At 39.2% G+C, this 71,581-nt stretch overlaps 3 protein-coding genes across 5 annotated transcripts; 2 read left to right on the top strand and 1 right to left on the bottom strand.

The window, feature by feature from the left end:
* Positions 1–37,571: 37,571 nt before the first annotated feature.
* On the top strand, positions 37,572–54,199 carry BNIP2 (BCL2 interacting protein 2). Of its 3 annotated transcripts, XM_066559079.1 has the most exons (13): positions 37,598–37,666; positions 39,234–39,365; positions 41,942–42,079; positions 42,580–42,710; positions 43,398–43,465; positions 44,247–44,420; positions 46,234–46,410; positions 47,055–47,157; positions 47,275–47,406; positions 48,039–48,125; positions 48,259–48,357; positions 49,757–49,792; positions 51,699–54,199. In XM_066559079.1, exons 4-13 carry the CDS (start codon positions 42,661–42,663, stop codon positions 51,745–51,747), a joined length of 975 nt encoding a protein of 324 aa, XP_066415176.1. In that variant the 5' UTR covers positions 37,598–37,666; positions 39,234–39,365; positions 41,942–42,079; positions 42,580–42,660; the 3' UTR covers positions 51,748–54,199. The 3 variants fall into 3 exon arrangements, with proteins under 3 accessions (XP_066415175.1, XP_066415177.1, XP_066415176.1); XM_066559078.1 differs by lacking the exon at positions 39,234–39,365 and having other exon boundaries at positions 37,572–37,666; XM_066559080.1 differs by lacking the exons at positions 39,234–39,365; positions 49,757–49,792 and having other exon boundaries at positions 37,572–37,666.
* A 2,248-nt stretch (positions 54,200–56,447) lies between these two features.
* Positions 56,448–60,941, top strand: GTF2A2 (general transcription factor IIA subunit 2). The gene is made up of 5 exons (XM_066559081.1): positions 56,448–56,528; positions 56,830–56,965; positions 57,444–57,548; positions 58,850–58,976; positions 60,634–60,941. Exons 2-5 carry the CDS (start codon positions 56,894–56,896, stop codon positions 60,657–60,659), a joined length of 330 nt encoding a protein of 109 aa, XP_066415178.1. The 5' UTR covers positions 56,448–56,528; positions 56,830–56,893; the 3' UTR covers positions 60,660–60,941.
* Positions 60,942–65,304: 4,363 nt separating this feature from the next.
* GCNT3 (glucosaminyl (N-acetyl) transferase 3, mucin type) lies at positions 65,305–67,350 on the bottom strand. Its single transcript, XM_066559077.1, has one exon. The coding sequence runs from the start codon at positions 67,348–67,350 to the stop codon at positions 66,073–66,075; it is 1,278 nt and encodes a 425-aa protein (XP_066415174.1). The 3' UTR covers positions 65,305–66,072.
* Positions 67,351–71,581: the final 4,231 nt, after the last annotated feature.

Genomic DNA, 71,581 nt, shown 5'->3' with positions numbered 1-71,581 from the left:
TCAAGCCTTGAGAACATTTTTGTGTTTAGTACAGACTGTAATAGTCTTTATTTTCTATATAAATCTATTCCATATAATTTATGATTATATGTGTATATATTTAATATATATACACATATAATATATTTACATATTTTACATATATTACATGTAAAAATATAAGTGCATGGCAATCTGCAGTTAAATCAGTGGTTACTGCTTCATAAAGCATCTAATTCTGGTTCAACAGTCATTAGTTCTGGCAAAGGACTGAGCCACTGTCATGTGGTGTATATTTACAAAATAAACAAAAATTGCTGTGATACTGAGCTGAAGATTATGTACAGATTAGTTTTCTTTGAAGGGAAGCTCCATGAAGCTTTGCTGTACAGAACACCCTTCTCCAAAACATAGTGATTCGGTGATTTACTGTATGTACAGCATTTTTTACTTAATTTCTTTCATATGAGTATTTGCAGATGATGAGTTTGTGTAACGTCCACAAAAGACATTCAGGACATTTAGATTTTATAGAATCCTGAAGTTAATTGCAGTTGTTTTGGATAGTTTTATTTTGTCCTGTTTTGTGTTAACCATGATTTAGTCCTGGGCCATAAGGATTTTTTGATTGTTTGGAACTTAAAGAAAGGAACTTTTGCAAACCTTGCTAGATTTTAGGGTTACACTCACAACATCCAGCAGATGACAAACAGTTCCTGGGAGTGCTTGGGTAACCAGTATCTTGTGCATAACCAACACCTTGTGCACTTCAGTCCAAATGCAGAAGAGTGTGTACAGATGTAAGGAAAACACCCGGCTTTCACAGTCCTCCTGACACCCGGACAATGACCCAAACCAGTTCCGTTTTTAAGTGGCTTTTTTATCCAGTCAGCGCAAGTCTGGTGTTCTAAGGTGCCCCAAGAGCTCTGTCTTTCCGACAGGACTGCTCTGGGCTGGCTGTTCCTGAGCTGCAGCACAAGGTTTATGTGCCCAGAAAGAAAAATGGAGACATGAGCTCAGCTTGGCTCCAGCCTGGTGATGCTTTGTCAATATTGGATTGGCAATCCTGTTATTATAAGAAACAAGGACATCATGTAGCTGTTAGGAGCTAGAAAATAGATTGTTTACTATGTTCCATGCCATCAATCAGTTTTGTGAGAAAACTTGAGCTCTGGCTGACTGGCATAACTTCTTTTAAAAGCCCCAAGTGTCTCTGTTGCTTAATATTTATTGAGATTCAATTAACAGCAAATTAAAACTATTCAATTTTTTATGGAAAAGAGTTTAGAATATTAAAACAGTTTTGTAAATCAAATTATTCTAATTCTAATCACAGTAATAAAATTGACATGTTGTTTTAAAAAACGGCATAGTTGCTGCTGGAAAGTCATACCAATCAATGTGTATAGATTGCTAATTTACTTCAAACTGGACATTTGGGGAGACTTCAGTTATATTGGTAATATAATTAGAGATTACTTCTTCAGTAAGGTATTTGTCAGTAAAATAATGCAAAGGGTCAAATTTAAGTGATAAAGGTTAGTTTCCTTGAAATATTCCTCTTTTGTATGCAGTGTATCTGCAGACTAAAAGTATTTTGTGTTTTATGTCACTCAGTATTAGACCAAGTCTTCTGCATTCTTAATGTTTGTTTTACTATGCAAATTCAAAGTTTGGAAAGCTGTTGTCTTCCAAGTCTTCCCTATATAATTATACACATAAGCATATATATAAGAAGGATATAAGAAGTTCCACTTTCCAACAAGAGTCCCTTCTGGTCAGCTGCATAGCATAAATTGAAGCCAAAATATTTAAATTTCATCCTAGAAAGAAAACTTCTTAGAACCTACAAAATGCCATTTTAAAAGCTCACTGTGTGGAATGAGCTTAGTAGTTAAGTGACATCGTCCATTTTAACAACAGAATAATTGCATCATGTATCAAATGTTTGCATTGAAAACCAGAATATTTTAAAATGGGACCAAGGATCAGCTTGACACATCTCAGTAAGAAAGAAAAATGAGGTGTACAGTAGAGAGGAACAAGTGTGAAGCTGGGCCTTCCTTCCTGCCCACCTCATGCAATCACTCATGTCACTGTTTTGGAGCCTTTGATACTGGCCATGGTCTAATTCAAGCTCTAGTGAAGTTTATCAAGTGCCTCACCTGGAAAATGAAATTAAAAAAAAAATAAAAGGGGGGGGAACCTGAGAACTGGTCAGATTTAGAAGAAAATGTGTAATGGATCATCAAACAAAAACAAGACTAGGAACGGAATACTTTACCCTCCATGAAGTCAGAGTATTTTATCCCTAAGTTGCTCAGTTCTCTGCACTTTCACATTCCTGTCCTTCCAATGAGACACAAGCACAGGTACCTGAGGCAGTCTCCAGATATTAAGGACAACCTTTCCTTTCCAAGGTGAGTACATTGTGGAACTTGAAGCTGCCATTTGGTATCTTGGTGTTGGACTGGTGACATTGCACACACCTGTTAGGCAACTTAATGTATCAGATGCAAGCAAACCTCTCCAAGTTAGAGCTGTACAGTGCAATCTTCCTCTTAATTTTAATGCTAATGTGGTAAGTCATGGGCTCTTCTTCAAAGCCTACCCAGCCTAATCCCTTCCTGGGATCTGACAGCGTGCAGCCATGCAGGTATTTTTTTAGGTGGGTGCACAGGTACAACTGCCTGCTGTTCAGTGTCTGCTCAGAAGTGTTCTTCAAACGACTTGACCTGGAAGTAGATATGAAAACTACCTTCTCAGGGCAGAGTCTAATGTTCCCATGCTCTAAAGCTGTCCACACTTTTCTAAACACATCCCTAATTGGTATACAACCTTAAAAAATGTCTTTCATTAAAAATATAATTTGACTAAGTAATTGACTTGCATTTGATTAAGTCACAATCTATTGGATTAACATGATTAATAGATAAAATTATAACCAAACAGAGCAGTACAAAAGGGGAATTAAGTCATGGGTCACAATAAAATACTAAATTTAGGAAAGATTGATATAGCAGGAGTATTCATTTCACAGTAGGTACCAGGCTGTTCCCTTACAGGCAGTGATGTAATTCAGATGGAATTGAGGTAGTCAGAATCAAGGCTGCTTCAAAGGGCTTTGAAGCTGGTGAGTGTTATGCCAGAGATGTGTTTACAATACATAACACCCACAGTGTAAATATTCACTGCTCCCATATTAGTAGCAAAAGGTGGGGTTACAATTAGAAGAATTAGTTCTGAACTGCAGAGGGGAAAAAACAGCTTAATGATCTTAAAATCAAAAAACCACTTAGCCAAAGAAGAACTGCCTTAAGACTTTCTGTTCCACAGGAAGAGAACTTAAAATTTGCTGTAACTTTTGACCCACCAATACATATGACACTGCAATGACTGCAAAAAGGTTATTCAGAATAAAAATTCTAGTATTAGAACTATTGTTTTTAAGTGAACAAGTAACAACATAGCAACAGACAGCAACCACATCTTAAGATAACTGTAAAACTGCAGGTAAACCATTAAAGCTGCATGGTCCCCACCTGGATGAACAGTCAGCATTAATGTGTTTACCTGGCTTGTACTTCATTTTGAAAAAGCAAAATGAATGAATTAATTTTTGTCTAGCAACTAGAGTACTCCTTTTCTGAAGCTGAATGTTTTCCTTTTGTGCCCACCATGACCTGTAATTTTAGTGCTCCCCTTTTGGAGTGCCAAGCTAACAGAATGGTATGTGGTGCATTAAAGTAGTCATGGCTTGAAATGCATGAAATGCCACTGGGTGGGGTGGGCAGCTAGCTGCACCCTGATACTGGAATTATCTAAAGATAATGTTTTCTCTCAACCTCTGTTTTATTTCAAAAGGATAGAGCTAGTGAAAATAACTATACCTACAGTCACCTAACCTTCCTAGACTGACAGCTTGTCAGTAATTAGATCAGATTAGTTAGTAATTAGATCAGCCCTTGGTCTCCTACTGAAGTTAGTGTGTGTGTGGGATCTGCTAAGTTCTTTGAAACAAAAAAATTGATGGCTAAATTGAAAATACTGGTAAAACATAAGCAGAAAATTCCCACTATTGGATGACAGACTGAGTGTTTCAAATTTAATTTGCAATAGTTGTGTTCATTGAGGCACTTGTAAGATAAGGAGAAATAGGTAAATTACAGACTTTATTATAAGCATCTGAAGCTATAAAATTGTTAAGGTATCTTCAGCATTGTCTCAAGATTCATTAAAATAGAGTCTAAGTCCAGTAAATATATTGAGCATCTCAACAAGTTCAAAGTACCCAGGGAGTTGTGGGATCTAGTTGCCTATGGAGCCCATCCAGGGAGTGACTTTGTGTTTAAAATCTTGATTGTTTTAGCCTAGATAAGTGGGGGATGATGATGCCAAAGCAATGTGGAAAAGCTGTCACTGCAAGTAGTTTCTACTGGTTGGTTCCCAGTATCCCAAATATAGAGACAAATGAGAATGTTTGTTGCCTAAAGGAGAATTTCTTGTAGTCTAAGTTCACATGCTCTAATAAAAGGGAGTGCAAAAAGACTGCCAGATATTTTCCTGACTGTTCCAGGAGATGCCAAATGATTTAGCAGTGAGACATAGCTATATTTAACATCCTTTAAATCATTCCACAATTAAAAAAGTGCTATTGTACCAGTGACACCACACACCAGAAAACCTGCAGTAGGTTGGAAGTGCTCATTATACCTCCATAGACTCCCTGCTCAGATGGCACAGGTCCCACTGCATTTGTGCCTTTTTTTTTTTTTTTTTGCATTTCTTTCTTTTTCTTTTAGTTAGAGTCAACTCAAATGCTGTTCTGAGAAGAAGTGGGCTTGCTTATTTTTCTTAACTGAGGATTCTGTAATTGCAGCCATGTAGTGGCTGCTGCCTCTGATAGACTGGATTTCTAAAATCAGGAAATCGGAATTACGGAAATGGCACAAATAATGCTCCATTTCTCCACAACAGCTTCTGCTGCCTCAAGAGCCTACTTCCAGCATACTGAAATTTAGGCTTTAAAAGAGCCACCAAAAGCAGAATAGTTACTAATGTTTGGTCATTCTTGTTCAGCATTAGAAAGCGTGGCTCAGCCACATGTATATTTGCCTATTAAAAGACAAAAAAAAATCTCATTTCCCTTCCAAGTTTACTTGAAATCTCTTGAACAGTTGGCACATGATATCAGTGTTTTAGTGCCAAATGTAATAAATTTTGTGGGCCTTATGATGCATTTGGGAACAGTTTTAGCATTGGAAATGGAAGGGCTAAGCTGCCCTATACTAGATTGGTCAGTTAACAAAAATTAAGAAATCAAGAGAATCATTTAGCAGATGTTTTTTTCAGTAATTCACCATTGTTTTCTGGATACCCTGAATTTCAGAATGTGTTACCTCTGACCTCACTCATTAAACATAGCCAAGGCAAACTCTAAATTAAAGTAAAAATTAAGTTAAAAATCAAAATTAAATTAAATTTAAATCTATGCTTTTGTACAATGCAAAATGGAAGAAAATAAAAGAAAAAGGAAGACTGTGCTGTTTCCAATGTCATTAAACTTAGGCAGGACACTGTACATAACTTTAAACTGTTGTTTTGAAACCACTTGGTTTGTTTACTGCAGAAACAGTGTTTTGTTATGGGTGAACTTAGCAATGACCGACTAGGGATCCCTGTATATTGATTTTTTTTTTGTTTTATTTAAGAATAAATTTAGATGGATGGATGAATTTGGAACGCTGTTGCTTCATCTTTATCCCTAATTGAGATACTACCATGGATTGTAAGGCTCTGGAGTATAATGATTTGTCAGCACAGGACACAGAGTGGACCAATTTAATAGTTGCTAGAGGGGTTAGGATTCCTACCGCCTTTGATGAAATCTTTTTTAGGTCAGTAACATTTAGAGATATAGAAAATAAAATGAAGTAATTGGAGAGAAACCAGATGGTTTGTGGCTAATTTGGAAAAGTACAGATTATTGTTGTGCAGCATCTTATTCATTAAATGAAAAGGCCTTAACATTTTATAAGGGACAGCTTAATATTGATATCACGTTATGATTTACACTGTTTAGTGTGCAAACATCAGCCATCCCTTATGTTTTTCTGCCCATGCTCAATGCTATCACTGAAGCCACTGCATGAGGAATTACCATGGTGAAGTCAGTAGGTGACAGCCTTACATGTACATTTTTCATTAATGTTTTCCTGCTACAGGAAAAACATTTGCACACAAAACACAAATTCAAGTATTACAGAAGCAGCCAAATATGTGCTTATCATGGGAATAAAATACCATGGGTGAGTGAAGTGATGTTGCAGTGTATCGCCATTTCCTGTCTCACCTATCCCATCCCCCTCAAGGATGCCAACCTTCCCCCTCCCCCTTTTGCCCTCCTGCCTGGCACCTTCCAGCAAGGCGTCGAGTGATTGGCAGATGCCCCCCAGGCCTGGGCTCATTGGTTTGTTCTAGTGTCCACATCCCCTGAGCCTTCCCCTGCTCACACCTGGTTGGCCCTCACCTGTCCGTCCCCTCCCCCTGTCCCCGAGGACACGAGACCATGCGGTCGGGGTCTCTGCCGTGGGTCTCTGCCGTGGTTCGGTCTCTGCCTGTCTGGCTGGAGCTGATACCACATTCAGGGGTCTACCATGCTACAATAAACTCTGGATCTAAGCTCCACGGCAGAACCCGCTCCTTTTCTCTTCACCGTCTGAACCTTTTCCACCAAAGGTAAACTGAGTTCCTATTTTGCCTGGACTTGTTCTGAGCGCCCAGCTGCAGCACCCAGCCAGCCAAAGGCATCTCTGGGGTGAAAAACGCCACAGCTGCCGCCTTTGGTCCAGCAGCGAAGCCAGACGAAGCCAGGCAGGACACACCCCGAAACATTTGGGCCTTAATATTTAATAAAGTGTCACAAGCATAAGCTGGTATCTGCATTCCCTGCCATTTTTTTCAGAACATCTTGCTTTGCAATTTGCACAGGCTTCTCTTCATTACAATTACATTATTAAATATATGTTAATTTTAATGTTTCTTTATTGTTCCATTCTGAAGTAATACAAGCACACCAGCTAGGAATTGAGGTGTGCTTATTTTAGCACGGTAAAGGTAAAATGTTTACCCATCTCTAACCAGGTAAATATTATTTTACTCAGATTTATTACAATAATGCCCAGGGACTCTGAATGAAATTGCTGAGCAGTTCATAGGTACTGCAAGGGGCGATCTTTGCCTCACACGTTTTGCACCAAAAATAAGCAAGACAGAAAAAAGATGAGAATGCACACACAGCCTGGGAAGTGACTCTTTTAGAGAGGCTTTATAAGAGAGAGGTGGAATGCTTAGGAACAGTGTCTGCTGACTGAGCTGAGAGATGCTGATCATACACACGAACGGCCCACATGTCCCAACAGATATGCAAGTGAAGTATTTTTAATTGAGGAGCATGAATCATATAATATATATTTAATACATTAATATACTTTATATTTGTGTATTGATATATATCTATGTCTAATTTTGTCATATTTCAAGATGTCATTACAAATTGTTCACAGTATATTGCAACTGGTATAGGGGATTTTTTGGTTCCTATTAGCTAACATAGTGTTCTTAAGGCCTTAACCTTCTGTTGTGGGATGAAGAGATTTAAACTTCACAGCCTCTTGCTGTCACTTGCTGGCATAATTGAGAATATTGCCTGAGATTTTTGGAGAATCCTTTCCATTTGGCAGAGATGTTTGGACACGCTTGTTAGGAACTGAACATTACAAAATAGATGGTCAGCTCTGGAGGGGATTCTTCAACGAGGGAATAGCTGTAAGAAAACAGTGCCAAACAAGCAGCATTTTGCTGAGAGGTTTTCAGAATAACATTCTTGACTTAGAGCCCATTATCTAACAGATGTGTATTGATTTAATAAGCCTCCCTACTGTTTCACTGTAAGCACTTAGTTCTCTCATCTTCAGTGGAGGACGTGAAAAAGGAATCTATTAATAAAAAGTCTCTTATTCCAGCAAAACATGTTGATGCCCATATTTGGCAAGGACAATTAAGAATTTCAAAGCCAATTAAAACTTCATTTTTTTGATTGGGACACTGTGGGCAAGGCCCTCAGCTGGATATAGTGACTGATGTATATACACTGATGTCCTTTTGCTTGACCAAAGAATAATATTGCAAACTATTTAATCTACACTATTTTTTACCTCAAATTGATCTTACAAAACAGTATGATTTTCTGTATCTACAGAAGAAAGTAGTTCACAACTTGCCACTGTCAAGTTGTTAATTCATTCTCATTTCTTTTTCTAGAACACATTTTAAATTTTTTTTTCTAGATGATTTTTACTGACCAAGAGCAAAACAGGAAAGATTAAAATAGGTATGATTTGGCACAAAATCTGTTGAAAGAATGCATAAGTGTGGGAGGGAAGAGGGAGGCCCAGCTCTACAGCAGCCGCAGAGTTCTGTCAGGTTTAGCAACAGATTTGGTTTGTGTGGCAAGGCTTTGGTAGTGGGAGGCTCCAGGAGTGGTGTCTGAGAGAAGGTGCCAGAAGGCACCAGAAGCTTTCCCCGTGTCTGATAGAGCCAATGCCAGCCAGCTCCAGGACAGACCTGCTGCTGGCCAGGGCTGAGCCTGTCAGCAACAGGGGATGGGATACAATTTATTCCAGAAGCAGGGAAAACTTGCACAACAGCCACTGCAGTTGGGGAGATGAGTGAGAATACAGGAGAGAAATTCTGCTGACACCAAGTTCAGTGGAAAAGGGGAGTGTGGAGGTGCTCAAGCCACTAGAGCAGATTTTCCTGCAGCCCATGGAAGTCCATGGTGGAGCAGAAATCCACCTGCAGCCCCTGGAGGGAGACCACGTCAGAGCAGGGTGCCTGAAGGAGGCCATGACTCCGTGGGAAATCAGGACCAGCCTGTCAGGACCTATGGGGAAGAGCCCACGCTGGAGCAGGTTTGGTGGCAGAACTTGGGACTCTGGGGACTCTGAGCAGGATGTGAAGAACTGCAGCCTTGGGATTGGACTCATGTTGGAGAATTTTGTGCAGGACTGTGTTCTAGGGGAGGGACCCTGTGCTGGAGCAGGGGAGAAGAGTGTGAGCAGTGGTTCCCCTGAGGAGAAGGAGCAGCAGAGACAGATGTCTCTATCTCCTCAACCTCTTGAAGAGTACCCTTAATGTTTCCCTATGAACATCCCAAAGTAACAAGTCACTTTTGAAAATCTTGTTCAAACGTTATATCCTTTCTTAGAGATGCCTCAGTTAAAAACGTTGTATTTGCATCCCTGTATTCCATATTTCTGTCATGCATACAATGGAAAGCACCCTACGTCCAACAGAGGAAGCATTCTATACAACACAGCTTTTTGGAGGTAAGGAAAGCTTGTGTGAGTGGTTCAACAGCTGTTTTGAACATTGGATCTTTCTTTCATAATCTATTACTACTTTCTGTAAAGTTTCAAGTATATTGCTTCTCTGAACGAGGCTATAAAGCTTTTAAGTGTAAAACTGATCTCCTCATAAAGTACAAATGTTCTGATGCTGTAATTACCTGAGGCCTGATCTTCCAACCCCTCACAGCCTAAGTAATCTGTAGTCATGTGTCTAATCTTTGTGATTGGATACAGGGAGAGTCAAGTGATTCCAGAATATCTACTAGGTCTCTACTAAACTTTCCTAAATCACATTTTGTTTTCACATAGATAAGTGATCTAAGTGAAGGGTTAACAGTTTTCCGTCTCTCTTAATTTGAGATTTGGAAGACAATTATAATTCAAAATGTTTCTTCTAGTTGAGACTCCTTAGGAAAAACACATACATAGCCTAGAGCTAGAAGTCCAACTTTGCTTTTAAATGCAAATATTTTAACAAGTATAACACAAAGAAGCATGAACTATCAATTATTACTACTAGGCATATGTAAAACATCTTGTTTATCCCAAAGAGCCCAAATTAAGCTAAAAAAAAATAGAAATTTGTAATTGAAATGTTGCCTGTTCTCCTTTAAAACTGCCCATTGTTGTTATCAGAAGTAGCCTTCAGGTTGTCTTGATGCATCTAAATAGATCTTTCAATAAGAAAAGATGGGAACTGCCAGTGTTGGCAGACTGACTGTCATGCAATGAGATTTCCTGGGAATGTGTTAGAACAGTGCATTATTTACAGCACCAGCCTGTCACTTAAGAGTTAAGGCTTTGTTTCCCCTTACTTTCATTCTCTAGAGGTCTCACTGGTACTTACAGAATGACAGGAGGAAGTTTCAACTCGGGGAGAGGGCATTTCCCAGCTGACCTACCAACACAGGAATGTAGACAAAAGCCCATGGAAATTTTGAAAGTGTTAACTTCAGCAGATATTTTGAATCCAAATTTAAAGGCATTCAACTGAAGATGAAACAAGTACAAGTTTCAACAAATGTTGGATTTTTCAGTATAGTACTGTCTCAGCCTCAGTCAAGTAAAATTCTACTGTCTATCTCCATCCCCCAGAAGACCTTGTTCTGAGACAGTAATACCTTGGGGGTTTGGTTGATTTGTTTCTTTGTTTTTCTAGGCTACTACTACTTCTCTTTTAGGCTTATGGCTGGATTGAGTCCTAGAGGTGATTTAGTTGCATCACATTGTAGACCTGACAGTTTTACAATACTTTCCCTTTCTCCAGGTAGTTGGTAGGCTTTGACCAGAAGATAACTGTGTTAATCACCCTCAGTGCACCTTCAGGATGTCCCCTTGAACAGGAGGAGTCCCAGGACGGCACAGTGCTGTGACTCGCGTGCTCAGGGAACAGGGCCTGAGGAGTTATCCCTGGAACCCTTCTGGGAAGTCAAAGCTGCAGCGCAGCAGGCTCTTACTTCCCCCGTCCCCATGGCTGTGGAGCTCCTCTGGGACTGGAACTCTCTACTCACTCTTGGTTATTGGACTGTCTTGTTTTGTCCTTTTTAGGTTTTGATACAAATTTTTGTACCAAAAGTTGGCCTCACTATGGAGTAAATTCAGGGCTCCCTGTTGCTACTGGGGTTCTGTATATCACACCAGGCCCCCTGATCTGCTTGAGGTATTTATAGAGGTTATTTCTATTATATCAGATACAGTTTCACCTTGGAATTTACAGTGGTCATAATTGAATCTATTTAATATTGACAAGATTGATATTGTTGTTTAATACCTATTTTACAGAACAGCATGTCTAAGTACTATTATTTAAAGATGTACTGTCTGCATTGTTTCACAGTCTCTTCTCTCTTACTGATGACTTCTATGCTTTTTCAGGTTCTGAGGGTTCAGATATCAGAACACAAACTTTTTTCCACTCTAGACTTGTTGGAATTAAAGGAAGGCTACCTCTAAACAAGGCTGTCTCAAAAAGTTACATTATTTTTGTTTAGTGTATGACCCCCCACCCCCATAATCAGCTGCTTCTAATTTCTCTAAGAGCATACAATTAAGGAGATTTGGCTCAGCTCCAGAGACTTTCACTTCAACTCATTAAGTTGAATGCCCAAATAATATTTACCTCTGTCAAAATAATAGGTCCTCTGCTAGGTGGTGTTGCATGTTTCTGGTGGTTTTATATATAAACACAGCTACTTCTGTTTTTACCAGACACCTTGTACGTGCATATACAGCATCTGATTTCGCATTTTAATACAGTCCAAGAGTAGAAGCCAGGCCATACCCTTTGTGTCACTCCAACTTCAAAAGGACGTAAAATAGCTCTCACATCTCCATATCACTACCCAAAGTCTCTTCTTTTTTGTTTGGTTTCTTGCACCAGAGAGAAAGGAGTGTACCTGAGGCAGTCAGTTGTGTCTTGTCTCTGTATTGTTTGATGTGTGATGAGCTATCAGATCTCAGTGTGCAACCAAATATGGCTTCACTTGCTCCAGAAAGTGCTTATCCACACAAGGAGACAAATATGCCCTCTACTGACTTCGTCTGTGGCTAGAGTTTAAAAGCTGCTGTCAGAGAGTACACAATGGAACTGTTTGCAAATAAAGCAAATTAAAATAAACATCTTTTATCATAAGAAAGCAATTAGTGTTGACTCGCAGCTTCATTTGGTTTTTCTTTCCTGACCTTGACTACATTGTGATGGTTTTGTGCTTCCTCGGACAGTTTCTACTTGCATCTGCATTGATTAAACCTTGATCTCATTTATTATCTCAGGAAATGGTCTCAAGGTCACAGGGCTGGAAATTTAATTATGGTGGCAGTATATTAAGTGGCACATTTAAAGATGCTGAATTGTAGTAATTAATTTTTTGGATGGTGGTCTCTAGGGAACAGGTTTTCTCTACACTGGGTGTTTAGACATCCATCATAGCCATTCAGCTTGGCAGCTGTCTTTTAGCTTTAAACTGCATCATTATTCATCTTTTATGACTGACTTTAAAAACACTAGACAACTATATCCTTTTTTATTGTAATATATGTCAGATGCTTGTATTAAGCTATACTTCACCTTTGCTATAAAACATTAACAGAGGTTGCTAGCAGCTACCTAGGCTGGCCTCTAAATTGAGACAACAATTACCCTTCGCTGACATCTAGTGTCAAGACATGAGATATAGCTGGAGTGCCGAATCCATTGGCCTGGAAATCCTGCACTTCCCCACTGATTCAGGCTCACCCAAGAAGCTGCAGCACTGGACATAATTAGTGGACACGAGGGATTAACTTGGCACACAGTGTTGACTTTGTAGCAGCACTAGGTTATAGGATGAAATGCAGCACTGTCAGGGTCTTAAAAAGCTTGTAATGTTTAATGAAGGAATGGTCATTAAACTTGCTGGATCAAATATTAGGCAAGATGGAACTGGGAGGTATTTAATAAAGAGGCCTGAAAATATGAACTAAATCACATATATTCATTTAAACTGCTGGCTAAAGCCCAACATATTTCAAAATAATTCACTGCTGGTTTAAGCTAGATGATATGAACTGGGAAGGAGAAGAGTAAGCAGGTTTTAGCTTTCTGCATAACTTTACAGATTTTTTTTCTCCTGTAGATTTATTTTTCTTAAATGAAATAATTTAAAGTTCACATATTCTGTTGGGACTGCAAAAAAATAAGTTCTCTAGGGAATGGGTGTTAGAGTTCTCAAAGTGAATGAGATTTTCAAGTGAGGCCTTTCATACCATTTGTCAAGCTGAATCTTACAGGATTGATACCAAAATATTAAGCAGTGGATTTTTAAAATATTGTTACAAGAGTTGGTCTTCATACCAGTACATTAATAACACTATTTTTTACAGGCTGAGGTGAAGATGATCTCTTAAAGCAGTTGGGACAGTCGGAGAATGGAATGAAATTCTAAGTAGAAATATTGGGTGTAGCATTCCTCCTGCACCTTGTCACCTCCTGAATCTCACTAGACATAGTTCTTCAGCTGTAAAAGCCTTTGAGCTTGCAGTATTTGACCTTCTCTTTAAATTTGTGTTGGGAACCCATCTAGTTCTTTGTGCTATTTGGCCTTTCTAGACCAGTAATCTTCTGGAGAGATGAGCTAGATCTCCTTTTTGTGCTGTGTTTTGTCATTAGAATTATGTGATGGTGGGTGAGTTTAAATGCAGTGGAGCTGAGAAAGAATCATCCTCCCAGGTGTATGTGTAATCTGAGTGCACCTTACTTCCCTGGGCAGCTCCATATGCTCAGCCCCAGGCTCTTGTTAATTCAGAGGATTTGTAGGCAGTATTTGTAAATGCCGGGCATGTCATTCCTCCACCTGTGGTCTGTGTTCCTACAGTTTGAGAAGAAAATAGCAGGAAGAACAGCAGGATTATGGGGAGAGAAGTGGATGATGGATCTGTGAAGTGAGATATATGAAGGCACACAGCATTTTTCAGCTTCACTTGGGTTTGATCAGAGAGTGACTCCAGAGGACATCTCCCAGCAGTGTCACAACAACATAGATGGTCTCAAGGCTGGAGAGTGAGCACAGCAGATAATTTGGATCAGGTCAATCAAGTCACAATCAAGCCTACTTAGAAATGGAAATGAGTGATACCACAGTGAATTCTTACAGAGCTGCATATGGAACTTTGGAGGTGTCCACATTTCATCGAATTGAAGAGGTGCAGAGAGGTGGGAGATGGCCAATATCTAGTCAAGAGTCAATTTAAACAGGAAATGTTTGCAAGTATAGTGTTCAGTCTGGTTTCCATCTACACGTGGTTGAAAACTCCTTGGTAATTCCCTTATAAAAACAGACTGTAAACTTGTAAATTAGCCCTCTCCTACTTTTAAATATTGCAACAGAACACAGAAATGGGAATAAGGTATCCTGATCACTCCCGTGGATCATCATGGTTATGTTCTAAGTGCCCTAGTCTGTTCTAAATTGTTAAAATTGGATAAATTGCATGTATGTATGGTTATACATCTAGCTGAGCAAATCAGGGCTAGCTACAGCTGCAAAACCAGGGTAGTTAAAATAGCTTTTTCTTCCCCCATGGGTTTCTGAAGAAGCCCCTTGTTCAGAATCCACTGGATTTTATGAAGAAACAAACAAATCACAATATAAGAAATATGGTGGAATCACAGTATTTGATGGATATTGGTGGGTCCTGATACCTGGAGCATAGTAAGTACCAAAAAAATTCAAGAGGATATATGGTTATTCTTTTTCTCAAGTTTGTTTTCTATCTTCTTGTAACCCATTTAGCAAAGACATGTAGATATTTGGGTTGTAACTCTCTACGCTATTGGGCCATTCACAAATAGTTTGAATATATCTGCATGTAAATATTGCCATCCATATGTACATATGTGAGTATTCACAATGGAGTGCAGACCAGCTCTTTAGAAAGTTTGAATTTTGGAGCATGTAGAAGAGACAAAAGCAGTATAGCTGAGGCAGCAATGATGGAAGAGTGATAGGTATATAATAAATAATCCATAGGTTAAGAGAAATTATTGCAAGGAATTAGATGAGTAGCTTTGAACAACAAATAGAGAAACAGAATTAAAGAAACAATTATGCTAACTTCAGAAGTGCTCATGATACCAAATCACATATTCACCATGAACTGCTTCTTCTGCTGCAGTCATGACATACATTCTATTCAGATTAATTTATTGCTGGATTAAGTCACCAGCATTGTTATCGAAATCAAGATAGCAAATGTTTCCATAATTCATTTGCAATTTATGAATAGGAAAATTAGTCTGTTTTGTTGGGGTTTATGTCAACAAGCTCAATCAAATCACTTATTTCTCCTGTCTGGAGACTTTTTTACCTAAAATGCTACAGCAGAAGAGTAGCAGCGGTAGAAAATTGTTGCACTTCAGCACCTTTTGCAAGAGACTTGCAAATGTTTGGTAAATTCTTCTACTGCTGAAAGGTTGGATCTATAACCAGTCATGAGAGGTTTGGATCCAGTCTGTTGTAAATCATCAGAACTTTCAAATGACATATCAGGTTTTTTCTCTGATTTTAAAGCCTCTCTTACAAGAATAACATGGTGTTTTAATGTATTGACTTTTGCAAATGTCTTGTTGGAGTACAAATTTTTTTAAAAACATTTAAAGCCATTGCTCAGTATACTTGCTTTACTTTTATGGTAGTTCTGAATGCCACAGTTTTAGCCCTTATCAGAGAAAGTTCCTTTCAGATGAGGTAGGCAATAATTGGATTTCTATGTATACAAACTGTCTTTCAAAACTGTTTCGGTGCATACTCACATGAGTGATATCCTCATAACCATCCACCCTGAACTACATTCAACTTTCCTAAATGAGATTTTATTGGAACTGATTATGATTAGATAAATGGGTGACTTCACTAATGTATAATACACTTTTCAATTATAGAGTATGTATGATAATTTACATTTCTTGTTTGATAGTATGATATTTATGTGACATATTCTGGATGAGATCTGCTGCTGTTTATATAATGGCCTTACTTTTCTTTTAAATTAAATCTGCTTTCAACTTTTTCAATATATTTAATTTTTTAGGATAAACAAAGACATTACAAATCCACCTTAATTTACCCTTCAGTGGAATTAAATCTCTTGGTGGATAAATTCTGGTCCCCAAATTTGTTGCCTGAGGAGATAAATTCTACCATCAGATGAACATAATGTGGCTTGGAAGATCCCCAATTAAGTGACTGCAGAATCAAGCAGAGATTATCAAAGTAACAGCTGAGAGACTGTTACAGAAAAATGGAATTTGATGGAGAAACAGGGTTTCTTCTTTCTTGCAATAAATCTGATTTATGACTCCTGGGTTAACAGTTTTCTTTACATGTAGAATGCATTGCTAATTTTGAGGTAGGTGAGAATTAGAGCATCTTCCCTGGCAAAGAACCTCTGGGCAGAGGAAATAAAAAAAGTATTTAATGTATTTATTTTTTCTGCTAATAGACTTTACAACTTTTTATATGGTGTGAACACCCAAAGAAATAGCATTCAGTCAGAAAAGAGACATTGTCTACAGATATATTAATAAATTGTATGGCTAAATAGTTTTTAAACCTTATGTTTAAAAAATAAAAAAGAAAGAGTTGTGGTTCATATCTGTAATGAATAAAGAATTTTGAAAACTATCATATCAAATCAAAACTATCATATCAAATTTAAAGTGGTCAAGATACTAGAGAAATACATTTCTCTAATTTAACATAATCTTTCTGAATGTTTTCAGGAGTTTGCTGATGACACAATGCTGGGAGGAGCAGCCGATCCCCCTGAGAGCTGTGCAGCCACGGGAGGGACCTGGACAGGCTGCAGAGACAGACAGGGTGGCTGAAGTTCATCAAGGGTAAGTGCAGAGTCCTGCACATGGGGAGGAACAACCCCAGGCAGCAGCACAGGCTGGGGCTGACCTGCAGGGAGGCAGCTCTGTGGAGAAGGACCCGGGGCTCCTGGTGGCAAATGAGCTGTCCCTGAGCCAGCAGTGCCCTGTGGGCCAATGGGATCCTGGCTGCCTCGGGAAGGAGTGCCAGCAGGGCAGGGAGGTGATCCTGCCCCTCTCCTCAGCCCTGGTGAGGCCACTCTGGAGTGCTGTGCCCACTGGCACAATAGTTGTGGTTCGTTACAGATATGAACCACATTCTGGGCTCCTCAGGACACAGAGATGTGGAGCAGCTGGCTTCAGTGGAGGGCACAAAGGTGGCGAAGGGACTGATGCACAGGAAGTTCCACCTCAACATGAGGAAGAATTTCTTCACTGTGCAGTGACTGAGCACTGGAACAGGCTGCCCAGAGAGGGAGTGGTGTCTCTCTCATGGGATATATCCCAGAACCCTCTGGACACAAACCTGTGCCATGTGCTCTGGGATGATCCAGCTTGAACAGAGAGGTTGGACCAGATAACCCACTGTGGTCCCTCCCAACATTTAAACATTCTGTGATTCTGTGACCAACAAGATTTCTTGAAAGAAAATCACTCAGGATGTAATAGAAGTATAAGAAAGTTCAGGATAGAAGCTGATGTGTCTGAAATCCATGAATGCCCCACAGTAGCCTTCCCAAAAGGAGAAAATCCAAAAAACTAGATAAGCTGTGCAGTTGTAGTGAGGTGATCCCTTTGTGTTCCATTGCTCAGTACTGGTTTCTTTTGGAAGTGATAGTTTTTCCAATCAGGCAAATGGTCAGTTGCTTACGTGGGACAATACTGATACTAAAAATCACTTTGTGTATTTGTGTGTGTGTATATATTTATATATCTATATATAGCATACATATATCTATCTATATATATAGTGTGCATATATTTACATGCACATACAGTGTCCTCAAAACTGACAGTAATTCCAGCATCTCTGTAACATATACAGTGAATTTATGTTTAGTCAGTATGGAACTGATACCAATACTTGGTATCAGTTTTGGTTTTTAAACTTTTGGTTTTTAAAAAACCAAAACCTGATGCTTTTGCAGAAGCTTTGCAAAGAACTGCGAACTCACAGATGTGTCTTTATGAAACTTTGAAGACTGTGACAACATTTTTCTTTTTTTCCTGCTCCCTTCATGGCAACCAACAGAGGCAATTGGTAATAGACCTATTTCACATTCCAAATTTTCAATTGTTTTGACTATCCTTCTACTTGAATCATTCCTGGCAAAAGTCCACTGGACTTAGAGAAGGAACAAGGCCTTCTCTAAGTAAGAAGGTACTCTCTAAGAGTACCTTCTCTCTGGGGTTAGCTGACCAGGGGGATTTGAATATGAGCACTGAAATTTCTAAGGTTAAGAATTTGTTAATAAAATATGATTGTGTGTACTTTTTGCTTCCATAAAATGTTTTATAACTTTATTCCAGTTAATATCCTTGTTGTGAGATTGCTGCCATGGGTCTCTAACTTGTAAAAATATGTGAGTTAATGAACAACTTTCACTTGGCTTTTGCCAAGTCACTGAATTATATTAATAGCTGATTGCAGCCTACTGTTTTATTAGGACAGTATTTTCTTAGCTATTGACAGATACATAAATGACAGTGATGAACAACTAGCAGTTTTAGATTGAACTTATGAACTATTTTTATAGTGGAAATTATTTTTTTCCCAATTTAAAGTTTAGTAAGCATAATGTTTTTAAATTAAAAGAGGGTTGATTCAGGCCTGATATATGGAAGAAATTATTTATGATGAGGGTGGTAAAGAACCACAGCACATTTTCCAGAGAGGCAGTAGATGCCCCATTGCTGGAAACATTCAAGGTCAAGTTGGATGGGGCTCTGAGCTACCTGATCCGGTAGAAGATAAACCAGTTCACTTGGAGGGGTATTGGGCTAGATCTATGAATGTCCTCTCCAACCCAAACTCTTCTATGACTCTAACTCACCATAAGTAATTTGAAGGAAGATATCCATATTAAGCTTTTTGTAAAAGAGGGAGGGGTAAGATAAATACTTTGGGGTTTCTATTTGTTTAACTCACACAGCTCTTTGAGGAGGGGCATCCTCTTCCTTCTGTTTCTTAAAGTTCCCAGAAGTGTGAGGACAAAGCACAGCCAAAGAAGTGTTCTTGTCTTAAAACCAATGAAGCACACCAGCTACGTAGTCAGTAATCCCTGAAATGTTTCATTATGTAGGACTGGGAAGCAGGAGCTACAAAATGATAAGCTAGAGGGCAAGCTGTGCTATAAAATGCTGTTTTGGAGCAATCTGCATCTGAGTTAGGGTGACTATTATGCCTGCAAGTCCTTCACTTGAAGATCAAAAAAGGAGGAGTGGTGACGCCAAGCTCCTCTGGTGAGACATGGGGATGCTGCCCTCCAGAGAAGAAACAGGAGGTTAACAATCCAGATGGTGGTTTGAGAAGCCCCATGGAAAGCTTCCAGAGAAGGCTGGATCCCATCTCTGTTCTCTCACTGTAAGACAAATCAAATGGCAGAAATGATGCCATTTTAGACTTCAGTGAGTAAGCACATGTAGGTTGGAAAAAATACAGTTCCATGCATGATGCCATTGGTACAGTTAGAATGGTAGTTCAGAGGAGGGAAAGCAGACTAGGCTGCTCAGGGTCCCATCCAACAAGGCCTTGAACACTTCCAGGGACGGAGAATCTCTGGGCAACCTGTGCCAGGGCCTCACCACCCTCACAGGGAGAATTTCTTCCTAATATCTACTCTAACCCTGCCCACTTTCAGTTTGCACCCATTTCCCTTTTCCTCTCTCTCCGTGTCTTTGTCTAAAGTCCTTCTCTGGCAGCCCTTTTGTGACCCAAATCTGACTCCTCTCTCTAAATCACTTCTCTGCCTTTCAGTAGCAAACTACTGACAATGCAGGTAGTTTGATTAAGAAAAAATCAACTCTTGTGTAAAAGTAGACTATACACATAAACCAGTATGAGGCAAAGCAGCTATAAACATAATTCTCCTCCTCCTTTAACAGGACACCACCTGCTATTTAAGTCACTAACTATTCTGATTATTTTAGACAAATTTCAGTGTGCATTTTCTTGTGTCTCAGTAACAAGGAGTGTGTTTGCTTTAAAATCACCCTACTACAACTAAATGTGAGAGCATGTGTATTTGATTCATACTGAGCTTTGAGCTTTGCTACTGAAACAGAACGGGAATACTCCCAAGAAGTAAATACTTAAATAAACAATAATGCTGATGCAAATAAGAGGAATGCTGAGTCTAGAGAATGCATTATGAACAGAGTATTAGTACTCACGTTGGCTGAGACGTGTAGATAGCTGTGCATGCTGTAAATAATTCTCTGGCTGTCAAAATAGTACTGCACAAGACAATTGAACCTAGTGCAGGCAAAATGGCATGAGCCACTTTATTTTCTCTTAAAATCATGGCTCATTCATGAATCAGTAGACAGCTCTTAGATTTTAACAATCTGTTAAAGCCATTGGGCAAATTCCTTGTCACTGGAAGATTACTGCTGACCTCTGGTCTTGTTGTTCTCATCTGAACTGGGGAATGTGTATATACATATATGAGGCCTTGATCATACCTTTACATTTCCTTTTAGAGATTTCAAAGTGTAGTTGCTTTGCCCCACTGACTTTAATATTGTTCTTGTGCTTCTCCACAACAATAACTTTTCTAGCCTATTTTGGACTCTATAAGAACTTCCTAAGGAGCAACCAAAAAGAAATTTGCTTCAAATTAAAATTTTTGAATTCAGGTATGATTCATGCAAACAACAGGCAGAATTTATTTAACCTTCAGCCAGCTGCTTAACCAAGTTGAAATTATTGATAGCCCATCAGCAATGATCAAGATGGAGAACCTAAATGAAGAGGTGCCTTTTCTTTTCCAACCTTCCCTGCACTCCCCTCCCCCCGCTTCCTTTTTTTTTCTAAATAAGAGAACCATTGAGCTGGTAACAAGACTTGAAATTCCATGTCAGCTCAGCCAGCGTGGTCAAGGAGCTCAGCTGTAGAAGGGAAATAAAACTGTTAAGTTATGACTGCCCTCCAATCAGTCACAGGGGTAATGATGTTTGGCTTTAGTCAGGTTATATGTCAGTAAATATACATCTCTCAGACAGCCTTTAAGACAGCCTTAAGATCATGCTTATTGTTTTATATAGATAGGGGTCGGATGCTGATATATGGTGGTCATAGGCCACTGAAATAAATTTCACAGCATTCAGCAGGTAAAGTTAATCTCAGTAGAGCAGAATGTGGCAGCACTCTTGATAGAATATTCATTCAACAGTGATGGGGCATTTTTTCTCCGTTAGGTTTTGTGCAAATCACTCAAATGCATATTTTCCCCCCCACCTTGATTCTGAATTTGTGCTACCTGAAGTGCCCATTTCCATTTGGTCTTTAGTGTGGAGCTGTGTCAAAATCAAAAACTCCAGTTTATAAACAACACCGTGTTCACCCTGTTCACTATATTCTGTTCACCCTGCTCACATATAAATCACTTTCAAAGGTAAGGAAATCTCAGCATTCTACGTTCTGCCAATGAAATATCAGTCATGTTTGGGTGATAACAGGAACTTTTGTCTCAAGAGCAAAGGACTGACACAAGACCTTGCCAAGAGAGACATTCTAGACTTACAGCTCTGTGAACTAAAATTTTACTATAGACTTAGACAAAAAATTTTTACCATATTCTTTCTGATAATGATATTTAAGTTTTCACTTAAGTTTACTGCTAAGGACTTCATATAATTTGCAAATATTGGATCATACCTTTCATTCCTGTAGCTTGATATTAGACATTAAATTCGCCAAGACTCCCCATAGCATTTTTAATAAATGTTTTGTAACGTTTTATTCATGTTATAAAAAGAAGAAGGTTCCCATTATACCAGCTTCTGCTCTCTTACTATTATTCAGCATTACCACTACCCAGAGTAAGAAAATGTAAAAACACAGCCTACATGCATTTCAATAACAGCAGTGCAATTAGCCCAGAATTTGATAAAGCCATGTGTAGTACTTACACCCTAAGTAAAATGTCCTTTGGGTTTTAGAGTAAAATTCAGTGTCCATTTTTAAATTCAACAAAATTATGGCTATAGGCCTAAGGTTAAACTGAAGCATCAAGCTGTCCTTTGGTGTCAGAGCCTTTAATCCAGATCCAGAATAACAAAACTGTTTTAGTTTAATTTAGTAGGATTTATCAGAGCAATGGCTTAATCCTAAAGTTTTATTTTGTGTTTAAATTGTTAAATTTAAATGCAATTAATTAAGTTAATGGAAAATTGGTCTGGGTAAAGACAAAAGTGGAAAAACAACAGGCAATGTCTATAACTGAAAGCAGATGCTGTTGATAAGCTGATTGTATATGTATATCAGGCTTTCAATTTTAACCTTTGTTGATGTTGTTTCACCAGGTTTTTTTGAAGCTGCTGCAGTCAATGAGTAAGTTAAACTCAGAAACTGTAATATTCAGTTCTTTATATTATAATATTACAGTTATAATATAACTGTAATATTATAGTTCTTTATATTTGCTAAATGCTGTTCCAAGTCCTAAGAGAAAATATCATAATGTCAGTATAAACATACCAGATTTTACCTTTTAAATCTGCCAGGAGACTTTTTATGAGACTCCAAAACATTAAAAAGCTTTTTTCTCCTCTTAGATGGTATTAACTTGTCTATATTCACAAATTTTAAAATTTCTTTCCTAATATCTGAATTTCTTTTAAAGAAGATGCTCTAATATTCTGGGCTAGCACAGCTCTTTTTAAACAGGTACTGCAGACATCACTGAATGATGCTTCATAAGCTTCTTGATACAAATGTCATCAGCTGAAAAATTCCCACTATTACCAGAATCCCATAGTTCAATGAAATCCTTTACATGTGAAAACTGAGTAAGAAATGAGAGTTCATGTTGTCTGAACTATAACTAGGCATGAAATTATCCAGAGACTTCCATGTGATCATCACATGTTAACTTTCAGTTAAGGGGAAGGCCCTTGCAGGGAAGTGCTTAGGCAGGTATTTCAAGCTATCAGCTACTGTAAGCTGTGATTAAGAGCTTTCCTCGACAGTGACTCTAATTATCATTCTCATGTCTTAAATAAGGTGGGCTATGTCTGCAGACCGACTTAATTTGGGGAATATAGGCTCAGCTTTTCAAATTAACTTATTAAGGTTTTTTATTTTCCTCATTTAGCGTATTAAGTTCCTTCAGAGAAAGAAAATAATTTTAAACTATTTTTGAATTCTTCTCCTCTCTTGAGTCAAGTTTCAAAAACATTAAGTTCCAGGCTTCTGAATATTCTGTTATAGATTTTACTGGCCAGTTCTGACTGTTCTTCTGCTTAATATTTGATCAGTGTGTGGAAAGGCACTGATCTGAAGGGAACATATGATCAGTAATGAGTTTGCTACTTCCTGTCTTGCTGAGAGTTGGCTCTCTTGTACCTTATATTGAGTTACAAAAGGTTTAAGTCCTTATGTGCAAGGTTAACGTCAGTGTTATATTATTTATTTTTATTTACCTTTTTTACATCTATATATTATCACCCAGTACCATAACCAGTTCTCCTAAAAGCTCATTTTTCAAATTTCATTTTTTTTCCTTGTTTTTCTGTCATTTCTTTAAAAGCACATTAAAATAATTCAGATATTCAAAGCAGGTCTTATTTAGAATGTCTCTAGCTGAAAAAAAAATTTAAAAGCTTCTGCATCTTTATAATGATTTAATGAGAAGTAAAAAGTTTCCTTGATGTGGATAGGGATCAGTATGAATTGTGTTACATTGATGAAACAAATTCTTATGAAGGAAACACAAATCCTTCCAAGTTTTTACAAGCACTTTTAAAATCACTGTACTTTCATATATGCCAATTTTTTTTTTTGCCATTATATCAGAAAACAAGTCACAGCCTTTTGTGTAATGATCTTGGTGTGATTGGTCAGTATCAATTATTACTTCTTTTCTGTTAAAGATTCTGCATTGCAGCCTAGTGATCTGTAGAGAGCCATGGAAATAAGTATTTGATTTGTTTCTCACAACTTCTTTTTCAAGAAAAAACCAAAAACTTTTCCAGCTGTTTTCTCAAAGTATAGTCTTTTCCAACCCAAATATATCCTCAAGAACTACTAACATAATTCTGTAACTACTAATCTAATTGTTAAACCTCCTAATGTAATTGTTTAACATTTCATAATAGGCTACCCAAGAACTACACCAATGCCCAGAAAATTGAAAGCAAATGGTCACATAGTAAATTACTAAGTTTACATAAATGATGTGGAAGTAAAAGTTCAAATCTATGCAAAAATTATTATTGCAGCATTTTAGTTAGGCTGATAAATGATATTTTAGCAATATTGTGTATGGGATTCTGAATTAAGCTTTTTCTATTTATATCTTCACTGAACAGATTTTCAACACTTGTTCATAAAGTATATTTTTCTTATTTTTCTTTCCAGGGCTTAACAAACTACAGCTTATTCCCATATGGGAGGTGGGGGGGAAAGAAAAAGTATTTTATTACTGCACTGCATATCCAGCGTTCAGACACCCTTTAAAATGATGTGATGGTTTTTTGTGTTCAGGCAACTTAAGGCAGACTTTATGCCAAGATTCCCCCAAAGTACTCTGGGAATAACTTTTCATAGTCTCTACTTCCAAACACGCAGCTTTGGATAGGAATTTGTTAGCTAGTTAACACAGAAATTAATCAAATCACAGCTGGCTAGAGCCAAGACAGATATGCCAATGCTCTTTTGCCAAGATACATCTTATGCCTATGGAGATCATCAGCTGCAGCACTAAAAGGAGGCATTTCCATGAGTTACTCCACAAATTAAGTGTGATTGGTTTTAATACATTCACTGCACTGAATGCTGTCACTGTTGAAGAATAAATGATGAAGGTTGGTTGATGATTCTCAGCAATCACTTCCTAGGCTATCTTTGCAATGAGAGTCAACTGTATCACAAGACACAATTTCTGATTTTTGCTTTTAATGTCTAGGGATCCGTGGCAATTGGCATAGATTTGGCTTTTAAAAAACACTACTAAAACATTCCAAATGGAGAACTGAAAAATACAAGTAAATGTAAACTGCAGTCTTTAATCACGTGGCCATCACTGCACACACAAATAATCTGTAGGAATTTAGTGGTTTTCTAGAACTGACCTCTATTTTTCTTGTCCTTGGTTGCTGAAACATAGAGGTATTTCTATTAATTAAGACAAATTATTCTGATATTTTCCATAGGCACAGTTTCTGAAGGCAATATAGCATTAATTTTTTGAGATATTTGTCTTGTCTTATAGAAGGTGTTTCATCATTCTCAGAGAAGCTCCCTGTGTAGTTGCCAATGAAGCTTCACAAACATTTAAATCCCCTACTGGAGGGGAGGTGGATTTAACTGTGAGTCAACATACTTTTTAAACCTCACCACAAAAAAAAGAACACCAAAAAAACCAAACAGAAAAACCCCACCCACAACTGGTTTTAATCAACTCTGCTCCTGAGTATGATTAACAGGAAGATTTCTCTTACAGCATTACAAGGAATAATTAAGCTGTAAATGTAGTCTCTGTTTGCCAAGTGGGAAACAATATTTTTACCACAGGCTTCCCCAACCTCAACTTTATCTATCTAGATAAACATAATTAAGTAGAAGATGATGGTTTGTTAGCATTTTATTACATATGTTTGCAAGGGCATTAAGAATAATCATAAAATGCACAACAAATGTTATAGGTATTAAGGTTTTCAGCAGTAGAAAACGTGACTTTTTAAAATCTGCACTGGAAACATGTATGCCTACAAATTAACTATTCCTCTATGCAGAACAGCCATTGAGATGCTGCTGTCTCAGTTGATTTACATACACTAATTGCTAGTTCCTATTAAGCACTGAGTGGTCACCTGCTCAATAATATAAATAGTTCCTCAGTTTGGGAGATTCAGTTCTGTACCTGACTTCTGAAGATAGTTTTATTTTGGGTTGTTTGTTCTGTTACAACACTTGCCACTTTAAAATGTCCTGATTTTTCAAAACTAAAATACCACAACCACCACAGTGACTTTCTTTTATAGAATTCTTGATTCTCTACACAGGTAGTTTAATTTTCTAGAAAATGAAAAAAACTAGCAAGTGAAATAGTTTTTTTACCTCTGTTTAACTCTTGGTGTTTTGAGGAGTATGTTCAGAGACAAGAGGACCTTGGTGCTCTTGCTGAAGGTATGAGTGTATAACATAGGATGAAAGTAGCATGAACAGCCTGCCATAGGAAGGTGACAAATACCAGACCTTAGAAAATGCTTTGAAAGTCATTCATTACTTCTGTTATGCCATTGAAGAGGAACGGAACTGCCACTGCTGGAATTCCAAGTGAAACCTCCCTACTTCCATTTACTCCTGGAAGTTACTGATTTTCAGTTTCATGTGCAGCCTAAGGCGCTGAATTCTGCTTGTGTTGTGTTTCTACTGAGCCCACTGAGGACACACTGAATCCAAGAGGCCATAATTAAGGAGGAAGTACAAAGGACCCGAGAGAAACACTCTGAATTTAGGACATTATTGTCGAATATTTCTGCATGGTTTTGATGATAAATATTGTCCTGCATAAAGCAAAATGGTTGATAATTCAATCTGATGGACATAATTACTTCTTTTTACTCTGTGTGTGTGTGTCTTTCTAACATTATTTGTTAGAAATATTATTCTAACATTATTTGTTATTCTATGTTATTCTAACATTATTTGTTATTTGTTCATTACTGTGATACTTCTAGTGTTAATTACTAATAATTATTAGCTTGAACCGCACTTCATCCCAAAAAGGTGTGTAAAAGTGCACTGATGTTGTCCTTTTGAAATGCTTATGTGATAGTGTAAAGGTTATAAATCATTCCTGTGAGCCAAAATATAATTTGCTACTGTCAGAAGGCAAGTTAACAGTATTACAATTTTGTGGAAATTTGAATGCATTCCACATTCAATTTTTTTTAATAATAAGAACTGTAAATAACAGGCCATTTTGAAGTATAATAAATGATCCTTTCCAAAGCCTAATGATAGCTTACTTTAGTTATAGCCATTCTTTTATAGCAATAGACAGCTTTAAAAAATCATTCTTGCCACATACACATAATTTTAAGGAGCTGGCATAAAGTTTTGGAGTAAATCCATTCATTAAATTTACAGAGGTATGGCAAATATTAGGAGTATCTTTGATGACCTAAATCTCATCTTACACAGAAAGCTGCCTTAACTTCTGGGTTTTGCACATAGTACTTTCTTCCCAGGTATTTCATATTCTAGAGATTTCCTTTCTACTTAGGGTATTGCTTATCCTCATTGATCAAACTCATCAATCAGAGGCTAAAGATTTATGTTTAAAAAAAATAAGATTAAAAAAATTAAGGAAGTATCTATTAAAAACTTTCCTCTGAATTTGCAATCTTTGAATAATATATTTTCCAGATATTAACTGGAATCCTAAAGAGTAATACTTTTTTTTTAATTAAGTAAAGCACCAATTCCAAATTAGTCACTCAGATTTGGAAGTTGCAAATTTAAAAAAAATAGCAAGATTTATTATCTCATTCAGAGGTCAAAATAATGCAGCATATTATTAGCATTAACTACAGCATTATAGTATTTTTAACCTACAAAATAGCAGATAGCTTTTTCAATTGAACTAAGCTTCAAATGTTCTGGAAAAAAAATAGAGTGGAAAAACCAAGTTCCCTTCAAAGAAATCCATGTATTTTTCTGGCTGTGATGTGGCTGTGATTTTGTTGCTTGAAAGCAAAAAGATAAAAAATACTACACATAATAATGCATCATGAAAAGAAATTCTAGTATAAACTTCAGTTTGAAACCACAAATATCTGGTGTAGATGAAGAATACAAATGGTTTTTTGCTATAATGTTTTGACTGCTTGTTTGGTCCTGCTCTTACTACAGATAACAATGCCCAATCACCACAGTGTGTGAGCATGTTCTATGGAGGCTATAGCCATGCAAAGCTCTCCAGCTGGAATTGTGTCTGAGGAAAAAATGAATGAAAATGATTTGGTTTGAGTGGGTAGTTTTTTTCTTCAAATTTTGCTGGTGGTCACATTTATTCTTGAAGAGAAAGATGTGACATTCTTGCTTCCCACCTTTGTTCTAAGGGTCAATCATCAGCTGGCACAGCCTTTATTGTCCTTTTTGCACCACTTTATTTTTGTTACGAAGTGTGAATTTCATGGTAGTTGAAAAGATGAAAAGCTGTTTCTGGAATAAACAGCAACACAAACCAGCCAATTCTGCACAGCATAATGGGATTTTAATGTATTCTTCTTGTTGGCATAGTGTATTTCTGTGATAATTTTATGTGACAGCATAATTAAACTGGAAAACAATTCCCATTTCCTATGTATTTTATCTATTTATCATAATTTATTTCTTTACTTTCTTGCTCTGCTATAAATATTATTGTAAGGAGAGTTAAATAAGTTAAACCAATGCAATTACTTTTACAGATTGAAATTAACTTCATATATCAATTTATACTGGTTTGTATACAGCACCTACTATTTGCCCTGTACAAATAAATGCATTTGTTGCAGTATATTTATAGTGTCACTATGGTTTCCATGTTTGCACTCCTTTTGACTAATGTTCTATATGTTAAAACTTGACACTTTAACAGTATTTTCAAACAATTTCATTCATTATCAAATAACCATTTATTACATTGTGGCAATTTCAAACCATTTACTGGACCCTCTAGACATTGCTAAACAATGATTTATCAAGGAGCGTGCAAATTTTACTGCTTATCACAGCAAATACAAAAAGTAACATTAAGTACTGACTTGACAACAGCCCTGACTAAATTATTTTCCTTTTTTAATCTTGATGAGTCATAGTTAGTAATAGCAGTTTGTAAATGCACTGGAAATTGAGGCCAATATTCTAGATTGCTCCATTACATGAGGTTCTTTCTGGTTTGCTCAACTTTTTTGCATGCCTGAAGGATAAACTGAAGATTGTGGTACCCAACAGATGCATCTCTTACTGTTTTTATTTCCTAATGGCACTTATGATGCCCCAACATTGTCCTGTGTGACAGTGCTTTTCACATTTCATTTGACCATGAATTTAAAAAAATTCACCTCCAGCCAAATCTGTATTGATTTTTGCTTACCTAGAGTGAATAGCAGTGAGGCAAAAGATTTTCAGGAAAAATCTCCTTCCAAATATTCTAGCCAATAAGTAGAAGTGATTGACTTTTCTATGTGGACACTGGGCTGCAAAATGCTGCACTTTTAACAGCATTCCTTGTCTCCCCTGCTTCTATAGAATTTGAGATCCATTCTATGTCTGTGAGAGAACTGATACCCACAAGTGACAATCAGGTCTCTGCAAGCACTTAAGTGTAAACCTTACAAGAAACAGTATTTGATGGAGACACCCCCATTCTCAGAGATCTCATGAATTGCAGAGCTCACACACTCAGCACTACACAAAGTAAATTGAAAGGCTTAAATATTCCAGAGGATATTCACAGAAGGGATTTCAAGGGCTTGGAAGTATTCCTCATTTGTGGGGTTCATACACAGAGTAAAACTGAACAAATATTATTAACACTGAATTTAAATGATCCCTATGATCCCTAAATCAATAGTTTGGCATTGTTGGTTGAAGCTACAGTAACATTAAATAGCTCCAGAGAAAGCCAAGGCTTCACTGTGTAACAGCTTAACATCATGCTACACAGAAGAATTTATAGCCTACATTGTTTATTTGTGAATTGAGGTAATAAGGAACCACAGAGCAGAGATTGTGATCTTCCTTGGCCAAGGCCATGAAAGGAGCAGAACTGAAAACTACCCAGAGATTTTCTGCATGTCAGTCTCAATTTCAAAGGCATCCAAAAGGTTTTGATTCATTATCTCCAATTCAGGAGTGCTTATAAGGAGCCCTTGTTCTGTTAGTGCTTCCATACTAGAAGCAGCGAAAACAGCTTTTACTCATTAACCTAATAATGTAGTCACTTAATTTAAATTGCCACAGCTGTGAGCTAGTTCTGGTAAGTCAGGCTGGAAACTGTGGGAGAGGAGAAGTACCCAGCTTTCTGCTCTGCACCCCGTGTCACAGGAGGGCAACCTCTGCCAGAAAGGTGCAGTTGGGTTGGGGCACTTTGACAGCCAGTGCTGCAACAGCCGAGGTGCAGCATGAACTGGGGCCTTCACAACTGCAGAAAGGTAAAATCCTGCTTGCTTGTTGAAGGTCTTCCAACCCCCAGCATAAATACTTCAGTTCTTTGATTTTACCAACGTGTATCTTGTATGTTTAGCCCTAGCACCTCAAAGCTTGGGTGTTTTCCTGTGATGTCAGTAAGTAATGTTTGGGCTTTGGGGGGATGGACTGCTTTCTTGAGGTTTGTTTGGTTTTTGGTCACCAGCTCTACTACTGTTCTCTGGGAATTCTGCTAGACTAGTAGGGTATGACTAAGCCTAAAGTATGTTTACAGAGTACACAAAGAATGTTCATCCAAAAGCAGTAAAAAGGATAATTAATTTTACCTCAAGCAGAACTGCTTGTCTTCTCAAGTTTAACAGATAATTTCTAAAACTTATTAATCTTTTCCCAAATTTTAGTCATTTTAAACATGCTACTACTTTAAACAAAACTGCCACTGAATTCAGGGAGGACAGCTCAGGCACAAAAAGAAGTTTTGACTTTAACCAATCATTTAAGTGAAGCCAGAATAAATGAACCATTACATCAATGTCCCTGCCTATTAAGAAATCCAAAAAAGTGTCTGAGGACCCTGAGCAGCCAGGAGTAAGCATTTAATCATTGGAGAACCTGAAGCTGAGTTCAATCCCAGGACAGAGCAGAAGGGCTGCTCAGAAACAGATACCGCAAATTACAGCGCTTTGGGCACAGTATAGTGGTGGATCTGTAACCCCACTCCAGTGGGGTTATAGATGGCCCTAATGTAAGTACAAGTGTATTAACTTGCTTTCATTTCGGTCAGTCTAAATGACAAACTCCTAGGATTTTCAGGTACTTTTAGATCTAACTCTTGTTGATCCAGAATTGATCCTAAGATGACTGATCTTGTTAATCCATTTCCAGCCTCCTTTTCTCCACTAGTTTGCCTACTGGACATTACTATTTCTTTCTTTCCACTGGTCAGATTAATCATATGACTTCTTTTCACCTATCCCTATGAAATCAAGCTTGAGGGGGATTTTTGAGTGGGTTTGGTTTTCTTTTTTGGTTTTGTTATATTTTGTGGTAGACTTTGTATGTTACAATCTTCAGCAACCATCAGCTATCAAGTGCCAGAGATAAGGCCTAATTAAGGCAAAAATGATTTTTAATATAATCAGGGTTAACAGCACTCCCTCTTAGAATGCAGAAATGGAAAAAGAGTTATTCTCTGTGGCCAGCAGCCTGGGCATGAGGAGGGAAGTCATCAAGGCAAGCTCTTTCCTCACTTAAGGAGATATTATACAAAACATTAAACTCAATGAGGGTATCTGTCAAAATCTAAGAGACTTCATCTCTGCTGTTATCTACCTTCCATTATGGAGTAATTTGACACTAATTGCAAAAATGATTTAATTTAGCTACTCTTCAAAAAATACTGTTAGAAAATTAAAATTAATGGCCAAGATAAAATGCAGCTATTCTACCTGAATAAAAACTTGGACACAAAGGGCCTGATGCAGAAAGCTTAGATAGAAATTACCTCAAAAATTGCATCTAATACATGAAGCAACAGAGAGCTAAAAATTAATTTAAAGAAGAACATGACAGGTATCAGTGGAGGAAAAGTCGAAGTTGTGTACCAATGGAGAAGGATGGCAAAAACCAAATTTGGAGCATTTTAACTCTAAAAAGAACTTTGGTACTATATGTTTTAGACCTAAAAAAGTCAAGAAATCACACACTTTTAATTCCACACGTTTAGTTATCCAAACAGCAGAACGTAGTAAATCAAGTACTTATTAACTGTGTATTGGAAAAACCAGAGAATGTGATTTTTTAGAAGTAGTTTTGTGGTTCAAGAGTCAAATTTGTACCAGCAAACTAATCACAGCTTTGTGATGTTCTTCCAAATTCCTATTTCGTTTAAAGGCACTGTGTAACATGATAAATTCTCATCTGTACCAGATGGCACAAGTCCCTGAAGAATCATGTGCCAGCTGTTCACAGGCAGAACACAAGACACTCCAAGCACACTTGCTCTTTTCTCTCACAGCCTTGCTGTGCTGGAACTGGGGCTGGTGAGCATTCAGAGCAGAACCTGTGTGTCACAGGCTCTCTGTGTAGCACACGTGTGACAGGTGACAGCTCCATACTCTGTGCTCCTCCTATGAGTTTGTTCCCCTGCAATGCTTTCCCCTGTTCAGTTTAGCCTTGGCAGGCCTGCCTCGTCCAGGGGTCAGAAGGGAAATGTTCTCCAGCACACAGAGAGTGTGATTTCCTTCCTCCTGTTTGCATTAAATGAAAGGGTGCCGTTCCAGCATCTTCCCAGTGCCACCAGACTTGCCTTGCTCTACAATGCAGTGGGAAGCACAACTGCCCCAACCTGCTTGCCTTGTGCTTCTGTGTGCCTGCTTAATGTGATCAGCAATGTGTACAGCTTGCAAGGGAGAATAAGGTTGATTCTAGCACATGGTTAATTAAGACATTACAGTTAGCTATTTGCTAGGCAGGCTCAGGGGAGTAGTAATAGGATATGGAGTCTTTCACCTTAAGTTCAGCCATTCTTCCCCCCAAATTCCCAGGTAGTGATCAGTAATTTCTCATTAACCCTGACACAAGCTGAATCTGACTCCATTCAGGCGTGTGGATGAGTTCTGAGCACATGTTTGCCAACAAGGAGTGTCAGTATCTCTGGTAATTAAATTTCAAAGTGAAGAACCCCACTGCTGTAAGTGAGCAGCAGAAGTTGATGTTTCCCTGTGGCATTATTTTAACTCCTCTGTTGTTATTGTCTCCAAACCCAACAGCTATCATAAGCTGTCATAATATCAGCAGATACAGATTTAGGTTTTGAAGGCTACAAATTGACTATTGTTCTTAGGCTCCCCAGCAAGACAAACAATTAATAGTAAGACCAAATAAAAGTTGGGAAAACATCATTTAAAAAATACCCAATGCAACACCTAAATTTTAATGAATCTCCAAGAGGCCCCTAATTTCATGATCCTACCTGCTCTGCCAAGAATGTAAAGAATCATTGGCTCTTGACATCATTCTCTTGCCAAAGGGCAATTACCTATTCTGTATGCATTGCCTTAATCATGTCAAGTTGTGTCCCATAAATTTGCATGTCTCCCAAGGAAGCACGGTGCATTGCCAGCAGCCTGATAGGCCAGATCAAAACAATTTCCTGGTGTGTGTTTACATCAGCTTTTGGCTTCTGAGCTGCTTTAGCTGTAGTTGCTCTGCAAAACAGCACAAATTCCCTCTCTCTGAACTGAGCTGCATCAGGGGTAGAGGGGGGAGTAAGCAGAATCTGGATGGATGCATCGTCCTTCCCAGAACTGAGCAATGCCTTCTAGATTAATGAACTGCAAATCAGCTGCACAAATGAAACCACATGCTAGAGATAAACACAGTCCTCTGAGATGGGCTTGTTGTCACAGTCAGAGAGAAGGAGAGAGAGCACACACACATGTGTGGCTAGGGGCGTAATGAATGCCAGCTTCCCTCCTGCCTCTTTGGGATATGTGAGAATGACAAACTCTCTGAGGAACAATTCCTTTGACTGGTTCGTTGAGGAAAGGAAACTTGTCATGCTGCCAAGAATAAAACTGCTCCTGGGCTTAGTTTTGAATTTTATAAAGTGAATAAGTGAAAAATGTATACACATTCACTTCAGACCCAAGTCATGAATAATTAAAAGAATATATAATTGTACCCAGCTTTCCCCTCAAGCTCAAGCAGCAAAGATATCTTCTGTCCGTGTAACAGGGCACTTCATGTGTTTTGTGGTTTTTTGCAGGAGCTGTTGGAAGTGAGCTGAACTGAATCCATCCTGCATGTAGGTAGGAATGACAGCCTGACCATTGCAGCACACAGAAACACAAATTGAGAACTCAACTGTTTCGTATCAAGGAAGCTGCAGATTTTTTTGATTATGCTTAACATTTTCCTGGTGCGAGTCATCCACAATTGATACTGGATTTAGACCACAATATGATAAAAATTATATTAACACAGCATTATTGTAGACTTTAATACTGCAAATGGCAAAGATCAGACATTTTTATAAAGCACAGAAAGGTAAGAATGTTTACCATGTCAAAAATAAATATGCAGAAAATAACCTCAGAAAACAAAAGTTATCTGTATCTAACTATTTCCCTTTTCTGAGACAGGCACACTTCTCAGTACAAATTTAGGAATGTTGAATTAATGGTATACAACCACACATTGCTCTGCAATTCTACTGCTGTACTGGAATTATCTAGTGGTACCTACCTGGAAGGAGATGCAAGAGATCTATTGCTTTTGTTTTTATGCCTTATTCCCACAATTAATAGGTTCTCCAATTTTCAGCCAAAATGCAATTCAGGATTAATATTCACTTTTCTTGAGGGGATAGAAGTCAGCAAATATGGTATGAATAGTCATGTATTTAGTACCTTTCACTTGCAATATAGAAAGACATTAACAAATTCTGTAAACAAAACAATCATTATACATCCCCTCCCTTCCAAACACAGACAGAAAGTTTCTCATAGGTAGCAAACTGGTTCTTTCTTCCTCTCACACCAGTATGGCTGATTGTAGCCAACACACTGTGATGCTCTCTGATAGAGAAAAAGATATAAAACCCTCTGAAAATCATACACAGAGAGGATCAGTAGGTTGTATGTAGGTAATAGCTATGGCCTTGAAATAGCAAATGTGTGGGATTTTGTTTGACTCTTAGAAGGATGCACATTGTATTTTTGTACTTCTGCAGCTGAATTCCAAACACAAGTTCTTCATGTAGACCTGGCTTAGAACTTGGCCAGAGATGGAAAATACAAAACACCAGAGGGGTGTGTTAGGGGATGTGAAGTGAGAGTGTGCTTAAAAACGAAACCACTACAGCATTGTGAGCTGCACCTGAAGTAGTTCAGGAAGCCTGGGAAGAAAGAACACAGGGACACAGACTTTTGGATCAATAACTTACCTTATGATATGCAAAGACTGTGAAACTCAGCTGTCATTGCAGTGGGACAACTGAGTGCAACACAGTGGCTTTAAAGAGGAGATGATAGAAATATCAGAAGTGAAGCAGAATATTATACATCACCTACCTCTTATCCAGGTATCTGCAAGCTGCTAACATGTTGATCTTGTCATTTCATATCACTGTTGTCCAAGGCAGGAGCCAAATTATTTTTATGGACTACAAAAGCAAAGTAAACCACAACCCAAAAAACTTACCATCAAAAAAGGGCAAAATAAAGCTGCAAAAAAAAAAAAAAAAAACCAAAAAAAACACCAACCCACACTAAAGTATCTGGATTTCCTGTACAGGGAAAATGGAAAGGAAGAATTCTGTACAAATGCAGTCTCCACATCCACCCCCACTGGGACAGACTTCCAAATTAATGTTTTCAAGTTCCAAAATTTCTGAGCTGTTGCTTGAACCATTTTAAAGGGAGATATTTCCACCCAGTTGATGGGGTTTTCTTAGATTACTAGAAAATATTTTTCTAATACGTAAAATGTGAAAGGACTATAAAAAAGGGGAATGTTTTGTATTCTGCTACTTTTGATGACTAATTTCTATTTAAAGTTTAATTGTCAATTATGTCAGACCCCAAAATTGTGTAACAGTTGATTTTCCCCACGCACAGGACAAAATGAATAAAACAGAGCCTTATTCCTTCAAGCCTGTTCTCTTTGGTAATGCTTTCATGTCAGAAACTGCTTATATTTGCAATTACCTTATGTTTAAAAACATAATTCTTCAACATTCCCCAGTAGTTGGCTCTGACCTTTTGTTTGCTTATTTTCTCGGTTCAATTTGAACACTTGATGGATTTCCAGCTATCTTGTGCCACCCCGTGTAAGAGATGGGAAATTACACAACTTTCTGACCACTGTGACCCGAGTTTGGCATCGGAGTCCTGCAGATGAGTTTTGTGCTCTTTGAATACACTTTTCAGTTTATCAGCAACTGAGGCACATTTTAAAAAGTATTGAAAGTGTTTAAGATGAAAATTAATTTTTTTCTTAAAACGTGATTTCTTTATACTTAAGCTAGTTCTTCCTTTATATTTGTAACTTTTACATGATAATGTATACAGCCCTCAGGCCATCTGCTGTGCATGATACTAGTTCTTTATGAATGTATTTTCAATATTCTAATTAATATACCTTCATAATTGTGCTCTTTCCCGTTATTTGTACTTTTTTTTATTTGCTGGTTGGTGGTGCTTGCGTTTTCTTTAGTGGTATTTTTCTTTCTCATGTTTTCCTCCATGCATTTTTTTGCACCCTTATATCCCTTTTTAATTCCTTCCACACTTCTGCATATCAGTCACATTAATTCCAAGTTCATTTAGTACCCTACAATAAAAGAAACTTTGCTGCTATTGTTGTGTCTATTGGGCAATAGATCAGCTGTGATCAAGTCAGTAGCTGTCTATATATTATGTGTTAGTGGAAAGTTCTAAACCTCAGCCAGAGCTTTAATTCTAGTTTTAAACTTAGTACTATTACAATTTGGAACGTGAAAGAGATAAAAGAAAAAAGATTTATCTACCTTTCCGTGATTTTACTGTGATGAAGGTCTGTGTTTCGGATGCTGTGTTTATACAGGTGAAATTGTTAGCTGCAAATGGTGGGGCGATTCCGAGGTTTTCCTCGGTACTTCGGCTACCGCTGTGTTAGTGCTGATATTACCTGTGCTCTTTTCCCTCATGCAGGAGGTTCCCCTCGTGCTTTTGACACTCATCTCACACCTTCTTGGGCTCCTGAAGCATCAGGCACGGCACTCCAGCCCTGCACAAACAACTCCGCGAGTGGATTTGACCTTTTCCATCCCTTGTCCCGCGAGGGGCGACCCAGGACTCGAGCTCTCGGGTCAGTCCTGCGACTGCGGCACGGGCAGTGGGGGAGGGCGGTACCGAGCACAGGGATAGCAGCTAATTAGCGTTAATCGCGGCCAGCCGAGGACTGCCCGGTGCACGGCCCGTCCCCGCCGCGCTCCCGGGCGGTGGCAGCGCTCCTCGGCCCGGTGCCGTCCCTCAGGCACAGCAGGGGCGGCCGAGGGCACTTGGCCAGTTCAGCCTGGAGGAGACTGACGGACGAGCTCACTTCGGGCTGCAGCTCGCTCCCGAGGGGCAGCGCAGGGGCACGGACTGATCTCTGCTCTGTGGCCGGGGACAGGGCCTGAGGGAACGCCTGGGGCAGGGCTGGGTATCGGGAAAAGGCTTTTCACTCGGAGAGTGCACTGAACAAGTTCCCCAAGCAGTGCTCACAGCAGCAAGGCTAACAGAGCTCCAGGAGCGTTTGGACAGGTAACGCCAGGTTAGTCTTACGGCGACTGGGAGCCTCTCTCGGGGTCCCTCTAGTCCCGCCCTCACGGCGGCCGCTCTGTGCCGCTGCGCCCCCGCCCGCCCTCACGGCGGCGCGAGCGCCGCCCCCGCTGCTCACGCATGCGCACGAGTGTCCGAGCAGCGCGCGGCCCGGGCTGTCACGTGACTCGGGCGGCGGATGCGGTTCCGGGTGAGCGCGGGCGCGCAGCGCAGCGCGGCCCCGAGCGCGGCCTGGCCCCGCTGCCGCTCCCGTCAGGTACGGCCGCGGAGGGGCAGGAGCGCCGGGCCGGGAGCCGCGAGCCGGGAGCCGGGGCCGGGCTGCGCGGGGCGGGCGCGGGGCGAGGTGGGGCCGCGGCCCGACCGCAGGTGCGCAGGGGGCGGCGGATTCAGCGCTGTGGCCTAACTGGGGCAGCGGCGGCGGCGCTGAGCAGAGACCCCGCGGCCGGGCAGCTCCTCGGCCCCGCTCGGCCGCGCCCGCCGCTCCCCCGCGCCGCCGCCGCTGCACAGGGAAGGGCTGTGAACGCGTAAATCTGCGAGGGGAAAATCCCCTGCCCTGCTCCGCCCCGCAGGATTTCGCATAGCGCGGCTGTTCCGCTGCAGGCGTAGCGAACGCGCAGTACGGAGCCGTGTCACGGAAGTCAGAGTTGCTTTCTAGTGCCTTTTGTCTTAGTTCCTCCTGATTTCCTGCTGCTAATGCAATACGCTAAATAGTGGTTGATTATTTCTGGTTGACTTGTATGCGTGTTTAAGTCCCACAAAGGAATATCTGGGCAGGGTATAAGTTCTTAGAAGTTAGTGTTTACCTTTAAATAAGTTTGAGCGGTGCATAAATACAGACCCTTCTGTTGCTCTGGATGTGGAGTTAAAAGTAGTATCCTCAGGAGAAAAGCAAGACTTTTCAGAAGTCTTCTCTTTTAGTTGTCTGACTTTTCTGTGCTTTGATGCTGAGAGAGAGAGGAAAGGAGACAATTGATCTGTTATTAACTATAGTTCTTGCATGGTCCCATTTTGCAAACTTTCAAGTGGTAAAGTCTGGAGGGCCATCTTCAGCTTTGGGAAACTTGTCTTGGATTTATGGCCAATCTGGCCACGTTCTAAAGACCATTGGAATTTAGAAATTGCAGTGAGCTGCATCCTGTGGGTTTGTGTACCAGAAGATGTGTCTGTTCCTTGCTTGAGGCTTGCTTTAAATCGAATGTGAAAATTGCTCTTAAAAGCACCTCTTTAATGCCTTAAACCTGGAATTAATAGTGCCTGAAACCTGGAATTAACTTGACACTCAGTTAATGTTTCTGTTGACACAATAAAGGTGCAATGTGGGGGGTAGAATGTAGGCTAACCTTGTTTTGAAGTTGATTTTGACATTTTGAGATGAAACAGTTTTCTGTTCTTTGCTTATCAGGTATGTTGAAAAAACGTAAAAATGTAAATTTTTAGTAAAAATGCATGACATTGAAATTGTCCTGCAAAGTTAAAACTTTGTATTTATTCTATTTTAGATGTGAGGGTGCTGATCAAGTCCTGAATATAGGTATTAGTATTGGATAGGCAGATGCGACCTTGGGAATGTCTGGCTTGTAGTTATTTGTGTATTTGCTTGAGAACTCAAAGGTGAAAACTTAAATAACAATTTTTGCAAGCAGCCTTTAACTTCATGAATAAAATGATCTCATGCTTTCCGTTGTCCTTCTGGCCCACCTCTGCTGCCACCCTGTTTTTTGGGTATTTGGGACAGACCCAAGTCTCTGTTTAGCTCTACTGTAAATTTTTATAAATGGCAATTTTTAACAGGCTTCTTAACATTGTTGTACTTGATATTCCAGAACCAAACAGCTAAGGCAGCTTGGTGTTAATGAGAGAACTCTGAAAACTACCTATTTTCTAAGAAAAAAGGATGAAAACACTGATGTTTGACCTCTGGGGCCAGCAGTGACATTCTTCAGATGCAAACTTAAGTAGGTTTGACCTGCTGTTCTGGAATGGAAATTTGTTCATTAGCTGTAGTGAAAGAGCAGTGGGTTTGAGTGATGTGTTCCTTTTTTGTAATACCATAACTTGCCTGTTGAGATACTTAAAAATACAAAAAGCATTGAAGAGTGCTAAAGTCCAGTGGCTCCAGTAAGAGAGCAGAACCTCCTGGCAACCCTACATTCAGATATTCTTTGATGTATTGAAGTTTCTGACCTTTAGATAACTCTCCATCTTCCACTTCTTTATGCAAAATAGAAAGTAATGAGCAATGGAGGATAAGATCAGGCTTGCTGTTCTTAGAAACCAAACCTTTTTGAGCTGGCCATGAAGTGTGCTAGGGTCAGGTAGAAATTATTTGCTTTTTTTCTATATGACTGATAAATACTTGCATTATTAAAATTTACATTTTTCCAAGTTACATTTTTAGATTTTAGATTTACAGCTGAATTAAAAAGGCTTTGGCATTTTAAAAACATGTCAGCAATGCCACAGCAAGAGTAGAAGGAGTATTCTAAACTCAGCTTTAGTTTGCATAAGCAGAAGTAGATTTTTTTTTTGCCTGCTAGTAAGCATTTATATTTGTTGATGTGAAATAACTCTGAAGTCATCACTTTCCTAACTTTCTTGAAAAGGTTACCCTTCCTTCTTAATTTCTCATTCTTCTATTTGGCAATTGATAGTGTTTTATTGGTGAGACTTAAAGTCAAGACGTCCAAACCAGCTACTTAGTCTGGGTGTTAGGTAGGATGCTGAAAACCTAAATTCAGTCTTATCTGAAGTTGAACTCCAAGCTTGCCTTGTAAATTGCTTTCAGGTGTCCTGTGTGGTACTTAGCAAATGATTGCTGTATAGTCTACCTCAATGAGAAGCTGCTGATGAGAATTCTGCAGGTGGTGTGAGGAGTGTTCCATAAAAGCACCTTAGGTTTAGGTAACAGCACCAGTAGCTTTTAAACTCTTTTCTTAGTACAACAGGCTTATCCCCGTGTGATGAAGTAAGTGCAGTTAGAAATGCTTCTGCCCTGAAAGGCTGTCCATTTGGAATTAACAGGTGTTACTTGGTGTTTGCTGTTCTTCAAAAGTGTGGGAAGAAAACTGTTCAAGTCTTGGAGCAAAGCCCTGCTTTCAGGTGTCTGAGAACTGGATAGGTGCAGGTCAAGGGGAGCATCTTACAGCCACCAGCACAGTGACAGTCTTGGGGAGGGTGATATTTGGGTGTTTTGACTGCCAATTTTTTGTCCTTTAAGACTGAAGTCATGAGTTAAGGTTTTCTTTCAGGTTTATAGTCAGCTGCATATTTGCACCAGCTGGTTCATTCCATGCTGCTGGTAACCACTGCCTTCTCCTGACTGCTGAGGGCCCTGGGGAAACTCCTTGGGCTTCATCTCTGTCCTGAAACAAATGCATAGAGAGCTCTGCACACATTCACTGTTACTGCTGATCCAAATGTGACCTTCCCTCTGAGCAAATATTTCAAATCCACTGTTGCAGCTGCCAGCAGGTTGGTGGCCAGGAGTATCCACACCTTGTATGCTGAGAACATCATCAGCTTGGTGAGAGGCAGGACTTGTTTCCAAGCAGTGCTTTAGTCAGGACGAACAGGGAGAGCTGGGAGGGCACTGGATGGGGCAACTTCTCCACACTGCTGAAGAACAACAGCTGAGAGGTGCAGGTACTGAATGTCTCAAACAGGGGGAGTCTGGCCCTGAAGAGGAATTAGGTTCCTACCTTCTAGAAATTTATTTAAATTTCCTGGGTGAGTGAAGCAGGGAAATGTCAGTAAAACAGGCTTAACTTGAGATCATTAGTGTTTAATTTGTAGCACTGCAGTTTTACGAAAAGATCACTTAATTTTTCTTTATTAATCAACTTGCATAGCGTAGCTTTAAGCATTGCAGGACATTTTAAAATCAGGTCAGGAGAAGAAAAAATTGGATTTGTCATGAAAGGAAAGCTGGTCCTACAGAACAGTTAGTGTAATTTGGTTTTCACCCATGTAAAAAAAAAATTATATCTTTTGTCACAGACACATTTTATGAAAAATCCTTTCCTTAGGATTTTTTCTCCTGAAAAGCCGAGAGGCCTCAGGAGCAAAATGCAAACAATGGTTCTCTGCTGCTGTGGAATGCAACAGGTGCATCTGGGATTGGTCTCATGGGGTTGTTTCTAATTAATGGCCAATCACAGTCAGCTGGCTCAGACTCTCTGTCCAAGACACAAGCTTTTGTTATTCATCCCTTTTCTATTCTTAGCCAGCCTTCTGATGAAATCCTTTCTTCTATTCTTTTAGTATAGTTTTAATATAATATATATCATAAAATAATAAATCAGGCCTTCTGAAACATGGAGTCAGATCTCCATCTCTTCCCTCATCCTCAGACCCCTGTGAACACTGTCACAATCTCTGGGTTATAAGCAGTATTGGTTGCATTCAAACTTTGTACTTGCTGCTGTTCTGTGTTGATTGGTTCTTTGCAAAATGTCATGGTTTCTTATTTTGATGGATGTTGGTTTTCTTAATACCTTCACCGATAATTTTACATGTTTCTGCCAATCTTTAGTGCCAACATAGCCAAGAGCTTCAACTGGTTTGGACTTCTATGTCAGCAGAATGGTCTACCATGTTCTGTTATTGGGGATTCCTCGTTGCTGGTGATGGGTGAGCCTGAAAAACGACAGCTTTACTTGCACATCATAGGGTGAGTTCTCCAAAAACACTGCCTTAAATAGTTATCTTTAAAATGTTTGGGTTGCTTTTTTTTTTTTTTTTTTCCTTTTTAAATGGCTTGTAGTTGAGATCTGACCATCTGGACTTTTTCTCAAAATATACACTTATTAATTATCTCCTATAGAATCTAGAGATACATCTGGTTTCTTACATTTTGTTAATCTGAGTGAACTGGTGTAATCATAAATGATAGAACAGATTGCTCAAGGCCTTAATTTTAACTGAGGGGTTGATCTTCCTTGACTGCATTAAATCCCTTCCAACCTAAATTATTGTATGATAAACCATTCCCACAAGCAGTTTTGTGTGGGGGGGAAAAAAAAGTAAAATGGAAACAAATAAAAAACTTTTCCCTGTGGTGTTTTTTTTTATTCTGCATAATACCTCAACTTGATGATAAGTTAAAGGATGTGTTGGAAGTATGGGAATTACCACAGTATTGAGCTAACACCTTCTGTTATGTTCCTGCAGCTCCTCTTTAGCCCGTTGTGCTGAAGACCAGAGGTTCTGCCTGATCAGGAGTCTCTGTTAGCAATTGAAGTTAGCTGGAGAATGGAAGGGGTTGAGTTTAAGGAAGAGTGGCAAGATGAAGATTTTCCAAGGTTTTGAATTCTTTTTTAAAGTAATTTGGATCAAACACATAACATCAGCAATAAGCTACCTCTTGGTCTTCCTGGTGAACTAATACTCAGTAATAACCTTAATAGAGCAGTTTTGAAAAGGTTTTGTGGCATATTTCTTCAGGATTGCCACTGTTGACGTTTCCAGTGTTTTTAAATGAAGATTTGTAAGCTTGGCTTTGTTTATTTCCTGTGAAAATATTTTGCAACTACATTGTTTGCATATTACTCCCAGTGCCTCGTGACCCAAATATTTCATTAAGCAAAATACTGAGGAAAGGCTTTAAAAGTTAATGCTGCTACTGATGCTTGGTCCTACAAAAAAATTAGCTTTAGATGCTTTCTATGATAACATGATTAAACTACTTCTGTAATTTATTTCACATCAAATTTTGTCAAGCAAGAATATGACAAGTTTTCTTAAGGATGACACACTGGTAGTAGTCAGTGTTTTGGTATTTGTCACAGGATGGGACGGTCACTTGAATGCTGTAAAGGAATTTTCTGCTGCCTTGGTGTTTGTTTACTGAAATCTTGCATTTAGGCTATAAGTAAAGTTAATTCAGTACTAACTTTACAGTGGGTTTTTGTAGTAATGTGTAAGTCTTAATATATGGCATTAAAAAAAAGTTAAAGCAGGTTTGTAACAATAATTTCTTTGTGTCCCAGGCCCCTGCCAGAGGATGATCCTGTTGAGTCTGATGCATTGGCTGCAGCTGGAACAGAAAATGAAGCTGGTAAGAACATTCCACTCCAGTCCAGCTGACTGCTTCCTCCTTAAATGGCTGCTTTAAAGCTCCTTGGTGTGGGGGGATTTTATTGCTTGTTTTGTTTTGGGGGTTTGGGTTTTGTTTTTTTGGTTTTTTGTTTTTGTTTCATTGATTGGAGTTTTGGAGGTTTTTACATGTAAAATTTGTTTGGATTTTGTCTCTCTGGTTTACTTGCAGTATTTCCAGTGCTGGATTGGTAATCTGATTTTATTCCTTGCTTTCAACTCCTGTCTAAATCATGCCAATATTTGCCTTTTACCTCAAAGCATTCTGTGTATTCACAGAACAGATTCTTTAATTTTATGTCCTCACTGTTGTCTGTCAGTCTTTTTTTTTTCAGCTGGTATATAATTTTCTATTTTATCAAAGATAGTTATGATGTCACTGAAGCCTAACAAAAGCAAGTGCTAGGGACATGAATCTGTTGTATTATTTGTGAGATTTATTCAGTGTAATATCTGGAGCAACTCCTGGGACACCTGCATGCAGCAGGCAGGTGTAGTAGTGTCTGCCCCCCTGCTCAGACTGTGTGTGTGCAATGGGTAATTTGAGAACTTTTACCTGCTGTTCTTTCCATCCCCTATTAAAGTCTTACTCCAAAGATAGCTTGTTTAAATTATGGACATTAATTTATAATGCATTATGAGAAAGAACTGTGCTCTTCTGTCTTGGTAATATGCTTATTTAAACTTGTTTTAGCAATAAAAATAATAAAATAATTTTTAAAAAATTAATTTGCTTTCTTTAGATACAGAGGGTAATGGAACCAAATTGAGGAAGAAACTAATGGCTCCAGATATTAGCTTAAATTTGGATCCCAGTGAGGAATCTCTTTTTTCTGATGACTTGGATGAAAGTGGAGAGATTGATTTGGATGATTTAGATACTCCTTCAGAAAATAGTAATGAATTTGAATGGGAAGGTGAGTATTTTGGTTCTTTTGTTTGATGTTCTAAAATATTTTTTTGTGTGCAGGTTGACTGTTTCTCTAATAAGAAATAGCTATGACTCAGTAGTACCAGAGGAGAAATACAAAGGTAGTGATTATATTAGGAATTAGAAATAGATGCAGTGACTTTTTAAAGAGCAAATCAGACCTCATCTGATCAATAAACAGGCAAGCAGTTACTAGCTGTAACTGCAGGTAAACTTAGGTGAAGATCATCTACATATGAATCTATAAGACCTGAAGTTATGGAAAATCCTCTATTGCAGTAAGTTTTTAAGAACCACACAACAGAAAAAAGTACCCAAGGTATTTTATATGTGTTAGAAATGAGTTTTAAATGGAAGGAGCCAAACAAAGGGATATAGATTACCTACTCAGAAATTGATGAATTTCAATTTAAGGAGGACTGAATAGTATTTTTAAAAATACTAACTAACACCTGATCTCAAATCTTCCTGTGGTGACAATGACAGAAGCTCAGTAGCCTTAGAGTATGCATATTTCCAGATTGACTAGAGGCAGTAAAAGAGCCCCTATTTTATGTCAAGAAATTCTGAAATTGCTTCATAGGAGTTTAAAGTAGCTATAGCCACACTAGTAATGATCTCAGTTTTTAAGACATTAATAGGTGTTACATCTTATAGACAAAACCTGGAGATTCTAACAGTTTTTTTTTCAGATAAGTGTTTTGTGTAGGAGTTAAAGCACAAATTTTAAACTTTGAGTTTAATGATGTCTTAAGGCCCTCTTTATGGAAGCCAAGAACAGTTGTGTTGGGCAAATTGTTGGAGTCTCTAACATCTGTAAACTTCATGGTTTAGGAATGTCCCTAATAAGTAAATATGTAAACTCAATTATTATTTTCTCATCCTGAAAATAAAATAATTTAAATTCCTGAAGTTCTCTGTTCACTGTTATGTTTGAAACACTACCTGTGGAGAAATAAGCACTCTTTAGAATAAGGAGGTGGTTTTGGTTTTTAAATAGCTAAAGGCATATTGCAGTGGAAGTTTTCTTAACAGAGACTGTGTGTTTAAATTTGTAAAAGGATTTTCACTGTCTTAAAGAAGAATTGGTGTTTATGGTTGCTTTTGCAGTGATGCAAAGGAAATGTTCCGGATGTTTGTGTCTTGTTTTTAAAAGTGGCTGAAAAGGGTTTCTGTCTTTTCTTCCTTTAATGCTGCTGCCTTCATTTTCCTGGAAGGATAGTTTCAATTAACAGCTTTGTTTCGGGAACAGACAACTAACTTGCAGTAGGTTTTTCTCGCTTTGGGTAAGGTCCATGCAACAAAGTCAAGAATCATAATTTCATTGGAGCAAATTGTCTTACAGATTCCTGTCAGCAAAAATTTCATCTATTTTGATTGCACATGTGAATTAGATTTAATTTCCAATAGATTTGTCTGCATGTCTGCTTGCAAGGTACCTCAATGTTTTGAATCATGCTTCATGTAAATCTGTGATCAACCTCTGTAATTCTCATTGGAGTTAACCACTTTGTTTATTTTGGTGAAATTCATTGGGGTCTGTGTTCTGAAAGCCTAAATTAATTAGGCTTCTCCATGAATGGAAATTTTTCACATACTTGTAATAGAGAAAATTGCAGTCAACAGATAACTGCGAACATGAGTGTGTAATTAAAATATCCATGACATCAGCGGGTGTGTCTGACTGGCTGAAGAATACCAAAATAGATTAGATAGCAAAGTGGTTAACTTGTGTTGTAGCTGATTGTCACTATGCATGGTATTCATAATGGGTCTTCAACATGTTCTCATTTTGGCAGATGATCTTCCAAAACCAAAAACTACTGATGTCATTAGGAAAGGCTCCCTGGCTGAGTACACTGTGGCAGAGGAGAAGGATGATGGTCGCCGCTGGCGAATGTTTCGGATCGGAGAGCAGGACCACAGGGTGGACATGAAGGCAATTGAACCGTACAAAAAAGTTATCAGTCATGGTGGTAAGGATTGGTGATGTGCTCTGGGGAACTGTTATGCAACTGTTTCTTTAAGATGAGTTGGAGGGGCACAGGAAGAGCTTTGGGCATGAAGACTTGTAGTAATTAATTTGTTGCAGTGTTAAGACATGGTTGATAAAATAATTTTTTCTCTATGAAACTAAAGTTCCAAAATGTACTCATGGTCACGTGTACTAAAATGCACCTATGCAATAAGATATATTTACTCTATCCTACAGTGTCACTGCTACCTAAGTTTTTGGTTTCTAGACTATTGAAAACATTAACTGTCCATCTAGTAAAGCAGAAATAAAGTCATGGCTCTTCCCAACAGTCTGTGAAGTTTAGGTTGGAAGAAAAGTTGATTAAACTTTTAGAACATAAGATGTTATCAAATCTACTGAGGTTGTACACTGAAATGTTGGTTATAGATACAGTGTTTGATTAACATCAGCTTCAGCTGTTGCTTTAGAAGTAGACAAACTTGAAAAAGAGACCTTGATGTTTTCTGTAACTGTATGAATGTGTCCATATGGATGTGTGTACATCTCTTTAAGGTAAATAATGAAAAAGCTTATGCTTAAGATTGTGTAAATGTAGTCAGTGTATTTTCACCTTTGTCACTACTGCTGCTTATTTCTTTTTAGGTTATTACGGTGATGGGTTAAATGCCATTGTTGTGTTTGCTGTTTGCTTCATGCCTGAGAGCAGCCAGCCTAACTACAGATACCTAATGGACAATCTATTTAAGTAAGTCATCCTCTGCCTTTCTGGGTTTTTGTTATTTTTAATATATTTGAGCACTACTAGGAATTACTTTCAGATGAAGATTGTGGATATTGAAATTTCCTTTGTTTGTCTCTCCAGGTATGTAATTGGCACTTTAGAGCTATTAGTAGCAGAGAACTATATGATAGTGTACCTGAATGGTGCAACAACACGGAGAAAAATGCCAAGTTTAGGCTGGCTTAGGAAATGTTACCAGCAAATTGATAGAAGGTAAGAAGCTCTGCAATATTTTCTTATAATATTCACATGCTCAGAGATAGACAGAGATAGCAGTTTTTAGGAAAAACTGCTTCTTCTGGTTAAGATTTGATGATGAAGGAAATTGGTGTACTGAAAACCTTATCCTAAGCTAGGCAATGTGGGATGATGCTACAAACATGCCTGGTAGTGTTGTGTGGTGGATTTTTTTGTTGCTTGGGGGTTTTGTGTATGCTTTTTGTGGCTGTTGTTCTCAGGGTGGTTTTTTTTTTTAGTGAAAACAGTACTCTTAGAATACTGAATATTGTTATCCTGTAGAATATCCTTACAATTTAATGTATTACATATGATTAATAAGAGAGGTCCTTTGTGAACTACTTTATCATTAGGTCTGCAAAGATATTCAGAGGAGCTTCTCCTTGGAATGTTACTTCCTTGTCAAATTGATACTGAATCTTTAGTTTTTATTTTACAGTTGTATACTATTTTTTCCTCTGATGGAGGTTGACTTCTAATAATGGGATGTCAGAATACTGTGTTTATGTGACAGCTGTGCTTCTAAAAACATACTTCTTACATATTCCAAAACCCCTGGTCATGCTGCCTTTTTGTTCCAGTAATTATCCCTTGTTTAAATCCTTCAGGTTAAGGAAAAATCTGAAATCGTTGATCATAGTTCATCCTTCCTGGTTCATCAGAACTCTCCTGGCCATCACAAAACCTTTTATTAGGTAATGCTCTGGGAGCTTTTTCATAAATAATTCTGACAATTGTTTGCTTTGAACTTAAAAGACTGTTTTAATATTGACCTAATGAAAAATGTTTATAGAGTTGTAACTGTACCCTGCATTTGTTCTTCCACAGCTCAAAATTCAGCCAAAAAATTAGGTATGTCTTTACCCTGGCAGAACTAGCTGAACTCATCCCCATGGAATACGTTGGCATCCCAGAATGCATAAAACAGTACGTTTTATTATTCCAACATCTTCTACACTGATCATGGTTTAGGATGTTGTAATCAGTGTTTGGTTCGAATGTAACACTTGGCACATAATGACTTAACTGAGATTATTGCTCTGTCTAGGAGGAGTGTCCATGCTAGACCTCATTGCTAAAGGCAGTTTGGAATGGAGTAGCATGGACAGCCAAAATGTTCATGTATAGTCATTTTCACAGTGAGCTTTGTGCAATTACTGAGCTGTGTGTAAATTAAGCCTTCTAGAGAAGGTCTCATTCCAGTTGTTCTGCATCTTGGTGGGTGTATTAAACTGGCTTGTGAGTGAGAAATTTGTGGGCATGTTGATGCTGAAGTTATTTATAAGTCTTCTAAAGTGTTTTAATTAAAATGTGGAACAAGTTAAGTGCTGAAATATCACTTGGATTGGGTTTTCATTTGAAAGAAAAGCAGTGATGGGGAAAATGCTGAATCCCTACTCCCTGCAGTTCTAAACTACTTTGGTATAGAAATGAAGACAGCATCAGTGCAAGTTTTTTTTCCTTCCCATCCAGATAAAAATAGCCATTTTAATATCAGCACAATTCTGCTGTCAAACAAGATGATGATCCTTTTGTCAAAAGCATTTGTGAATGCAGTAGTAGAGTAGAAACCATAAACTTGGGTCTTATGAAAACCAGATGAAAACACTAACAATCCTGATGACAGCCTGTTAGAGGGTGTGACACACGAAGCCTGTGTTGTCTGCATTGTAAGAGGTGACACAAACTGGGGGAAGGTGGCACTGAGGGCACAGCCATGCTGGACGAAGCCTCGTGCCCCCTGCAGATGGCTGCTTATTTCAGTAGACATCCAGCTGCTGTCAGCTCCACAATTTAACTCTCTGTAAGACAGAAAAACAGTTTTCGTGGGGTGGGAGTGAAACATGTGACAAAGCTGAGGCAGCCTTGTGCTGTCTTTAGAATTTTTTGTCTGGGGTTTTATGGGTGTCTTATGAATATTCAGACTGTCTTTCTGAGTTTTAAAAGATTTCTCTTTGTATTGATGAACCTTTAACTGTTCTGCAAAGTCTAGACGTGGTTAACTTAAAGAGTTAATTCTCAGATTTCTGTGGAGGATTATATCTGGCTTCAAACTGTCATGGATACAGGCTTTAAGTTTTATTGATGAATGCTAACACTGTACAAGAGGTCATATTGAATTCATTTGTTATGTTGTAGTAAGTAAATCTTAATGGTTTTTGTTTAATGCTAATAAATGTTGGAGGTACACTGTGGTTTTTTCTTAATTATGTCAGTTTCAAAATTAAGTTTCTGCAGACCATTGTCGCTAAAACTGGTTTGCAGCTTCTGTTGATTTTGGCTTTTATATGTTATATTTACTGAAATAAAACTTTTCCTCACCAAGGTATGAAGAAGAAAAGTTTAGAAAGAAACAGAAAAGGTATATTCATCTTTTGATTAGGGTTGCATCTATATAAGACAATTTGCACTGCAACTAACTCCCAGTTGATTGGCTTGCATAAAGGAATAAGCATTTGTAAATATAAACATGCACTAGTGCCCAGGTGTTTCTGCATGACAACAACTATACTGTACTTGCAGGCAGTATGGGATCTGTAAGAACTCACCCTGGGTGTTCAGACAGCTATTTGTAAATAGTTTCTATTACACCTTTATGTGAGATGCTCACTTTTAAGGGGATACATGGGTTCTCAACTTGAAGAGGCAAAAGTAGTGCTTCTGTATGAACCCATTAAAGCAAATGTCATTGTTTCTAACAGGAATTGATCTCTGGAGATGAGCTGTACTTAGTGCTAAGCTGTAGCTATGCATTAGCAGAGATGCAACTCTGTAAGAAGTTCTAATACTTAATCTTGTATTTTTGGTATTTGCTACCTTTTTAGTTATTAACTTGCATAGATGCAATCTAAATTAGTATTTTAGTGCTGTTTGTATTTGCAGTGCCTATGTTCCTTCCCAATAAACACTTTGTTAATTTCCAGTCTCCTGCTAACTATTCAAGCTATTTCACAGCTGATGAATTTTTTGAATGGATATGTTATTTTTTCACTCACTAACAAATTGACTGAAAGATTTTGCTACTAACTTTGGAGTTTTTTTAATTACTTTTCCTTTGTGTGCCTAACTATTAAGGAAGGCTTATTGTCTAAATTGGGTAGAGGAACACTGAGATTGAAGTAAAAGGAATTTAAATTATTTCTGGAAGCTCACATGTAAATCTAGTCATGTGTTGAACATTCTTCAGGAATTACTCCAATTAAGTGATAATGTAAAAAATCTACAGTAGAACAAGCACTTTTTTGTGTCCCTGTTGATAACTTCACCTATACTACCACCACTTTTGTAAAAAGTAGTATGTTCTTCAGTGAAAATTAGATATAGAGATCACAGGCAGAATTGGATACTGAGCCTTCAATCAGGTAGAAAGCAGCTCCTTTTCATGGGTTTGTGGCCCAGAGGAGCTGTCACTGTTTCTCTCATTTTGAAAAACTGGCTGGTTATAGTTATAGGTATGTTAGACAGATTGTTAGAGGTAATCTTTCCCTTTAGAACTGCTGTTGGTTTTAAAATTAATTTACCTCCATGCACAACTTATTTGCCAGAAAATGTTATCAAGACTGTAGCTTGTTCTTACTGTAAAGAGGAAAAGTACAATTTGTGCAGGGGTTCCAATCCAATCATCCCCTGGTTTCTGCAAAGCAGCATTTTGTTTGCTGGTCCCAAGGCAGATAGTAAGAAATAAGGTACAAAATCAAACCCACTTTTATCAGCATGATGGTGAATTTTTCCAGGGTAATTGCAAGAGTCTTAGAACATAATAGAAAAATTATTGCAGTTAAGGAGCCTCTTCACTTTTGTTAATTCAACTAGTGCTGTTACTTTTAATGTTAGAGTAATTAAGCCAAGAAGGTAATTAATTCAGTGCTTATGGATTCACCAGAGTGGTAGTGCTTGCCAGTATTGTCATGTTACATGTACTGTATTTGTTTGCATTTGTTACTATGAGCACAGGCCATGCTTTTTTCTTCAGTAGTCAAACTTGACTTGCACTTTTCAAATGCTTCCTCTCAAGTGCTGTAGTTACTTAAATGGTTTGCTAACAATTTTAATTAATTTTTAGGGGGTGGTAGGAAAATAGATATTGAAAAGAACCCAAACATCATGACTACATTAAATGAAAACCTTAATTTAATATTTATTTACTAAAACTTTTCCCATATAAAAGTTTTGTGTTTTCCTGTTATGGTTAATATTTTTTTCTTAATAATATGAGCTGTCAAACTATGTTAACATAGTTTAATCTTACTGCTGTCTTTGGTAAGCAGAGTTGACCAAGAGCTGAATGGAAAACAAGAGCAGAAAAGCGAACAGTAAGTTTGGAGTCCAAACAAGACTGAAGAATGCGCAGATGGAAGGATGCTGTTTGTGCTCCATTACAGTGCATTCTCTGTGTGTATGTATTATATAATCTGTTGCAAAAGGTGCTTTGGATTAGCACACCATGAACTGCTTACTGCTGTATTGGTTTGTCTTGACTTTAATTGCTGTTTTATGTAATCATTTCGTACTGCTAAATAGCAAAGAACCCTATGTTTTCAGAGGATGTTCTTGCAGCTGTTTATCTAAATGATGCATGTTCTTCAGTAAAATATTTATATACCTAAATGTTAAAGGAAAGAGATAATATATATATTTTTATGACTGAACAGTATATTGTGTGTACCTGCTGAAGGAATTCATTTGCAGGTAGACAAGGCCTTAAGTTACTTGTTCTTATTGTATAAATCTGTTTTGCTGTAAATGGTCAAGTGCATTTCTTTGTTGTCTTGAAAACTTGTTTGGATATTAACAATCATTATTAACTTGGCTTTCGCAAATACAGAGATCCTTATTTTTGTTCATTTCCCTTACACAAGCTCACTCCTTTACCTCACCAGAGTAAGCTTCAACTTTGGTGTCTTTCAGTGCATCATTCGGGATGCAGAACTGCGGTTCTGTGGGTGGCACTTTGTTGGCCAGGAGGTTTAAGCCTAAGCCACAAAAGCTGAACTGACTGGTGAGATACCAGACCTTTTTCAGTTGAAGTTATGAATTTAGATTCTGCTTCAGTATGTCAAGACTGTCTCAGCTAGCAGTAGGAAATGGGTTCATTGCAGTTCTTTGTGGGTGAATCTTGATTGTCACTGATGGGAACTCTGGTCATGCTCAGTAGAACCTGGGAGCTACACAGGTATTCTAGCCACAATACCATTTCTTGGGCAGAAATATGAGAAGTTTTATGCTACCTGTGTCATTCTGGTAGATGAAACATGCATTTCTAAAGTTGTTAGGCACATGATACCAGCACTAATTTATCTTTTAAGAAGTGTTTTAAAGGTTGGGGTATTTTCACTCCCCACAGTGGTGGTAAATCTGAGTCTGCAAGAGGTCTTCTTGGACATACAACTAGTGTGTCTAGGCTTCCTGGGACAACAGTAATGCACTGGTTGATACATTGTAAAAGTTTGTAACATCTTTTGATAAACATTGCATTTTCCATGTAAGGGCAAGTGTACGCAAATAAATTCATTCAGGAATTGAGCAATATAATGTTGTAGCAAGTATATTAAATCTTTGCTTTTGGTGTTTATTGTGCTCACAATTTTGTCTTAATGCTAAAAAATATCATTTTTAACTATATTTAATGTTACTCAGTTATCTTATAAAAAAAGAAGTTATGTTCAACCAGATTATTACATGACACTGATAAATAGCAGTTGTGAGATATTCCGTGGTCAAGACTTACCAAGTACCAATTAATCAACTGTCTCCAGTGATACCTGCATAGACCCTGAGAGCATATGGATGTCAGGTGAGGGAAAACTGCTCATGTCTCTGGAGGTTTACTTAAGTCTGCAGTTCAGATACTTTCATCTCAAGATCAAAGTCCTTTTGTTGCAGTAGTTTTTGTATCAGAGTTTCAAGGAGATTGATAGGCAGGATGTATTCACACAACAGAGATAATATCAATGCCAAGTTACCTTGCTTCCACGCCATCAGGTTTGGATCTTGCTCTGAAAGCAGAACACAAATGCACTTTCTTTGGGGCTGTCTTATCTCCTGCTTCAGTTTTGATGTTGACAGAGATTATTGTAAAGTTCAAGTCAGTACATGGAGCTCTTGCAGCCTTGTTTACTTCTGATACTTTCACAGTGGGGTCTGTACGACCGTGCAGATCTGATTTTTACTGGGTTTGCACGTGTCCTAAGCTAAACAGGAAGCATTCTGATTATCTCATTTCCATTTTTTCCTAATTGATAAAAGCATTGGTCTCAGTAAAATTATATTTTTAATGGAGGTATTGTAGTTCTCTGTGTCCTGTGGCTTCCTGTGTGTATAGTGCAGTACAGACTAGCCATTTCTCTGTATATGCCACATTTACCAAATGATGGGATTGTTATTGTGTTTCCTGGTGGCCAAGGATTCTACAGTTTCATGCTGCAGTAGTATGGTTTCTGTTGGAAATGTGTATGTGCTTATAAATGGTTTATTTCTCTAGTATAAGTTGTTGTGAATGAGTATACAGCACAGCAGTTGTTCTGTCTCTAAAGATATGCAGCTTGAGAAAGAAGTATATTAAAATATTATTCCCCTCTGCCTCCTTGCAGCTCATCATTTAGTGGTGAGGTGGATGTTTACAAAAAGCAAAGTGGTCCCAAAGCTATGGATAATGTTTTGTCAAACTTAACTTTTTTGGAATTTATAATATAATGTAATATATTTTAATATTTAAAAACCTGAAAAGTTGGAATGTCATGCTTAAATAAAAATTATTTCAAAACTTGAATCACTTTGTGATAAGATACAGTTTTGGAGGGAATTCACCTTTCAATGGCACTTCCTTCTAAAAGTAAGAGTAATTTTGCTAGAATTTGCTGACCCCTGTCAAGAAAAAATTTCACAAGTCACTGATTTACTTCTGATTTGGAGGTCTCATTAGTTTATATATATTTATATATGTAGTAATAAGTCATTACGTATCTCATTATTGCTGTGCACAGCTGAAATAGAGATGTTGGGGCCAGTGGCCTCTTGATGTGACATTTCCTGATGATTTCTGCAATGGGGTAAATTCAGAAGTGGGAAAGAGATTCTGGAGAAAGTGTCATTAAAAACTGATGTGAGTAGACTCTCAACATTGCTTGAATGTTTTTGATCTGTGTAATATGGCAGAGCCATGTTCTGTTGGAGGGTAATGGGAAAGGATTTAGAGCTGAAGCAGACTGAAGAACTTTTATTCCAAAAAGGGTAGAACTAGCTAGAATAATATGTAACCTTGTTCATAACAACACACTTTGGTATATTTTTTTCTTTTACCTTCAGTAAACAAATGAAGAACAGCCCCAGTTGCTGTGAGGAACGTTGTACTGAGAGACAGCAGCTACACTCCAAACTGCAGTCCACTAGGATATTAGAGCCTGTGTCTGTTTCAGCAGCTTTGTTGCATCATACCCTGCATGCTCTAATGAGAGTTTAAAACTTCCAGCAGTTAATTGTGTCATACTTCGAGGTTAGATTACACGTGGTAGTAATGGAATCTTGTATGAAGGACCTGCAGGTGTGTCATGGGCCAGGAGAAGGTGTTGTTGCCTGGTGATGTCAGCTTCACTGATGCTGTCTGCTGAAATGTCTGTATTGACTGAAAAATATTGAAGTACATTGTGAATAGGCACTTTATCAACTAAAACTGTCACAAGGGAGAAAGTTTCTTGGTTAAAAGCGTATTTCTTTCAGTGTCTAATTTTTGTCAGTGTATCCTACAGATTTATATAGTATTTAGTGTCTAGAAAGGTGGTTTAAATCCATGTCTTCTCAAAAGCTGTTGTCTTTGGAAATGACTTGAATTCTCAAGTCATTTCAGTCTCCCTCAAAAACCTCATATGAGGAATGGAGAGGAGAGGGATAACAGTTTGCAAGCTTATTGTAACCACAGAAGCCTTACAAATCTTGCAGTCGAAATTCTCACTCAGTCCTTGTGGATGCAGGTCATTCTCAAGAGGATTTGTTTCACTCAATGCTTGTCAGAGACACTTGAAACAAGTGCTTTAATTATACTTAAGGACACCTTCTTTTAGTCAGAGTAACACTCTGAAATGTAAGGAATATTTAAATATTAATCTTCTGAAAGATATCTTGCAGCTTTCCTGGCTTCAAAATTCTATGTTGAACTACCCTGTTTCTTTTATCACATCCCATTATCTTATTAAACTAACAGGAAAAAAGAGCATTTGTGAGGAGGGTGCAGTCATGTTAGTTTTTCATCATTCCCTTCAAACATGACTGAAATCAGTGAAATTAAAGCCATTCTTTGCTCAACTAGATTTTTTTTTTCAGTTTTGCAATTTGAACTGCCCAGATTACTCCGATTTACATGAATTTTTTTAGTATTGAAAATGATCTGCAGAGAAGCTATCAGAGCGCTTTCCAAACGTCCTTATCTTACCATATTCCTTACTCTAGCTTGCTCAACTGCTAGTTAATACTGGTAAGATGGAATTGCAGGTTAATTATTACAAATAAACATTCATGGACAACAGATGCTTAGTTTACCCGTGGTTCTGCAGTTCTGCAATGTTTCTTTTCATTAACAAAACCTATTTATTAACAAGAAAGACCTGAGCTGTAGGTGCTGTAATGGTTGAACAGTACATTAGAATGATTACACTCTCAATTAGTGTCTGTAAACTTTATTGTGGGTGATAATGGGAATCGTGCAGTGTTTAACAAAGTGAAGCTGTAGTAATCATGCAAAAGCACAGATTGTGAGTCATGGATAATAGAACTGGCTTCATTGGGCTAGTAGCACTCTTCACAGATGTGACTATTTTCCTTTCTCCCTCTACCAGAAAAAATGTAAGTAGAAGACTTCACCTACCTCTTAAGAATATTACCATCCTTTCTTTTTAAATTAGCTTGCTTTCTGCATTCCGAGGCGTGTCGGGGTAATGTGATGAGCACGTGTGTGGATGTGGGTCTTTACTGCCGGCTGTATTTACCGAGCCGCAGCTGTACCCTCTGCAGGCCTCGGCCGGAGCCGTGAGGGCGCCGCTGGGCCCCGGCCCGTTCCGCTTCCGGGCCGTGCCGGCCGGGCGGGGCCGCGCTTCCGCCCGCGCGCGGTGAGGGCCGAAGGCGGCGCGGGGCCGGGCCGGGGCCGCTTCCCCGGGGGCGGCGGCGGGGTCGGGGCCGGGACCGGGACCGGGTGGGGCTCGGCGGGGCCGCGCGGTGCCCGGCTCCCGCCCGGAATGGCTCCGGGCGGGATGGCTCCCGGAGCCGGGCCGGGCTCTCGGTTGTGCGGCGCCGGGAGCGCGCCCGAGGGTCGGGCGGTGTTGCGGGGTGCTCTCTATGCTGTGCGTGCCCGGCGGGCTGGGCCGTGGGGCGTGCAGGGTTTTATTGTTACCTTTGTTTGTTTTCGATGAGAGCGAGGACAGCCCAGGCGCGCAGCCGTGGATGAACAGGACGTGTCCAGCCCTCGCAGGGAACCATGGCGTACCAGCTGTATAGGAACACCACACTGGGCAACAGCCTTCAGGAGAGTCTGGATGAGCTCATACAGGTCGGGGTCTGGGGTCTGGGCGAGTAGCTTAATAAAGACAGAAGTTTTTATCCAAACGGCTTTGTTGTTCCTGTGTCAGGGTACTTATGGCCAAGGTTTGGGAAACTTCCTGACTGGGATCGTTAGGGTTTGGTGCTACATTCACTTGTGATGTTTTTTGCTTTGAATTTTAGCTAAAGGAAAGTGTTTTATATAAGTGGCACAGTCTTATGTAAATTAACAGCCAGATTAACTGGAACATCGGAGTCAATTTGCTGTTCCTCTAGTTATTTCCAGTAAATATTTATTATAAGAGATCTTTGTGTAATACTGGATTGAAATATAAAAATGGAAATAAATACAGGAACATAATTTTTTGTAGAGTGTTCTTCTAGAGATCTGCTTCATTGAAGTGAACTTTGTTTTGATGTTTTTAACTTCTACTGTGTGTTTGAGCTTACTTACAACTCAAAACTTGTTTTCTTTTCAACTACTTCAGTCACAGCAAATCACACCTCAGTTGGCCCTTCAGGTGCTACTTCAGTTTGATAAAGCTATAAATTCAGCACTGGCACAGCGAGTCAGGAACAGAGTCAATTTCAGGGTAAGGAAATGATATCTTAAATTTTTACATGAGATACAGCAACTAAGTGTTGATGCAGAATGGCATTTAAAGCTATGTGCTCTTAGCAAGAACTTAAGAGGGTTCATTTTGGCTCTAATAATGACTGTTTACGTGTGTATTCTGTATGCAGCTGTAAGGCTTGTTACCTTGTTCTGCCAGGGATCTTTTGAATAAATGCAGAAATCAGATGATGAAAACAGGGAAGAGGGAATTGCTTTTTGGTGGATAACGTTGCCATCCTCAGTGTCTTGCAGATGAGGAGGGAGACTTCTGCTTCTCACAGCTGTCCCTAGCAAAACTGAGATGAGGCCAGATTTTCAGCCACATGAGTAATGTGAAGAGAGACTAGAGAGTTTTAGATCCACCCTTTCACTGGATCATTTTGTAGCTATTTTCTGTAGGTATCGTAGAAAAATAAGTTGGGTGGTGTTCCCATTCAGCCACCCTAATTAATGTTAGATAGCCAGCAAGTTGTTTAATGTCAACTTGAATGTAATGTTAAGGGAAAAAAAAAACAAACCACAAAACCCAGCTTCGTGTTAACTTGTGATGCTACTCTACAGTCTATGTAGAACACATTCACAATGTGGGTTCCTAAAATACTAGATTTTTAAACAATATAGAGATGTTAAAAATGCATAATTTCTCTAGCACATTTAAATTGCTTTGCATATGTAGCATGGTATAAAAAACAGTTTAGCATGTATTTAGTGGGTAAATTTAAAAAATGGTATCTGGAGCTTAAGTTCGAAGTTCAAGAATGTCAATTAAAAATATGTGAAAGTGAAGGTCAAGTTTTCCATATTGACATCCTCAGTAATACATCAAATAGGAGGGATACCCCTTTATGTCATATATGTCAGTTTTGTAGTGATTTTTTATTTAAGCTACCACTTTGTTTAACCAGTTGCAGAATTCACATATTGTTATGGTCACTGCTGTATCTGATTTTTCTAATGGTCCAATATTTTAAGAAATGTTTCCTGCTACTGATCCTTTGTATACATTGAAAATATTGTAAAACTTCTTTGCCTACCTGAGGAGCCTCCCCTTGGATATTCTGTAATGTCACTCTGTGGTTTTGAGAGTTTCAGCCACTGGAGGGCATTTAAACTCCAGTTTTCCTCAGAATTGCTTGCTTGCCAGTTTGTATGCATTCAGGTCCACTGTTGGCTTTGTAGCAATCTGTTCTAGAAGGGACAGGGTTCAGTAGATACTCATCATATTTTCTGTTGCCTTTGAGATGTGTCCTATAGCAAATGTCTCTTGTCTTTTTCTAGGGGTCTCTGAACACATACAGGTTCTGTGACAATGTATGGACATTTGTACTGAATGACGTGGAATTTAGGGAGGTCACCGAACTTGTGAAAGTGGATAAAGTGAAAATTGTAGCATGTGATGGAAAAAGTAAGTATGAAACATGATATAAATAGGTTGAGACACGAGTCTTGATTGTTTTTAGAGAGATTTGACCGAGGGTCTTACTAAAGCCAGGTTGACTGTATGACTTAGATGGAAGTAGGGCTCTGTATTCCCTTTTACAATGTCTGATGAGAGATGAAACAAAAGCCAGCTAAATGCTTCCCTGACTCACAGGCACTGAGGTAGAGCCGTGTTAGGGACTGCTGTGCACCTGTGGCTGGGAAGTACATAATAATACTTGAGCAATTAGAAAATCAGAAGTAATCTTTATTTTCTGTCTGGTGAGTTTTCTAGTACTAACCTATTTGTTAGGATAGCACCATGTTTTATTGAATCTGAAGAGTGCTTCAACTGTCTGAGCAAGGAATTGTCTGAGAAAAGTGTCTAAGCAGTCATTCTCTGGAGACACAAACCCATGGAAAGCTTTTGCGTGCATTTGCAAGTCATAAGACTTATTTGTTGCCTAACAGACCCTCTGTTTGTACACTGCTTGTGGGAGTTTGCAATCCATATCTGCTTGACTGGATTACTTTTGTCCATGTCCCTTGAGATTCTTTACTGGAAAAAGTAATTCAGTTACTTTTGTGGCAAGCTGCTTTATAACTTTTAAAACCATCAGTGTGGCAGAGTATTGCTAAAGCTGTGTGAAATGGTGCTGCTTGTTTCATCCTCAGAGAGTGATGCTAAAAGCAGGAACTGAGCATGGAAAAGCCTTTATTTAAATGCATCATAGACCTCTGAAACAGGTTCTTCATGGCTTCCTGACCCTGGCATGCTTACAATAGTCCCTTCAAATTGTAGTTCTAAAGATTTGACAGAATTTATTGTTTTCTCAACTTCTGGTATTAGCCAAGCATATAATCTTACTGCTTGGTTTTTGTGTGCTTATTATAGCTAGTGGAGGAAACCTTACGTTCCAAGTATTAATCATTTTCATTCCTGATAAATTGTGCAGATAAGATTTAAACAATTGGCTGACTTGAAGTTGCTATTAACACTACAACCTTTTTTTTTTTCCCACGAGAAGCTGACTTGTTGAAGGAACAGTACTAAACACTGGCTTGTTGTTCTCCATATTTGAGTTACATGCTTTTTCCACAACTCTAAAAACAAGAAAGTAGTAATGGTAGTGTATCAAAAACTACACTGGCGTTAATTGGTGATTCTGACAAAAGGTCAGAACAGAGAATTGGTTTGAGTTGCTTTATGAAGATCGTGCTCATTCATGTACCTCTTTCAAAATACATGATAAGCTACAGCCCACACTCCACCAGAGCTTATGGTGCCAGATTTGAAGAAACATTTTTCCTTAGTAGATGATAGCCAGATGTGCTTGTGGGCGACTGCAGTAAAGGGTTTGTGTATTGTTACATGTTAGAGCAAAGCTTTTAGTATTTTAATATTAATACATCTCTGGAGTTTTGTGCTGGCTCTTCTTGGTGTGTGTTGCTAAGTGAGGTGAAACAGCACAAGCAGTTCATGCATGGCATTGAGAGCAGTAGAGACAATAGGGTAGGTACAGAACATGTTCTAAAATCCTTGGGGAATGCTTTAGAACTTGGGGAAGATACTAGAGAAAGTTCTTGCTTCTCTGTTTTCAGTGGCGGTGTGTATTTGTCTCACTTTCTCTTTTCTTTCCTAGACACTGGTTCCAATACTGCAGAATGAATAGACCTGTGGTTTGTCTGTAGTATTTTCTGTTAATATGCAGCACTTTCTGGAGAGAAGCATGGAAAGGGACTGATCATACTCAATTCCTGTGATGCAGATGTGAGTTAATCCATACTAGAAAGCATCACAGAATGACAGCGGAAGAAATACCTGTAGCATTTCTTCATTTCACCTTATAGGGCATGAATATAATGTTACCTTTTTTTTAATTACAAGAGATACTGTTGTCTTTTTCTTTTGTTCAAAATAATTTCTGTAATAAACTTTTATTTAAAAACTTTTGAAAGAGTGATCATTGGAAAACTTTGGTTAAAACTAGCATTAACATACCATATTCCCCAACATTTTCTAAGTGTGTTTAGAGAAATGTTGCAAATTAAAAAGTCTTTCAGTTGCAGGGTAACTGCGGTTGCACTGCTAGGTATTGCAAGAAATGTCTGTTACAGAATGATGGAGGAGGACATCAAAAGCTGAGCAGCTCCTGCTGGGCAGCATGCTTGTGTGTTTGTGACTGCAGATTTCTGTCTATAAATAGTTCTGCTACGTGCCCTTGGCTGCACACTCAAATTGGTAAGTAACCATTTTTGAAACTAAAAGAGCAGACAAGTTACTCTTATTTCAATTGCACAATAAGTATCTGTTTTTAACTTAAGGGATGCAAATGTGTATCTGTCTTCTCTTGTTCTACATCTGAGTCAATCTCCTAGGTTTTAACTTAAGGGATGCAAATGTGTATCTGTCTTCTCTTGTTCTACATCTGAGTCAATCTCCTAGGTTTAAACTTTTTTTGTTCTCTAATAATCATGTGGTAACTGAATTTCAACCCATACAAGGATAAAAATTTGTTCTTCTGACCACCAACTGCTTGTAATCTCTTCCTGTCTCTAGACAGACTTCTCCATTTTGAGTTCTCTGTAGCCTTTTGACTCTCCTAATGCAAATAATTTTATCTTTTATTTTGTTCCATTTAAGTGTGCATTAGAATCATAGAATGGCCAGGGTTGGAAGGAACCTTAAGGATGATCTCATTCCAGTCCCCTGCCATGGGCAGGGACACTTTCTGCTATCTCAGGTTGCTCCAAGCCCTGTCCAATTTGGCCTTGAGCAATTCCAGGAATGGGACAGCCACAGCTTCTCTGGGCAACCTCTTCTACTGTCTCATCACCCTCACAAGGAAGAATTCCTTCCCATTATGTAAACCTACCTTCTCTCAGTTTGAAGGCATTCCCCCTTGTCCTGTTGCTCCAGACTTTTACCATTTTTCCGGGATGGTGTTTGTCCAGGTGCTGGATCTACTCCTTCTGTGGAGGTTATTTCAGTTCATGGAAGGAGCAAGGAGCAAAGGGAAGTTAAGGTAGTCTGGTGCCAATGTTCTTTCTGCTTTTTGTTGCTTTTCTCCATAACTTTCTTGCCACTTGCTATTTTTTTGTGTTTGAATTTCAGATAATCCTACAAAGTTCATGTCATTAATGTACTTTGTGGTCTTGGAAGATTGAATTTACAACTAAAAGTATCAACTGCACTTCTGTTGTACTAAACTTGTAATATCCAGTGGAAGACACGTAATTTCACTTGCTAGAGCATCAGCACACTTGCTGCTGCCTATTTGGTTCTTCTTTGCCTGTAGTGTTCTGTTTATTTTTTTTTTTGTCGATTTTATTTAGAAAGATCACAATTGCTTCCACATCTCAGCAGCAGAGAGAAAGTAAAATATATCTTTGCACCTTGACATTGAACTGGAATAGATGTTTCTATTTAGGAAGTAGATTAACTTAAAGAAATTGAAGGGAAGAGTAAATACCAGTGCTGAACTGGCTGTGGATGACTGCCTGTTTAAACATGGTTTCCAAGAAAAAGGATTTTATCAATTTCATAGGTGTGCAAACCAGGATGTTATCTGATGTAAGCTGTTTGCTCAGTCAAGGATGTCAATACCTGACTTCAAATGTTATCAGAGAGGCACAAATTTAAAGTGCAGAGGAGGAAGAATTTATGATGAATTTCCAGAAGACAAGTTGAATCAGGACATTATGTACCTCTCATGATGACTAGGCACAGTGAGATAGAGGAGAGTGTTACAGATACTTGTGTTTAAGGATCTTGGCAGCCTAGGGGGTAGGATTTCAGTCAAAGTCCTGCTGACCTGGGTTTGCTTTTCTGTAATCAGAAATCTTGGGGTGGGGAGGAAAGTAGGAGAATGCTACTTTAGTAAGAGAGTACTGGGAGACGTGAAATTTGTCTTTGCTGTAACCTAGAGTGGCTTTTGTTAGGATTAGCCATTATGGACTAGGAGATAATATATCTGTAAATTACTAACGTTTTGGTTTGTATCTTGTGCTAGGAGAACCTGCATTGTTTAAGGAAGTGGAATATTGTTCACAGGCTAGTTAACATTTAATGGTCACTGCTCTTGCAGTGAGAAGAAAAAGAACAACCTAACCCTGCTCCTAGAATCAGTTTTACTCTTGACTGCAGATACCTTTATTGTGTTCATATTGTCCATGTCTACTTTTTGTTCCTTTAGAATTTATTACCTGTTTTCCTCCAAATTAATTTTCATTGACCCATCTCTTTATTATAGGGCATCTCAGAGGTGATCATATAAACTATCAAATGTGAAGCAAGAAGGAAATAAACCCCCCTAACTAAAGCTAAAAAGAGCTGTTATGGACCTGTTGTGTAAGTATGTAATAAGCCACATTATTCTTGTAAAAATAAAGTAAAAGGCAATTGGAAATAAAACATAAAGACAGGTTTAAACCAGAAAAATAAATCTGTTATTAAATCTCAGAACTATAGTTTCATCTGCCTCCCATGCACTTCTTGAAAGGTAAATTTGCAGCATTTTACCTCCTTAAACAACTGGTGGCTTATCTAGAGTTCAAGTTTTTAGTTAACAATTGTAGACAGAAGTATCAGATTTTTTACTACACAAAGCTAATATTTCTGATATAGCTTCCACTTGGACAGCCCATGATTTTACTGATTAATTTCATATGGGGTTTAACCTATTTTTGGAGGTGGTCCTATAATCTGATATGATTCTATTACTTTGGGCTGGTCCTACTCTATTCCAAATTCATTATTTTTTCAGTTCTACAACTAACTGGCAAGTTAAAGGATTTCTCTGTGCTCTGTTGCCAACTTTCTAAGATGCCAGCTATCTGATTTCTAACATCCTTTGACATCTCTGGAAGGCAAAGTTCTGTATTAGAGTTGAGTGGTGGTTTTTCCTGCCATTTCTAATGGCAGAGACATATCACTGTTTTGATGTATGACTGCACTCATAAATATGACATTCCTAATGTCTTTGAAAGAGGATATGCTGAGAACATGCCTTTGTAAGAATCCTTTTGTCTTAGTTCACCTTAAGCATTTGGGAGTAGGCTCATTCTTTCAGAAGAAATTAGGTCACTACTAAAAGAAGTGATTTGAAAATAAATTTGCACAAGATAGCCTTTGTTTATGCAACCAAATCATCTGAGGGGAATTCTGGATAGTAACACCATTAGAAACAGGAAATTTCCTATGGATCAAGCAAATTGGATGTTGAGGTTTACAAGTTGTTTGCCTCTGCAGGTAATAACGCCAAAACAGTCATTTTCATCCAAAACAGTGATCTCTGAACAGGAGGGGCTGCCTAGGCTGTGTTAGATAACTGCTGTCCCTTCTACTGAGTCACCAAGCTGGCTTTATGGTATGCTGACTTCTCTTGATGTCTTCACATTCTATGAGCAAACTCTTTCAAATCTGGATAAATGCTTAGATTCTCGTCTAACCAGGAAGGGCAAAAATTGCAGTGAGTAACATTAAAAGAAAAAATACTTTGACTTTGCTAAAAGGCTTACCATGGAACAGATTTGAAGTGGCACTTTGCACCCTCAGTGTAAATTCTTGTCTCTGTCTCTCCGTTTGTAACATTTTTGTGTCTGGCAACAAATGAAACACTGTTATTGCAGTGTGTACCAGCAATACTTCATGTTTCTGAGAGAAGGAACAGCTGAAGAAGTTAAACATATTTACAAAGTAAAGGGGACAAAAATTCCTTACAAGTCTGTAAGTAACTTGTAAGTATGTCTCTTTCTCTACAGGTATATTTGCAAAATACTGGAGAATGCCCTCATTCAATAATCTTTCACTATTTCAAGCTGGGATTCCTTCCAGCCCCCCAAACACCTTTGTTCTTTAAGAAATAAATCATTTAGTTTTTACAAACATCCATTTCATGGATGGATTTGGGTTTGATGCAATTTCTTAAAACTGATAAGTATGGGGATTTTTTTATCTCCAGGAATATGCACATTTTCCCTCCATTTTCTAAGGGAAAGAGACAACACTTTGCCACAGCTAGAAACATGGTGACCTTTCTCTGCCTGTTTCAGTCCAGAAACCTGAACGTATCGCAGCCCCCCAATGAACCCCTTGGCACTAGTTTGCCATTTTGAACTAACATGTATTAATTTAAAGTAAGCAGAAGAGTTTTAAGAAGCAAAATCAGGTTAGGCAGCAGTGGTTTGATGCAGTCTTCTATGGTGGGAGACTTGAGTTCTTACCCTAAGTCACCAGAGAAGTTTTGTTTATTCTAAAAGAATGAACTAGACATGGAGATAATTTCTATTTAGTATTGAATTTGCTGCTGAAACCATTTAAAAAACTTGTATGTTACCATCAGGTTAGCATAAAGCTTTAATCTCTTTAGCAAATGCCTGCTTAGGTAAGTTGGAAACAGCTCCCCCCTGGATCCGTAATTCTATTCATTTGCTCTTTTTTCTTAAACAAATGCCCAATGATACATTGGGTGTTTATGTTTGAGACCTTTTCTTCCCAGTACCTGCTGTTGTTGTCTGTGAAATCACCATGGCATTTTAAAAATCACTATTTTGCAACCAAGTTCACTTTAAAATGTCTAACAAAATTGCAATGACACCTTTTCCAGTCAGTTACTTCATCTTCTCATCCTATTTAAATCAATGTTTCAAAGATCCATGTGACTGCAGTCATAACTTCATCTAAATGTAGCCTGGTGTTTGGGATTGCTTCAGATGTTCGTTGTATAATGCTAATTCTCCACTGTAGACCTTAAATTTGTAAAGGTGAGTGTTTACTTACAAGAAAATTACTTGAATAGATTTTTTAAAAAAAATCCCCGTGAGGGGACCCCGCGGGACGGGAGCCGAGCAGGACGGAATTGAGCCTTCCCTCCACCGGGCCACCCCGTCGGTCTGTCCGTTCGTCCGACCCTCGGCGGGGCCGTAGCCCCGCACCCGCCCGCGAGGCTTCTCCTCGGGGCCGCGCCGAGGCGTGGGCCCCTCAGGGCCCGGGGGATCCTCTCCCGCCGTCCCCGAGGCGCCGTCAGCTGGAGTGGCCCACGGAAGGCAGCAGTCCCTGGCAGAGTCTCCGCGGCTCCCTCTCAGAGCCCCCGGCCGTACAGGGCCTTGTGGCGCAGATGCTCCTCGAGACACTGGACGGCCGCATCGTCCACCTCGGGGTCGAACTTGTTGGCCAGGAGATGGTGTTGCTGCAGCATCCAGGGCAGGTCGCCCACTCCGTAGATGCAGACGGAGCGCTGGTGGCGGCCGGTGCAGGGCGGGTAGGGCGCGCCCTTGCTCATGTCCCCCTCCAGGTACTCCCACTTGACCAGGCGGGGAAGGGCGTTCATGTCCGAGAGCTGGAACTTATCGCTGAGGGGTGTGCCCCCGGGCACCCCCGGCATGCGGTTCAGGGTGGCCCACACGTACTCGTCAGGGCTGTAGCTGTCCTTGGACCACTCTAGGAACTTTTGTGCGGTGGGGTTCTCGAAGATGTACCGCACGAAGTCCCGCGTGACGGCGTTGTAGGCACTGCCCGTGAATATGGGGTAGTTGTGGGGTGGGGGCAGTTTCTTCTGGGAAGTGCGAGAGATGGTCTCCCCCACCTCGTGGTGATACTCCCAGCGCTGCTTCTTGGCGGCCGAGGGCCTCTCGGACTCCATGGTGTTCTGGCCCTGCAACAGCTGCAGCACCCGGACTATCTCGGCGTTGGTCTTGATGGGGAAGTCGGTGCCGCAGGTGTTGATGAGGTAGCGCCATGGCACAGGGCTCTGCAGGAGATCCTGCATGCAGTTGAGGTCGGCCTGCACTCGGGACCAGGAGGCATAGACCACGCTTTCCAGGCGGCTGGCCACGAAGACATTGGGGAAGCAGGCAGCAATGGCCCTAACGGCCTCCTGGAAGGCGGCCGGGGATTTGCTGTCTACATGGACGCAGTAAACGTTCTGGGGGGCGTAGACGGACCGCAGGAGTCGCTCAAACATGTCGATTTTGTGGTGGATGATCATGGAGTAGGCGATGGGGAACTCCTCCTCCTCCTGGCTGAGCGGGAACTCGATGTAGCGCCGGGTCTCCTTGAAGGCTCTGCAGTCCCTCGTAATGTTCAGGTACTCGCCGGGCGTCGGTGAAGCCCTTCTGTTCGCCACTTCCAGGTTGTAGAGCTGCGCCTCCTGGATGGCTGTCTGGTCCCCGCGGACGACTGCCGAGCAGTTGATGCGGCGGCTGGGGGAGAGCTCCAGCGCCCGGTAGAGGCGGAGGTGGTCGGCGGGGCCGGGGCGGACGGTGCCGCGCAGCGCCAAGGCGGCGGCGAGCAGCGCCAGCGGCCCGAGCAGCAGCGCCCAGCGCCGCCGCGCCGCCGGGGCCCGCTGCCACCACGGCATCGGCATCCCGCGCTGGGGCTGCCCTGGCTCCGGGCTGCGCTGCCGAGAGGGAGCCCGAGGCGCTGCTGCACGGAGCTGCTCGGCAGCTGGGCACCTGCTTGCCTCCGGGAGGTGGGGAAGCAGTGCCCGGGCGATCCCGGTGTGACCGCAGGTGAACAACAGTCCCCTCCCTCCCTCCCCGTGGCGTGGCTCTGTTGGGTTTTATCAACACTGGGGGTGGTTCTATATCTTCTGTGTCTGTTTAAAAGATGATATTTCACCTTACTCCTGTCCAGCACGTAACGCAAGGAAAATTCCTCTAGAATTCGCCCCTCTGTAAAGCACTTTTAAAAAAGATTTACTAGAGTACTTTGGTGTCTAACCTGCTTTTCCAGTGTTCTGATTGATAGGGAGGATGTGTACTAATATCTTTACGAAAGCTTCGATGGGAGAAGGGGTGGGTATTATCGGCTCTACTAACTTCAAGCAGCAGGTTTGTTACAAAGCCCAGACAGTTTGACTCCTGAAACAGATAAGGGTCTGCACAACCTGAACTTCTGTGGTATAAGTGAGGTGTCAGAGACATGTAGATATAGGTGTATATCTATACACCTATAACCTATATACAGGTTCATCGGTAATAGGTAACCTAAACCCATCAGCTTGCTGCCTCTCCCCGGAGTTATTTGGATTAGTTAGTTATGTGAGAAATACCTAACCTGACTCGAGGCCTGTAAAATTAGTTTGTAGGCCCACACCTAAAAATACTTGGGGCTGGCTCTGATCTTCCTTTAATTTTTGGTTATGTAATAAAGTATTATTAAGCAAAATTAGTGATAGTGTCACTGACTGCTATTTAAGCAAAATTTTTCCTAGGTATACTTTGTATGTAATTTTCTGTCAAGTACACATCTTTTAGTAAGATACAGTATCCTCTTGTGAAACACTGTATTCCACTTTTTTCATTTGTGTTCACATACGGAATGTTGTGTTAATAGTAATGGCTCTTTTCAAAAGAACTGTTCTTTTTAAAATCTTTTAAAAATTTCCTTTGAACTATGTCAGAAATGGAGAATAAATTACATTTCCATCTTCTTGGCTGTTCAGATTTTTTTTAACTGTCTCTGCTGGTATTGTGATACTTATCTAAAAATCATGGGATTGTGTTTGGCTTATAATTTTGAGATTTATCATTTTAAAATTATCAATAAACATTTGGAAAATTTCATGATAGCTTTCTCATTATGAATCTTCAGACACCAGAAGTTCAGTGTTCTTTTTATATGGAGCATTTGGCACATACTCCAGAGTGGGAAAGTGAACAAAGCAAAGATGGGAAGTGAACAAGGAAGTATTGAGGTTTCAAAAGAAATAAACCTTACACAAATATAAGTATATTGTATATGTACACTTTATCTGTAAAACTTTAACATGATGAACCTTGTGGAGGTTCTGTTTTTTGAACCTTGAAACTGTCTGATTACAGACTTCCTCTTCTGTATGCTTCCATTTATTTTCAACTGAATTATGTGTCACAGTCCTGTACTGTCTAACAGTTCAAACTATCTTTACAAGCTGCCCACAAGCAATCTTGGGTCAGTTTGATGACATGAGAGAGGTCAAGTTCATCTTTGAAGAAACTGTTGGATGTTAATTTTCCTTTCTGAGTTCTACTTCATTGCTAGTTTGTGAAAAATGGTTTGAAAGCACTACATGCAGTACCCCTAAACTTGATTCAGAAAGGACATGAAAAGGTACCAGTAAAAAGCAGTAAGTAAAATATCAAGCCACAATATTTTTGTAGCATGCATACCAGTTCCTGTTATTTAACTGAGCACTGCCTGATGCTATTCACCTTACAGCTGCAGGCTCATTTCTTTGCTCTTTCTCGACCTCTGGTGCACTTTTACTGAAGTCAGAGCATTTCTGCTTTGATCCAAGACAAAATTGCTGGACTAAGAGCATAAGTGAGTATGGCTTAGAAAAAAGCCAAAGCAGATGATCATAATTGACGTATAGTCTATAGGGTAGTATTGGCTACTTGAAATTTTACACAACAGCTGAACACTGCTCATAAGGTATAACGAGTTTCCTCAGTTACATTTTGTATAACAAAGCAAAATAGGGACAAGGCATTACTCACCTTATACAGATTGCTGAAGAGACAGACAAATAAATAGGATGATGCTGGTAAAGATATTTAAAAGAATTTCCTTTAAACCACTCTTAAGACTGGCACTGTTTCTGACTGTGGTGGCCAGCACTGTGAGCTGAACTGTGTCCTGGGGGAAGAAAACCTGTTTTTTCTTGAAGGACGTAACACAAAGAAAACACAGTGATACTGGGGATCATAAATGCATTAGCTCATGCTGCATTGTTTCTACAAAAGGGTTGCTTCATACATCATGGGAAATATAAACAAAACAGAAAACAAAACTCTTTTAGACAGATGATAGAGGAGGTCAGGGCTGCAGGAATAAAGAACCAAAAAGAATGGATTTTGTGCATTTCCCACAATGAAAACCCCATTATAACTGTCCTATTTGAGAGGTTATTTCTTAAGAGATAAGGAACTTCCTGAAATAGACACAAATGTTACTGAGAAAGGTTTTTGTCTTTTACCCATAAAAGCATGTTAGTTTTATTTCTTGCCTTGTTTTCAGCTGTCTAAATAGTATTCTGAACTTTAGGTGTTTCTGTGCTATGGTAGAACTTTTATCAATTTTTCAATGTTCTGTGCAGTTTGATTTGGTCACAAGTAGAGAGTCTGCCACAGTACACAGACACATGCACAGAGTGTTGGCTGACACACAGATCATGTCCAAAGCCTCTGTATCATGGAGATTGTTGCTTTCATGTCTCTGTGGCTGCCCAGAAATATTTGAATATGTTTAGACCTACAGCTGGTCTGGTTGCCTGTAGGAGCACAGTTTGTGGTGATTGGGAGTGGGGCCCAGCCTCATCCCAATGGGTGCAGCTGTGAGCAGCAGGTGAGCAGCACTGCCAGCAATGAGCCATGGATGCCCAGGGGCACTGAGCAACCACCAAAGGGAGCAGAGGGCAGCCAGGGGCAATGCATCAGCATGAGGGCTGTAAAAGGTTGGGCTGAAGAGCAGATGCTGACAGCCTTCTGAAGTGACATGCTGTTACTCTTTATGGACAGATGCTTGAAGCCTTCCAATGTTACTCTGTATGGGTTGAAGCTCTCTGGAATTGTATGGGGATGCTGTATATTGTGGCCCTCTCAACTGCTGGTGACAGGTACTGGTGACATGTGCTGTGACAGTCACCCTTGAATGTCCCACAGCTGGCTAAGAATACTCTGGACTGGGACTTGATCCAGTTGCTGAATAGTTAATGCTGAGTTCAGTAAATTTTCCTTCAATGCTTGTAGGGTTCACACAGAGCGCTCCTTACCTTCACACTCATAGAATGCATTACAAGGGAAGGACAAGGAATCAGTTGGGGAAAGGTGATTGTCATCTGGAACTGTTGTTGTGGGCTATTCAGTTCTGTCTGAAGTTCTTGCCATGTTCTGCCCTTCTGGCTGCAATCCTGTAAAGAAACCCAAGTATTTCATAATAGTTTGAGCACCCTACTTTTTCTGCCATACATTCACAGCAAAAGTCAATATGTAATTACTTTTTAGAGGAGAATGCTGTTATGGGGATTGTAGTACCATTTTTTCCTTATTTCAGGTGATCTATTTGCTTCGTATTTTCATCCTTTAGAATTCCCTTATACACTTGACACTTCTGCTTCCTAGTACAAAGCTAGAAGGAACACTAGCAGCACTTATGTCAGAGAAAATCCTGAAGGTTTTTATTGCTTATTGTTTCATTCTTTTCATGCTTATAACATGTCTCTACAGCTTGTCTGTGATGTTTTCACACTGCTGTAAACTATCTCCAGGGAAAAAGTTTGCAACAGCAAAAAAGCTTTCTGTACAGCAGCTAAACAGCTGAGGTCTAGAACCACTGAGGTATTTGAGCATCCCACCTCCGAGTAGTCACTGCCTCAGTATGTGGATCTGTATTCTGGAACAGTTTTGTGCTGCATCTGTGGTGCTGATGCAGCAGACAGCAACTGCATCTTTCTTTGGGCACCTATGATGTGCTGTTGTGTCCTGCCCCTGCAGAGGGGGCCAAAGAAGGAGGTGGGTTTTGAGGAGCATTTACTGTCCAAAGACTAAAATACTGATTTAGCTGACTGAAGGTCATGCTCCTCAGTGTGTGCAAATGAGCATGACTGA

Source organism: Molothrus aeneus, chromosome 13, assembly GCF_037042795.1.
Source record: "Molothrus aeneus isolate 106 chromosome 13, BPBGC_Maene_1.0, whole genome shotgun sequence".
NCBI classification, from domain to species: Eukaryota; Metazoa; Chordata; class Aves; order Passeriformes; family Icteridae; genus Molothrus; species Molothrus aeneus.
Note: the sequence above shows the minus strand (reverse complement) of the source record. Positions and strands in the feature narration are given on the sequence as shown.

Bases quoted from the DNA above. Each gene is read 5' to 3' on its own strand.
- BNIP2 (XM_066559078.1), top strand. From the start codon at position 42,661: ATGGAAGGGGTTGAGTTTAAGGAAGAGTGGCAAGATGAAGATTTTCCA. The intron at 46,411-47,054 runs GTAAGGATTGGT...ATTTCTTTTTAG, and splicing joins AAAAGTTATCAGTCATGGTG to GTTATTACGGTGATGGGTTA. The intron at 48,126-48,258 runs GTAATGCTCTGG...GTTCTTCCACAG, and splicing joins ATCACAAAACCTTTTATTAG to CTCAAAATTCAGCCAAAAAA.
- GTF2A2 (XM_066559081.1), top strand. From the start codon at position 56,894: ATGGCGTACCAGCTGTATAGGAACACCACACTGGGCAACAGCCTTCAG. The intron at 56,966-57,443 runs GTCGGGGTCTGG...CAACTACTTCAG, and splicing joins GTCTGGATGAGCTCATACAG to TCACAGCAAATCACACCTCA. The intron at 58,977-60,633 runs GTAAGTATGAAA...TTTCTTTCCTAG, and splicing joins TGTAGCATGTGATGGAAAAA to ACACTGGTTCCAATACTGCA.
- GCNT3 (XM_066559077.1), bottom strand. From the start codon at position 67,350: ATGCCGTGGTGGCAGCGGGCCCCGGCGGCGCGGCGGCGCTGGGCGCTG.